At 40.2% G+C, this 72089-nt stretch overlaps 1 protein-coding gene and 1 long non-coding RNA gene across 2 annotated transcripts; both read left to right on the top strand.

Moving 5' to 3' along the window:
• Window positions 1–4824: 4824 nt before the first annotated feature.
• Window positions 4825–21423, top strand: LOC119478782. Its single transcript, XR_005204499.1, has 3 exons — window positions 4825–4835; window positions 11980–11994; window positions 21183–21423. It is a non-coding gene; the product is annotated as an uncharacterized LOC119478782 (long non-coding RNA).
• A 6101-nt stretch (window positions 21424–27524) lies between these two features.
• Window positions 27525–43054, top strand: muc15 (mucin 15, cell surface associated). Its single transcript, XM_037789269.1, has 4 exons — window positions 27525–27676; window positions 33329–34227; window positions 39090–39245; window positions 41314–43054. Exons 2-4 carry the CDS (start codon window positions 33348–33350, stop codon window positions 41433–41435), a joined length of 1158 nt encoding a protein of 385 aa, XP_037645197.1. The 5' UTR covers window positions 27525–27676; window positions 33329–33347; the 3' UTR covers window positions 41436–43054.
• The last annotated feature ends 29035 nt before the right edge of the window (window positions 43055–72089 follow it).

Genomic DNA, 72089 nt, shown 5'->3' on the forward strand with positions numbered 1-72089 from the left:
AACTCATTTAGCAGTTATGTAAAAGGTGAAGCATTATATTACACAATCTTAACATTACTCAGAAAATATTCCGAAGCCGAATACTTGTGGGCGATGGCTCCACCAGTTCAACATTTGCCACAGCAGTTTGGTTTTACCACGTCTCTTTCAGCAGTGTAGCCCCCTCTGCAGATGTCTGCCAAACTCTGAACACAGACCTTTGTTGTAGACAATTTCCAGCACAAAAGTCCAATAACAATGCTCCAGATCAGTAAGACTGTTCCCCAGAGCACACTCCAAATCCCCCATCATTACCAAAAGCTCCGTGGAGGAGAACTGTTCACATTGTGTGAGGAGAGGAGCAGCAGAATGAAATTCGGCTCAACCTCCTGAACCATGCATGTTTCTTTTACCTCAGAGAGGTCATTTTCCATGTTCAGTCGATGCTAGAACCTGCTCTACTCTGCCAGGGATTGTAACCAACTGTGTCCTTCTCACTTCAGGTGGTGACCTCACAAAGATTTGAGCTTTTATGGGCCATGTACAGTACAGCCAGGCTGGGAGGTCAGCAGGCCAACGGGTGCCTGGAGTTAGCGGTTGTTATTCTGTGCACAATTTTTGCATTTCATTTACTGTAAAAGACACCAATAATGTTTTTCTTGACCTTGGAAGCAGTCTTACTGAAAGGGCCATTTAGTAGCTGTTCAGAACAGAGCAGCTACTAAAAGAAGATCATGTAGTAAGAGTGTTTTGTCAACTACACTAAGCTAAAAAAAATACTTTAAAATCTAAACTTTTAAACTAAATGAAGATGAGTAGTCTTCAAAAAAAATTGGACATTTTGTCACGGCTTAGGGAATGCAGGATCGGACCCAAACGCGGACAAACGGCATAAGTTCAGTGATTTATTGCCAAAGTGATATGCGCCATATTGCATCATATCATCAGGGTACAACAACACATGCACGGTAAAATCTGGTCTGCACTTGCTGAAAGGCTCACTAGCTGGTGCACGATCACAGAACATGAAGATGATTGATTCGTTTCATTGAGGCGTCCGCAGGGAGGGTGCCAAAAGTAGCCTACTTTATGGGTGAAAATTACAATTCTGCAATTATTGAAAATATCTTTGATAAACAACCACAAACAAATGCTTTGCCATCCATTTGAGCGTACCCAAAAAGTTCTGTCAGGCCGAGCGCACCCAAAGACCACCTGAGCGGACACCATGTCCCTTTATTTCTAGTGCCCGTGACCCAGCCTTCATTCAATAGGCCTTGGTCAAAACCAGGAAGTCAGTCCAAACAGGCAAACGAATCCAAAGGTTTACAGGTACAGGTTCCAGGTAACAGGATTACAGGCTACAGAGGCTCAAGAATAAAGGTACAAAGCACATAGCAACTTTGACGAACTGGGAAAAAGGCTGAGTAAATATCTGCAGGGCTTCATTTCCTGATGAAGATTACGTGATATGATTGAAAGCTCCAGAACAGCTATTAAATGGACCAGCAGATTGTTTTGATAGTGTTGTTACGAATAATTCAGCTTGTCTGCTTTGTGTTTTTGCTCCCAGGGTCTCTGTGGAACATAATCGCCTCCATCGTGATGAGGAAGAAAACTGGGTGACTACATTAAAAGGGCTCAGTTCTAGGTAAAGGTAGATCTGGTCGCCACGTAATATTCATACTAATGTCAGAAAATATAGTTTTTAGGGTTAGAGAGTTCTTGGATAATTGCTCCTGAAACAATTTTAATGTTTGTGCAGCTTAACAAGAGGGATTTTGTCTGTTTACTGCCTTAATAATAACCCAGGGCATGCAGGTATCACTGAGGAAATGTGAATAAAATGTCCCTGCTGACTGATAATGAGTAACATGTGCAAATCTGTCTCTAACTGAATTACATTTTAAGGAACTATGACAATAATGACAGTTGGTCCTCCCCATTATATTGGGCATTCACATATTCGCTGAAATACAGCATTAACATGACCCAGGATACTGTCAAAGGAATCATTGTCTAGCCAGTATTAGTGGAGAGAGGGCATGAGTCAAGTTGGTGCTGAAAGTCCTGAAAGAAACCATGGCTGCCCTTTACTGGAGCTTATGCTTTTACTGCCGCGGCGCAGGGGTCTGCAGCATGTAATTACATGAGAACACTTATTAGCCTCAAGAAAAGGTCACAGATGGTGGGAGTCGGTGTGAAGAGCTTAAACTTAACTGTAACACTTAACTTCTCCCTGAGAGATGATAATTGAGATGACTCCTTGAATTACAACCAGAAACTCATTTAAGATGCGGAAGAACAAAAGATTTTATGAACTGCACAATTTATTTTCTCCTTTGATTGGATGCCTCTTTGCAGCTTGAGGAGTAAAAATTGCTCTGACCCCAGATCAGAATCTTTAAGAGAAATGGTTATACACCAGGTGTGAAAGGAATAATTGTCAAGCTACTAATAAAACACTACAAAAACACTTTGATGAGAGCCGTTTATGCTGTGTGCACACTTTAAAGTGTATACTGCCATTCAAACACAGCACAATGGAGTTGTTGAGTGCCTCTTGAAACTCTGCCACATGGTCACTTTATTTTAACTCCGTGCGCGCGCATGCTTTCCACATGCTGTAAGCAATTTGTGTGGTATAGTTGGCAGGACAGCCGAACCAGTGCGGTAATCTCTGGATCGTGCTGCTACATGAATGGTGGCTGAGGCTCTGTGAGTATCCTGACTGCCTGCCCGGGTGCCAGGCCGCAGGAATGGGCCCATCCTCGCCACAGTCTGCCTGGGAACGACACCGTTAATGCCCACATTGTATTTGACGGAGACAGACTTTTCTGCTGTGTGAAAGACTCCACTTTCCCTAATATTATTCTGGTTTGAGAGGATGTGCTCGAAATGGCCCTAAAGGGACTCCAGGTGGCACTGTATCTGATGTGCCATCACCATTTTAGGTCCCCTTGGGCTTTGCTTTGCAATATATTAGAGCCAGTTACTGGTACACTAAGCCCAGACCCCCTTCTGTTTCCATTCCTGTCAAGCTTTCTGTTCTTGCACGGCACAAATGCAGTTTACTATGATAACAATGGCAGATTTACCATCGAAATACTTAATAATTGTTTAAACGATGAGTCCTTGATCTCAGACAGAAGTATAAGGGTGCTTTCACATCAGGGACCCGGGTCCAAGTACACTTGACCCCAAAGTCCAGTTCGTTTGATTAATGTGAATGCTCCGTTCCATACTCGGGCACAGTTCGTTGATCCGTACTTGAGTCCAATGGAAAAGGTGGTATCGAGTACGGTTTATGTGTACTCGGGTTCGGTTCGCATCAGGTGTGAAAGCCAAGCGATCCGAAACACAGAAGTGGACTGCTATTTCACACGAGTAACATTAGCAGTCAGCAAGTAGTTTTGAAAGGGCAGGCTATTTTCAATGCCGCGGTCTCCTCTGAAATCTGTCGCGCGCAGCATGCACCGATCTCATCCTCTGAACTGCACGGCACAAGGGTTGGGCAATATTTGTTATTTCATTTAGCCAATTTAATTGTCTGCCTCCAAAGAAGGAGAGACTCTTCGCTGCTCAGCGGGCAGAGAGACAGAGACAGCGGGGGGAAACAGTGTAGAGCAGACATGTTTTCACATCAAACTTGGTCAAATAAGAGTTTATTTCAACCAAACCAGAGTTGGTGATTGCTGGAAAGAGAAACGATATGTCAATATATTTTTGGAACTGCTGTTTTAGAATGCAAATATTACGCGGCGAAAAAGCAACGTACGTTATTTCCGGAACAAGGTCGCTTTTCGGAGCTTTTGCACCGCGAATAAAGGCATCAACCCATCGCGTAGTGCGGAACAGGTTGATTTGTGCTTATATTTAGCCTTGGAAACAACAGCACGGAGGCTCCGTAGTCCGAACCAAGCCCCCGGTCGTTGATGCCAATTTTCGTAGTGGCCAAACGGTGGTACTACAACTTCTGTGTCCGTCACATGATGCCATTGGGCCCAAAAATACTTTTTCCCATAGACTTACATTGGGAAAGAGATGTCTGTAAATCTGCGGATAATTTTTTTTTAGGTCAATCAACTTCACAGTATGAACACTTGAATAGCCCTTATTAAAATCATTAGGTCCTAAAAGTTGTAAAACGCACAAACAGCTGAATCCAGAATGTGAATCAGACCTAAAACAGAGGCTGAAGCGGGGCTGGGAGGCGGAGTTGGCAAATCCTGACAGCAGCGTGACCGAGCGGACGCTACTGCGCCTATTCCATGGGCCCAATGGATGCGGAAGACCGCTGGAAGATCCGGGTACTTTCGCAGTTGGAAGTCATACTATTTCGGCATCATGCGCCTCTGAGCAACTTTCACAGGCTATCCAACGCTGTATCCAGTTCTATAAATACATCCATGGTCTGAACCAAGACAGCAAACTTTATTACTCCTTTCAACCTTGACAACGGCAGCCCAGACCAGATCCACTCCTTCCATTCTTATCTTTACAATAAAAGCCCTAGACATATAATATTCGCAGGGGAGTATTTTTTTTAAAGATTATATTTTTTGCTTTTGCTTTTATTCGATAGTGATAGTATAGACATGGAAGGGGGTGAGAGAGAGGGGATGACATGCAGCAAAGGGCCGCAGGTTAGATTCAAACCCGGGCCGCTGCGGTAAGGACAAAGCACATGGCACAAAGTACATGGGCTACCAGGTGAGCTACCGGGGCGCCGCAGGCAAGTACTTTACATTTTCACACGCCCCCAATGTGTGAAGGCCTTAAAGCTCCATGTCCTAGGTAAAAAGTCAGCATCCTCCAAGCTTTATCATATGATCTTATTGAAGTCTAAAGCTACAGTATAGTAGTTAGTCCTAAGTATTATAAGGAAAAATGTCAAATCAAACTGTCATTCTGTTCTAACAAAACCCTGTATTCATAATTGGAAAAGTAGTGTAAGACAGAGGTTAAATTTGTGCTTTATTGTTTGTGTTTTTAAAAAACTATGTTTCACTTTTACATGAGAAAGCACTTTTTTATTGAGGACTACCTGATGTGTTTGGCAAACGTAATATTTCTGTTAACATTGGCTTGAGTTGCTGGAGAAGGCGATAAACTAAACTAAAATACTGGCAGGGAAATACTACACAGGGGATGTGATAGTTGTGAATGGGGTAACCATACAAACTAATGTAATTAATGATGTGTTTGTTGGCCTTGGAAGTAATGATCGGCTAGCCTACTAATGTAGGTGTTGGCTAGTTAGCCGGACATTCTAACGGTCGCAGCTTATGTTAGAGCAGGTAAACACACTGTTTAATCCATTCCTCATACGGTTTCTCTTTATTGTCTTTGGTTTTTGGAAAAACTCCATCCAAACTCTCTAAATCCTTTAAATGTCAAGTCATTTTTACTGCCACTCCGTGCACATCACTTCAACATGTGGAGAGAAATCCAAGCTTTTCAGACTTGGACGTAGTCATGGCTGCTATGATTGGACAATCAGCATAAGGGTTTGGAAGCACTGACTACAATTCCATCCTATATTTACATAAGATATGTCTCCTTGAACAGCTGTAACTAAATGGTATGCTACAGTACTAAATGTCTCAGGATTTAGCTCCATCTGGACATTTGGCCATTAAATGTTACACACTGACTTTAACATCTGTGTTGCAGCTCTCGAGTTTTCTCAGAGCCCACTTCAAAACATGCCTATCGTGCCTATACACCTTAATAAACTCGTTTTTATTGGTCAGTCAGTAATTTTATTTTAAGCTTCCTACCTCATTCTGCATGTTGTTTTATGTACTTTGCCTGGTACCGTTTGTTATGGTTTACTTTATTGATATTGTGGTTTTCTGGTTTTGGTCCTGTAATTTTTATTTTTTATTTCAGTTTTATATTAGGAGGCAACTTTCCCAGTATCGTAAAGAACCTGAGGACAAATACCTTTTAAATCTCAGTTGTAAACACTCCTATTACTCATTTTAGTGACACACTGTACAGCTAAATGACGTGGACTAGGATTTCCAAGGTAAAGAGGAACATATGGGGTACATCTTGTGGTTTTTGTGTCATTAAATAAAGCTTTTCCAATTCTGTTCTTCCACAAGGAAGAGGTGCTGAATACGCAACTCTTTCCATTTGTCATCAAATCACTGAATGACTCCAGATTCTCAAAGGAAATTGAGCCTTTGAGACATTTTCTGGACACATTGTAGGATGTAGCTGGGCATGTCAAAAGGACATTTATGGGGAATGATCTCATCAGCGGGCAAATGTTCCTTGAAGTGAACACTGAGGTATTGTAGAGGAAGATCAAAGATTATGGCGAGGTTAGCCAGTGGCCCTTTTTGTTCCACATCGCTGTAAATCTACAATATTTGGAAATAGTTTTAATATCTATTAAATGCTAATATGGGCTCGAACTTAGACAAATCATGAAAATCTCTGAACAGGGAAAATGTTCTTGGAAGCAAGTGACAGATTTTCACTGATACCCAAAGCAATCATTTTTACTGGGAACATTTACTGAACCACAGACTTCCTTTACAATGTTATCATAGTATTATTGGATTATTTGAACAAACATAGTGAAGCACTAACTTTACGTTTCTTATTTCATCCAATTGTCTTTGAGGTCTGTGGATTATATATGTATTTTTTGGATGAAATTGTGTATTAATTTGTTGGAGAGCAGAGCAGGCAGGGAGGACCCGAATGCAGCAGGCTGACTGGAGCAGTAAAAGATTTAATAAACTAAAGGTTTGTAAGCTGAGAATCTAAAATGCAGTCAGGTAACAGCACAAAGGTAACGGGCCAAAACCAACTCCATGCATGACAAAGGACGAACCAACAAAGGAACTGAGGTGGTATAAATAGTGACTGACTAACTGGGGAAGTGAGAACAGGTGAGCAGGAGGTGAGTGCAGAACTAATGAGGGACAGATGAAACTGTTCAGGGCGGGGCAGACAATCAAAAGGGCAGGAAAACACGCAAAGGCAGGAAGTAAAAACATGGTTCATGAGAATGAACTATCATAATGAAACAGAAAACAGACCATAGAATGTATAGAAATGAATGTAGTCGCTGTGACGTGGACTGTCATTTTGAAGCCTAGAGTTTGCCCATCTTGGTTTTTTTTGCAACCAGAAGTGACACGGAGGGTGGAGCTAAGTACAACCAAACACTGAATAAGACATTTTTAGGGGACCAAAATGTTACAATTAACGCACTATGAAAGGGTTAAAGTTGTAAGACGAAAACACGGACAACTCCCAGACCGGACAACGCTGTGGTAGCGACCTGTCAATCACAAGGTAGCCACGCCCTAAAGCATACCCTTGCTTTATGGTCTATTTGACTCTAAATGGGACCATCATTTACTAAATGAACATCATGCTGTATTGAAGAAGACTTTAAACTAGCGATTGAGACCATAAACTCATGTTTACAATGTTAACTGAGGTAATAAATCAAGAGAGAAGTAGGCTCATTTTCTCATAGACTTCTATACAATCAGACTTCTTTTGGCTATTAGAAAGAATGCAAGTTTGATGCACTTCCGCAATGGCTTCACTTTTCAGACCCTGAAGCTGCCCACTGAGACAGACTAAACAAAAACCCAAGACCATGACATTAATTGAAACATTTTCAGTATATGACTGGTGGCTTCACATGTGTGTTTGGCCTATTCCTGAAATTACTGGATACTATTGTATACTTATAGCATTGTCAAGATGTTAGACTGTATGTGATTTTGTTTCATGTGGAGTATTTGGAGTTTGTGAACACATGTGATTTGGTATCTTAACTGAGCCTGATGAGGCAGATGTGAAAAGCCGCTTATATATGATTTCATTTTAAGTTCGTCCAGAACTGATTTTTGGGGGGGGGGTTTGTAGCAAGATTCTTAGTCATTTCAGTCTGAAACTTGCTTTGGATCACTGAAAGTCGCTCCGACGGTGATTGCATTTGGCACAGAGCCTTCTGTCAACATTTGCATGCGCACCAATCCCACCAATTCTAAATATACTGCAGTAGGACATTGCATCAACATTTTCCTTTTTGCAAACCAAACAAATGTGACAGCGCTTTTCGTGTCAGGTATGTGTAACCAAAACAAACAGTCTCATCTCATAAGGAAAATATGCTGGCGCACTGACAAAGAAAGAAGAAGAGGATCTTCAGATGCATAAATAAACAATATATTACATGTGCAAAAGGTGATGAAAGTAACAAAATAGTGTCAGTGTCAGTCGTGGGACCATCTTTACAGACCGTGTTATTATTGGTGATTGCTTCCTGGAAACCAAACGGCAGTGCAGTCAAGAAATGCAATATGTTTTTTTACACACCAGATTATTTACAGGAAAGAGAAACTGGTTTCATTCTACCCGGGTTTAAATGTTTTTGTTGCGCAGTGAAAACCAGACAGTGCCGTCTGCGAAGACTGTGAAAAATCTCACGGATTACATCAAGCACCTCATTCAAGTGAAACGTTTCCAGCACAGATTGGACACACTGAGCGTCCCAAGAAATGTCAAAGCAACAATGGAATTAAATCCAATGATTTTCCTTTGTGCATCTGTCAAGCTATTTCCTCATAGGTCTGATGATTCCTGTGTGTGATGTGTTATTTCTGTGCCTGGGAGTCTGGATTTTAGGGCGGCCGACGCTTCAGCTCATGACTGGATGGTGATGTCATCTCTGTGGAAGGCCGGGGGCTCAAACACCAATTAACTTCCTTTTAGTTTTTGTATATTCAGTTTCAGTCAACAAACTTATAATTAATATTCACAGCACTGCACAGCAAGATTTATACTATTTGTAAATTAAAATATTAAGTAACTGTGAAAAATGTCAAATCTCAAGCACCTTTTTTTTGGCAACTAAATTATTTAAAAAAAAGCAGTTACCAGCAAAAGCTGCCAACAGTATTTATTCATTCAGTATTTTTTATCATTCAAATTAGAGTTAGAGAAGAACCTGAGCATTTCTCAGCTGCCTAACATTAACCTGACGTGGTGAAACAAGTAACATCAGCTTAGCATCAGCTAACACTGCTAAGCTAAAGTTAACTAACAACATTAGGGGGCTAAAGGCACTGGCTGTATTCGAAACCGCATACTATGCTAGTATGTACTGATTCGGCCAAAATGTAGCATGCAGTATACGGGTCGCTACCTCGCCAGCCGGACAGTCACGCTCACTTATTGCTATGAGCTGGCTGGAGCTCTCTCTAGAGACCAGTCTCATCGACAAGAGGCCTCTTTGTTTAAATATCACAACACAAATGTCCATTATAAAATGAACAGGAACCTGTGATTATCTGCCTTTTTGGAGTTGAAAAGCTTCACAAAGGGAAAGAGCGAGATACCTGCTGAGACAACATGACCCTTTTGAACATTACTCTAATATTTGAAGGGATATCTTTCCACTGTTTTGTTGCTCTAACTGAAAAAGCAGTTTGAGTAAATTTTGTCAAGCAATGTTTTACCGTCTCCCCTGGTTTGTCTCACTTCACCATGAGCTGTTAGAGTAAATTGTTTGAGGGGTGGTGGAGCTAAACCTGCAGTATCTTCTGAAGTAAACAAACATTGGTCACAAACAAAAAAAAAATGTGAAGCTGTATTTTTCGATAATATTGCAATAGTTGTATGATTTTTTTTTTTTTGTCCAGTGCTTTAAGAGCTGGTTTAAAGGCTAAAGCCTGGCCCATGGATGTATTAAGAGAACTGGATACAGCGCTGGAGGCGGGGCCCCGTTCAATCCTATGAAAGTTACTCAGTGGCGCATGATGCCAAAATGGCTCGACTTCCCAGTGGAAAAGTATCCGGATCTTTTGGCGATTTCCCGCATCCATTGGGCCCATGGAGCAGGCGAAGTAGCGTCCGCTCGGTCACATGGTCCCAACCGTCACGGTGTCATCACGGCTTGCTAACTCCGCCTCCCGGCCCTCAGTCCAGCCTCGGTCTGGGTCTCATTCACATGAACGGAAGAAGGGAAACAACTCTGGATTCAGCTATTAGTGCATTTAGTAGTATGTGGTTTCGAATACAGCCACTGTCTAGGGTCTGTGGTGGTCCCATAGAATAAATTAACTCAATTAACTGTGGTGTTATTGTGAAATATAACGTTAGTTGCTCTAACTAGGGAAACCTGATGACTGCAAAGTAAATACCATTCGGCCGGCATCACAATCAGAACACGTACAAAGCGTCTGCTAACCGTGTCAACTGGTGAGTCTCTGGTTTTTCGTAGTGACGTCAGCTGTGTCCTTGAAGCCTTCAATTTTACTTTAATCCATTTTAAATACATACTCATCTGTGTTTATTGTCTACGTCAACCTTTCGGCCTACAGTCACCAGTTAGTACTGTTAGCAGACAGTAGAGTGAATATACAAACTGCCACCGCAGTAATGGCGCCGGCGCTAGATGGCAGAACACACAAAGCAGTCACTGGACTCGTCTGTAGTATCATAAATACTTTTTCTCTGATGAAGTATTTCAAATATTCCCCCAGAGAGCAGCCAGAATATTTCAAGATTTGAAGGATTTAAGCAGTTTTACCTCAGAGCACAGTCGTGCTGCAAACATCCTGTTCCACCTTATGTCTAATGTGTTTTATTGGGTGTGGATGTGGGACTTGTGCAGGTCACTTGAGTAAACTAGACACACTGTAATGTTCCTGGAGTCATTTAGAGTCAAGCCGTCATGAAGCAGAGAAGCTGCCGCACAAAGAGACCTTGTTACATGCAGACACATGAGGTGTTGGCAGAATCTGCTCTTCATCTTTCTCCACACAAGGATCACCGGCCGACCTCCGTCATGCAGTATTTATAGCGCTGTAACTCTGTCTCGTCCTCGGAGTTCTCCTAAACACGAACAGACAGAATCTATGAAGAGGTCTCTCAACAAACGGAGTGGTTTGTATTTCTTTACAATAACTGTTAGATCACCAGAGGGCTTCTTACAGCATATTGTTGTGACCACAGAACTTATTTCATCTTTCATCTGATGATTTCCTTTTTTCAATTCTGGTTTCTCTATGCAACATTTTCAGCTGTGTTGCGGTAGAACAGGCAGCGAGTGTTTAAAGGTTACATGAAGCCACTAACAAACAACCAATTATCTTAAATGACCTTACTGTTATGAAAACAAGAGGAGTTATTATGTACCAATTAGACATAATGCATGGTATCCTATTCAAGTTAATATTAGGTACAATAAACCAGGTCAGTAACCTGACCTATTTCTCTGCAGTTACAGTTTAACTCATTGTTACATCAAATATTGACAAGCATCTTTAACCCACGCTTGTTGCACCATTATTTGTAGGTACTTCATTTACTGTTTGTGCCATTTTGTGACTCTTGTTTTTAATCTGTGATGTTGAATTATTCTTTTTTTCTGCTGTCAGTTTTGTGCTAACCAAGCTAGCTGTTATATTAGCTGTATGATGCTAATGCGTTGTTGCTAATGTGACAATGTAAATCTAATTTACTGTCAAAGTTATGTTGTACTCTTGTGCTACTTTTGTTCTACTACTTGTATCTGGGACCACATTACCTCCCCTCAGTGACTTATACGCTGGCCAGCTCTGTAAGAAAGCCAGCTGTATCTCCAAAGACCCCACCCACCCTGGACATGTACTGTTTACTCCCCTTCCATCCGGAAGGAGATACAGGACAATTAAAACACACACAAACAGACTACGAAACAGCTTTTACCCACAGGCTGTCAAGTGTGTGCAAAGAGCTGCTAAACTGTTTTTCGTTGTTTTCAATGACAATGACAATAAAGTCTATCTAAATCTAAATCTAGATTAATTGCTGTGTCATACTTTCTATGGGGACTTTATGTTGTTATTTATTAGACGCTCAGAGCAACTGACGTAGTATAAAAAGTGGGTGATAGTCCGCTTAGGGCAGGTGGGAGTAATGGGTCCAACAAACACAGGACTGTCACCCAGGAGACCACTGTTCGTGTCTCGTGAGAAACTAAAAGTCAACGTTGACTTATTTGGTCATGTCAGCCGGTAGTCACGCAACTCGTTAGTCAGTCAAATTAAGGTCAACAACAATCTTTTCCTTGTTTTGTCACCATAAACTAACATTGCCCATGTTGCACATGGTTGGGCACAAACAGCGGTCTCCTGGATGAAAGCCTTGTGTTTGTTGGACCCATCCACCTCACCTCCCACCCGCCTGGTGTGTCTTTTCGCCCTTTAAACTACGTCACTTGTTCTGACCGAATGCAAAAACGTTAACATTCAATGTACCCCTGGTTTGCAGAAACGCACAATGCCAGCATTTTGTTCCTGGCAACTGGGCTGCTTTTTTAGCCAGTCTTTTTATAAATGTCAATTTTTGCTTGTTTTCTTTCTGGTAAGTGTCCTTGGGTGCTTATAATCACATTTATTATTAATGCCTTTGGCCAACTCTATATTAGCTTCTTCTGATTTGTAGCCACTATCATTGAATTTGTTGTGTTTTATCCAACACTGTTCTCACACAGTGTCACAATTGCTTCCAGTAAAAGTGTGTTTTTATAGCTCACTGCATAGCTGTGCAGCTACACACACAGTGAGGGCAGGAGACCTACATTTGTCAAGGGAATATTTGTAAATGCAAAATGTATTTGCTGTATTGCCTGCTTCAGTACTACAGTCACTTTGCAAAAATCTGTTATATTTTATTAATATACACAGTCCTCGTGGTACTGTATATTTCAGCCCTGCTACCGCTGCAGTTCTTGGCTGCATATCACAATCCTGTCATCCTGTGTTTCTAGCACCATGTAGTGTTGCGGTTCCTTGTATACTCTAATTCTGCTTCTCTACATTTTAGGTAGACTCCTGCTACACCTGTCTGTTCTGGAAGAATCACCCCATCTCTGTTGTTCTTCCCAAAGCTTTGTCCTACTCTGTTCTTTTTTCCCCAGTAATGTTTTCGGTCAGGTTTCTGGTCCGTAGCCATGTCATTGTGCTATTTAAAGGTCAGTCTATCATTATCAAGCATCTACAGACTGTGATCACAGGTGAAGGTGTTGGTTGATGCTGACATCTAGTGGCAGAAAATGCATCAGCACCATCACTGATGGAGGGGAAAACAATGATAGAAATCAATAAATAATCACACAAAATAAACACACAGGGTGAAAAAAATGAACATTTCACTGTTATACTCTGTGTTTTCCTACTCCCCCTGAACTGCTCATTCAGTCTCCTCTAATTTTCATCAAAAAATCTGCCACCTTTATTTGTTTATCCCTTGAGGGGAAAAGACACAACTTTGCATTATTCATAGGTCACGTAGTCACTGTGACAGTTCATCAAGAAAATACATCATAATTTAGTTGACGTTTGTGTGCCTTTGAATTTTAATGTGAAACCAGGCATGGCTTAATTAACTAATCATTTTAAAATAGGATTACACATCAAAATAAAACAGAATTAAACGTGTCATCCTAAAACATTATTTAAATTTTGTGTTTTACAAGTTAAGTTCCTGTTAGCAACCTTTGCTGACCTTCAGCACACATAACATCTAATTAAATAAACACAATATGTATCAGAGACATACTGAGGTCTTTGATCTTGTGCAATAATGGAAATATGTTTTGCATTTCCAAAAGCAAAACCTTTCTTCTTGACATTCAAATTTAAAAGCAAAATGGCGTTCAGCTGTTCTCTACTGATGAGAGAAAATAAAATACATTTACACAGATTTAAATATGAAATTCAATTATAAATTTATATAATAAAAAATTATATTTTTGTAAATTTAATTATAAATTGTAGAATAGAAATATATATCTTTTAGAGCTGTCAATCGTTTCAAATATTTAATCGCGACTAACTGCATGATTGCCCGTGGTTAATCGCGATAATGGCAAAATCTTCGCACATTTTTATCTGTTCAAAATGTACCTTAAAGGGAGATTTGTCAAGTATGTAATACTCAAGGGAGTGAAGAAATAATGCTTGGTTTATGCAAATGTGTGTATTTCTTAATGGAAATCAATTCACAAGACAAATCAATGACAAACATTAACCCTCACAGGTACTGCATTTAGCAACATGACAAACTCAAGCCCAACAGGCAAAATCAGCATGCAAGTGTGCTGACTTGATGATGACTTGCCCCAAACTGCATGTGATTATCATAAAGTGGGCATGTCTGTAAAGGGGAGACTCGTGGGTACCCATAGAACCCATTTTCATTTACATATTACAACATTTGTTTTCAGTCAACATCCAGAAAACATCACTTGATCCTGTTGATGAACTGGAATGTTTAAATCAATTATTAGTGAGCAGATAAAGTAAGGTATATATATATATAAATGAGGTTCTATTTGAACTAAGAACCTGCAGACTTCCTCAAAGGAAACATACTTTCCATTTGACACATGTTAATAATCTGAGAGCTGCTTGTTCCTTTGATGCGTTGTTGGATCCCGATATTTCAGCCTTTCTTATGTCACATAAAAACCATAAAAGTGACAGAAACCACTTTCAGTTCTTCGCTTTTGAAAGTCTTTGGCTTTTGGAGGGTGTGACAACTCAATAACTTCTTCTAACTGTCCTGGATGTCTCCTTGATAATTTCTCTTTGTGAATTACGGTTCAAAAAGTGTTTGTTGCCGTCAGTCAGGAAAAAATTGCAGTTTGGGAAGAATCTCCAGATATATGGACTGGAGCCTTTAAAAGTGCTGGTTGGCACAATAATTCAAAGCCATTATGTCTGCTGTTGCCTGTTTGTCCTGAAGGAAAATAAAGGATAAACAACACATAATAATAGAGGAGGTTTTTTTTAGCCACTGTCATTCAGAGCCGGAGTTGACTTATGACGCAAATATCAGCTAAAGGCGTGTCTTGTTTGTCAGACAGTGTTGGCAGACAAAAATATTGGGCTAGTCACCGTTCTGGTATTTGTTTATAATGTAGATACTCTACTACAATGCCTTGAACACATCAGTGTTGTAGTCATTCAAAGCAGTCGTTGCTAGAAGGAACCCGAGACATGATGTGACTTGTTTGTCCAAAAACAAGCTCTGCAGCCAACTCAGCTTCCTTATGACACATAAATACTCAGCCACTAATGTGGAGGAAATCACGGTTTAAGTGTCCAAAATAAGTGTAAACAGAAACTTCTGCGGTAACTCAGCTGTCACCACACGGATGTCAACAACTTTTTATATTTACAATGGATAAGTGAGATAAAACCACAGAGAATTATCACCTAATTCTGCGGCTCTATGAAGCTGTATAAACTCATGTAGCTCCTTGTTTTAGTTTAACAGCACATTTTATGGTTTAGTCTGAACCCCCAATTACCTCCACCAGGGAGGTTAGGTATTCGGTTTGGTTTGTCTGTTTTTCAGCACGATTACAGAAAACATACTGGCCCGATTTTCATGAAACTTGGTGGAAGGGTGTAGCGTGGGCCAAGGAAGAATCCATTCAATTTAAAACAAAAAATATAGCGAGATAGTTCATTTGGCCTCGGCGGAGGTCTGAGCTCTCCAAGTGCCCTTTTAGTTAACTATGTTCTCAGCAGCAGCAGCAGCATGCAGCTGTTCTCAGCACATAAACTCTGATAAACCGACTGTACGCTACCTGCCCACCACCAAACAACACACAAAGCTACAGTAGTTACTACCTGTGAAGACAATCGACCTGACTAAAGAGACAGATTTTTTTCTTAGGAGTTGGCGGAGACTAAACCAGAGATAAAAGAAGAGTGAATATCCGTCAAGTCGACAGAAACACAACTCAAAATAAATGCTAATGTTGTTACTACAAATAAATCTAATTAAAGAAAACTAATGACAGCAACTTAACCCTCTGTACTAAAACAAACAGGATAAAAATAAATCAATGAATAGATTAACAAAACCAGCAGCTCGATCCTACAAACTTGCACACATCGAGGCTGGAACAGTGCAGCATGGTTCTGGTTGGAAGAAACTGAGATGAGTTTTGCCCAATGCAGGTTCGGCGCATAGACTGTATATAAGAAGTGGACGTGGTTCCTGTGACGTCACCCATTGGTTTGTAAACTGCCGTTTTGAAGCCTCAAGTTTGGCATTTTGGTCGTCGCCATCTTGGTTTTTAGCAACCAGAAGTGACACGAGAGGGTGGAGCTAAGTACAACCGAATGCTGAATAAGACATTTTAGTCGAACCAAATGTTACAATTAACTTTCATGAGCTGAAAACACACTGTGAAAGGGTTAAAGTTGTAAGATGAAAACACGGACAACTCCCGGACCGGACAACGCCATGGTAGCAACCTGTAAACCACAAGGTAGCCACGCCCTAAAGCATACCCTACTTTATGGTCTATTTGACTCTAAATGGGTCCATAATTTTTTTTTTTTTCACCTTTACAGTATTTATTCAGAGGAGGTTTACTGAGAGCAATGCTGTCTTTTTCAGCAACACCCTGATCACACAGATACATATTCACATCTGGAGGCTGCCCAGTACAACCACAGTCTGATATGTTGGCCACTGAGCAGCTCTGGAGCGGTTGGGCTTAAGGGCCTTGCTCAAGGGCACCTCAGTAACAAGGGAGGGGCAAGCGCTGCTTCTTAATCCTTCACCCAGGCTCTTTATATAGTATGACGTCACCCGGGAGGAGCCACCACCTGAGGGGAGCTCTGTACACACCTGTGTACATAAATGTTTACGCAGGTACACACCTGTCACATGCCATGCCAAAAATACTGACAGTTACACTGTCATTTCATCGACATGAGTTGTATTCGATCATCATTAGGTATAAGGGGAGGACCTAGTTTCCTTGATGTCGTCATGATTGATATCGACATAGGAATTTGTGTATTTGGTTGTCTGACATCACTCTTTGTGGGTTGCGATAGCCTATTTATCTAACATTTTACAGGGAAAGGTTATGATTTGTGCTGGTTTTTATATAATTGAGCGGGCTTTAAGTTGTGATTGGGCTGGAAACTGTCAGTGTGATCACCAATCTCTGCTGCTCTACGCAGATTTTAGTCTGTTTTGGATTTCTGTCATATTTACTGTATGGTTCAGTTTTACTGCTGTCATTTCTAAAATCTTTAATAACTCACATGTGCGCCACCTACCCTGCACCAAACGGCAGACAAAGTTAGCAACTAGCTGGTGAGGAAAGTCGACTATGGAGGTATTTTGTTTTACGAGTTGGTGGAGACCAAACCAGAGCTAAAAGTAGAGTAGTTTAACTTTCATTCATCTGGTGACTAGAAAGATGACTCCAAATATATGCTAATGTTACTCTGTGTCTGTTGGATGTGTGAAAAGGCAACTGTTTGCTAACAATGTTAGCCATAGTGCTTTTATAAAGTCAGGGATGTGTTTTTCTGCTCCCCATGGCGACAAACAAACAAAACAAAAACAATTAACGCAGCTTTTATAATGATGTATGATTTGAATACAACAAAGTGACACAATTAAACTGAGGTGTTTCTGTTGAATCATTAGCTTAAATAATGAGAGTTCATACCAACTTGTCCTCTGGCTCCATGCAGAGAGTGACCTTTCTATTGGCCGCCCTCCAGCGCTGTTTACATGCACCTTCGACACCCTGTAACTGAGTCTTTCAGCATCCATTAATAAACCAGATTATTCTCGTGCCACCCAAGGTGTGCACCTGGCCGCAGACACAACACTTCACCAGAAAAAAGGAGGAAAAACTTGTAGTCATCAGCTTTGTAATTTGAAGAAATGATTATCTTATCCAAAATGGCTTTTGGCTGATATCCAAATGTACTTTTGATGCCATGAAATATATTTTGCACACATTAAGGAAAATTAAATTGAAAGGAGTAAGATGTTTTTTAAGTCACAGTTTGTAGCACAGTGATTAAACCAGATTTCTCATAACTGAATGATAAATATGTACATATTTATATGTTCTTAACTCAAAACTGGTCAGCCTTTTATTACCAACAGCAATATGTTGGCACAGTTCCTTTTTTTTACATAAATTATACTCTTCTCCTTCACCACTTTCCACTGACACTATTACAACAAATATCTTCTTGAAAGATCTTGAAAATCAAAGAAAGCTTGTGAGCTGCTTTTCTGATGTTAAAGATAGTCATGAGGAAAAAGAGACCCAGGGAACCCCAAAAATAGACTCATAAAGCCTTTATTGATTATTCATAATGAAAAGTTAATGCATTTTGAGTATGTGTCTCTCATGAAGGCCATATGAGGCTGATATGAATATAGCAACATGGAATAAAGGCATTTCATTTAAATCTCTCTGACCTGCTGATGGACCAGTGAGCAAACACACCAAACTCCTGCTGCTGTGTAACCATTTCAATAAGATAACTGCTTTTCAGGGATACTTAGAAACAAGCAATTAAAATGCATCAAACAATAGCAGCAGATGCAGAGTCTGTTCGTGAAATGTACTAGTCCAGATTTCAGTTTACATTTGAAAGCCTGTAAACTGCTTTGTTCCCTTGCACACCTGCTAACTGGTTAGATAGTGACTGTATAATACTGCCGGCTGTTCTTGAAAGCAGCATTTTTGGCTGCAACTAAACACTGTTCAAATCCATAAACCTTTATTGTGGAAACCAGATATTTTTTGACCGACACGTTCCCATCCCAACTCGTCACATATGGCCGCTTTGTCACGGCCCTTGGCGTCACTTTGTTTTCGGCATTAAAACCACTATGGTTACCCTTGGCGTCACTTTAGGTTTAGGCAACAAAACCACTTGTTAAGTTTAGGACATAACTACATGGTTGTGTTTAAAACTATTAGGTTTGTAAAGTGAAAATTAAACTGAACATTGTGAACACAGGACACTAACAAACAGCTGATGGTAACGTGACGCACGGGACATGAACAGCGGTCTCCTGGATGAAATCCTTGTGTTTGTTGGACCCATCCAACCCCTCCTCCTGCGCGCTTAGTGTGCGTCTTTTTGTTCTTTAAACTACATTATCACCCACTTTCTTGGAGTATTTACTGTTGCAGCGGATGGATTTACATTGTTATTCATGGAATGCCTGCTGATGGCCGTCACAGAGCCTTGGAAGTTGACGCCCTGGGAATGAGAACGGGCTGGTGAGACGTGCATAAAATGATACAAGACACCTGTAGTATTTCTATCTTTTGACAACCTTAAAACTACTAACCCTAGATTACTGGTGATCCCAGCCGATATTTCTGTCTTTAAGAGGCTGTAGTGGACTCTGAATGGGTTCTATGGGTACCCACAAGTCTCCCCTTTACAGACATGCCCACTTTGTGATAATCATATGCACTTTGGGGCAAAAACCATGCAGTTTTTTGAATGCAGTATAAATGTGTTATTTTCGTCTATTCTAAAAATGGTGTATTTGAATATTTCTTGTGTCACTTTATGTCTTGTAATTACATAAATTGTGTATCACTATAAAGCTGAGACTCCCGTGGATCCAATGAGCCCAACTGTATTCATGTGTGATGATGTTAGTCCCCATAGTAGCCATTTCATTGTAGCGAGACCATTTCTTTAAATTTGACTTCACTGTATAAAATGACCTGTGGTGACCTCTAGGATAATCACAGCCTCATGAAACTTTACAACCACAAACTAGAGACCTAGAGCATTCAGAGGATGGATGGCTTCCCCAAGGTGTATTGACAATAAGGGGGTTTCTGAGCAGCATCCAGAACAAAAGTGCTCGCCATCCAATCGCCGAAAACAAGCAACTCTTCGATCGGTAAAAAAATTATTAAACTTTGCTCCAAATCTGTGTAACAAATGGTATCAACCCAAAAATTGCTGCATCAACTTATGAGACATAATAGAGCATGGGGATGGCCATCATATACTTCCATCATAATGTTCTAAGCCCTTATATACTTTCACTATTTACTTTCATTAATTCTTCTGATTTATGACTAGCATAACACAGTGCTGAGCTGCATGTCAAATTAATCTTCAGGTTCCCAGCTTTCAGATGATGATACACCACTTCTATGTGGCATCTACTGTTGACGTGCTATCTCCCCCTAAAGACCTCCCTGTGCCCCCCTTAATATATGAAAGTATATGTGGGTCTCTAAGGGTAAAGGGGAAAACGCCCGTATGTTAAGGCTTTTTTCAAGGTATTATAACCTGCCAGGCAGTGGTTTAAAAATAGGACACGTTTAAGATTGTATACAGTGTGCATCTCAGGGTTAAACCTATAAGATATCAGGGCAGAGACATTCAGCTTTCCCTCCTGCCTTCTGGGTCTCGCTGGTTTCTGCCAGACACAAACCTGAAGAAGATAATTCAACTCTGACAGTGAAGTATCCTCTCCAGACCTGCGGAAATGCATCCGCGGACACACCAACACATGCACACACACACACACACACACACACACACTCAAATCACACACTCTCTGTGTTCTTTTAGAGGGTATCATTAAGGCTCTTTGTGAGCTCGCAGTAACGTAACAGTTGGACATAGACTGTAATCAAGCCCTGAGAGAATGCTCACAGCACAGGAATATATAAAGCCACAACCTGGCTCGGTCTGAAAAACAGCTTTACAACATTTATTTCCACGGCTAACCTGAAGCCATGTTCTTCAGATAGAACCGCGAGGCCTGTTTTCAAATCTAAATTGACGCACTGTTCCAGGATTGAACACCTCCTGAGAGCCGACTGAACCAGCAGGGATGTGCCAAGCTGTTGTTCCAATGTCACAAGCATGTTGCGAAATAGAGAACACTCTGAGTGTGATTACATGTTGTTCCCTCAGATCAATGTGTCTTCTAGCAGCAATTTACTGCTAAATTTCATTTTCACTGACTCTGAGTCAAAAACCATTAAAACCTCCAGAGGAAACCACGCAGGATTTGAAATTATACACTTTTTTTATGATCAACTGAGGAAATAAGCGAGAGCAAACGCAGTTTGAGTTTTTCCATTATGTCTCTCCAAAGATTTGCAAAGTGTTTCTGTGCAGACTGAGACACAGAATCTTTAGCATACAGGGAAAACACTCATCAAATCTAATGTTTATCTGGAGCATCTGAGAGCTTCATTATGGAGAACTTAGCCTACTGGAAAAAATAAAATCATTTCAATAGATGTTTTTGTGTCAACGTCATGATTTACGTCACGGTGTTAGCTGGAGGCAAAACAAAGGAAAGATTGGAGGCTATCGCCAGCAGTGGGCTAAAGTTAGTTGCTGTGTTGTTGGGTGCCAGAATCAAGATTTCACATACATTTGAGATGCCAAACTGTGATTCAAGGCGAAGAGCTGCTAATAGTTAGCCTTTGGATAACCGCAGTTGTGAGCCATTGGCTGCGGTTAGTAGAAGACTAAACTATTAGCAACCATTTCTCTCTAATCTTTGAAACGCATCGCTGATATTATACAACTCTCTTTTTGACTGACTTTACTGAAAGAGAGTTAACTATAGGCATCCAAAAATGTATACGCCCTCAATTTATCTTTACAACGCTGCTGTTGGCCACCAGCCAGCTGGTCGTACGGCCACCAGTCAGCTGGTCGTACGGCTGGCTACTTAGCTGGTTTTCTAATTCCGCCATGCTGTCATGCAACACAGACAATGAGCCAAACAAAGTGGCGATAGCCCTGTGCTTTCCTACGCTGTGACAAGAGTGTGTGAATGAAGCATTAAGTTGATAAACTTTACTCATTTAGCGACTGGCTAGTTAGCTAGCTACCTTGCTAATTCAACCATACTATAGTCAGTCTCCCGACAAGCTGGCTAGCTAACTAACATTAGCTTTGTCGGCTAATTTGGTCCCGTTGGTTAATGTTAACTTTCTCAACTAACACTAATGACCCTGGAGAGTGAGTGACAGTACATATGGAGAGAAACTAGTATTTTATTCAGCCATTGTTAAAAAAACAAGCCAACAAAACTTGGTAGTCAGCGTTAACTAACGGGTTCAGAGAATTATCTGCCTCCACTTTAACGCTCCGCCCACTAAATACGTCATCATGTTAACTAACAAAAAAGGTCTATTCACATGAAACTTTAATTCAAAATCAACATTTTGAAATCGAAAAGTAAATTAAAACAGCTGTAAACTGATTGTAAAACTCATCCAAACATTGTATTTTCTGAAAATATCACAAACATCCACAGTGAGACCTGTTTTTCTATTTTTTCACATCATCATCATCATCAGAGTGAATTATCCCTGAATATGATAATAGCTCAAAGGATGCGTCATAACATTCACATTCACGGTGCACACCCATTATTGGCTGTTACATGTTCCCTCTCGCAGCCATTTCCCTAATGGACTCTCTCTGGTGAAGCCACAGCGGCCTCAGATCTGTGAGAAATCTCATCCACATATGAATACTTATTTTCTTCAATGTCCTAAAACTGCTGAGAATATCTAACAAGATAGCAGAGTGAGCATATCTTGATGCTACTAAATTATTAACCATGCAATGGGAAATTATATCTCTGAATCCTCAAACTGGCCATATTACTGTTATTGAGTGAAAAGCTCATTTAATGTTTTTACTTATATTGCAGCTCCATTTCCTTTTTATTACATTTTTCCACATTGTGATTTTTTTGTGAGTGTCAGTTTACTGTACATGATCTGTTGTAGCTTCATTACATGCAGTCTGTTTGATTCTACTGTCAAATGTATGAGCATCAACATCAAACAGAATTTATGTAAAAACATGTATGCACGGATGAATGAGGGAATTCTCTAGCGCATGTGCATGGGTGAGCAATACATATGAATGAATAAGTGAATGAATCAAAGGGCAACTCTTCTCTCCACCCTCATTATTCACTCTACTACAAGTCTACTTTTAATGAACCAGGCTCCTCACTGAATCTATTTATCTATATGTATCTGCAGTATGACGCTGGTTAAATCCCCTAGTGAAGGAAACAAGGAGCTCCAGTGCTTCCTTTCCTTTATCTGAGGAAACACACCATCCTTTAGGAAAAGAGAGGCGATAGGCCTACTGTACGGTCTGATCAATCTATGCTTTTTGTTTCAGTTCATCTGGTTTGAATAAAACCACACTTCACATCATGTGTTTTGTGAAAATTAAAATATAGACCCAATACAAAATGTATCTGCATGCTGATTAAGAATTAATGAATGGGTTAAGATGGATTACAAATAATATTCTTTTAATTTTTACTCCATTTGGGGAAAAAAAATGTCAAGGATAAAGCTTCACTAAAACGACTAAAACCAAATATGCAAATGATTGCTCTATCATAAAGGCTAAACTTATTGTACCTTTTGTTTCTCTTTTACCACTGGGAGCCATCAAAGTCAGACATTTTCAAATCCGACACATGTGGGCTTCAATTTAACTATTTACATTGCAAATATATCTTTTGTAACACCTTCATGTTTAATTATAGCATTTCCTTTGTCCTCCTTATATTCACTAGAGCAGTGCCTGTTCAGAGCGCGTGCCCATCCAGAACGGGCCGATTGCCTGGCTCCCAGAAGTGCTGCTTGCAGCGTCGTCGAGAACCACGGTATGGCTGCTTGTACCCGCCAAGTGTGATGTTGAATGGATGAACAGTTCTCGAGATACGTGAAGGGCAGTCATACATACATAAACAGACAGACAGAGAATACTTCCTTTACAGTTTGATGATGCCACTACAGCGCCACCTATTGACCGAATGGCACCAAATTTGTCATTGTCACTCAGACATCATACTGTATCTACACATGACCACCAAATGTGGTCCCAATAGCACAAAGCGTTCAGGAGATATGACCTTTTTTGTAATCTAAGCCCTGCCCACAGCATTTGAGCTAACCTTGAGGGCCAGCTATAGCAAAACTGTATAGAACATCAACAATAAAAAAAAATAACTTTTTTTCGGCTTAGTCCAGAGATGTTCTGTACCAAATTTGGTGACGATTGCTCAAAATGTTTAGGAGGAGCACCGAAAAATCAGATTTGGACAAAATTTAAAATCGTGGAAAATCTTGACGCAAATGGGCGTGGCTTATTTGGATAAATTCATCTGTACCCACAAAATCCAGGAAAAATTAATTTTGTTTACAGGCGAAAACATAAAGTTCACTGTTATAGCGCCACCATCTGGCAAATTTCACCACATTCAATACTGCACTCCTTTAAGTCCCCAGCAATACATTCACCAAGTGTGAAGTAGATCAGATTAGTGGATCTTGAGATAGACAAACAGAGAAACAGTCCTCGTTTTATAGTCAGATATATATTTCTGAACAGCATCATTCATTAATGTTGCCTTGTCTAGTTTTGTCAGATATTCTCTTGGTCTCTATTTAAGTCTCCTTCACTATTTTTTTCCCCCTCACAATATTTTCCACTGAGGCCAAGTAAAAGTGGTCTTCAAAGGAAAATGGATGTATTATTTTATTCATGCTAATTTATATCCCCACCGTCATTGTAATCCTGATAATGACCTCAAATTATACCTCGTCATGACGTCAGTTCTGTCTGATTCAGCTTCACTGCACAGTGTTACTGCCAAAAATAACACAGAACTGACTTTCACACTTCTACCTAAACTGACATCAAACTTGAATCAGTATTCATAAATTTGCTATGTTGCTGTTACGAAGCTCTTCATAACATCTTCAGCAGTTTTCAAAGTGCCCCATCTTTTTACTTTTTCATGCCTTTTGTACGCTTTTGATTCGCACTGAAGTCGGAGGCCTGTTTATCCTCTGTTCAAGATTTAGACATTTCTATTATTCACGTCCCTGATGAGGCTACATGATCCCATTAGCTCCGAACACTGGCAGGCCACATGAGGTGCCAGCAACAAGCTGTCTGTGAGGAACTCTGTGTGCCTGGGACAGTGAGCCTCTGTTAAACCTCATTATGGCAGTGTATCAACAGCTGACCTGCAAACAATGATACCTTCACTACACTGTTTTGAATAAATGTCATTTGGTTATGATAACGAGGCATATGTCTACTGTATACAGTATGTCTGTCCGGATGATGAATGTGAACGCTTTTGACCAGAGGGGAATAATATGCAAAACAGTTCTGAAGTCACGGCCGTAGCTACAACTGAGGTCATGTTACCTATTTTATTTGTATTTTCAGAGAATAGTTGGTAAATGGACTGCAGTTATATAGTGCTTTTATCCTATGTGCTTTACAATTTGTCTCTCATACACCGATTCTCTCTCTCTCTCTCTCTCACACACACACACACACACACACACTTTTTTTTTAACTCAATATGTTTGAGTTTGACAGTGGTTAGGCCAGGTCGCCATTGGAAACGAGATTGTTCATCTCAATGGGACTCTCCTTATTAAATAAAGATTTTAATAAAAAAGCAATATATAAAATAATAAAAAGATGAATAAAGATTTGGTTTTTGGTCATTTCTTCCCAGAATTCACTCCATACACCATAAAACCTCACAAATGGTTGATAATTATGTTGGTGTACCTCAAGGTTCGGCTCTGGGTCCTCTGTTATTTAGTTTGTACAGGGGGTCTTTAGGGGGAGATAGCAGGTCAACAGTAGATGTCACATATAAGTGGTGTACATCACCTGAAAGCTCAGCACTGTGTGTCAAATTGTTATAGACATAAATCAAAAATTAACTAATTAATTAAATTACAAATTAATTAATTGAAGTAAACTATAAAAGTGTATAAGGGAGAATGATAGAAGTAAATGTTGGCCATTCCTATGCTCACTTGTGTCTCATAAGTTGTTGCATACATTTTGGACTGATACCATTTGTTACACAGTTTTGGTATTAAATTAAGCAATTTCTTACCACTCGAGAATTGATAAAAATGATCAATAATCCCTCCAAAATACCACATTAAGACACCAAAACCTTGAGGAACACAATAGAAAAAGCCATGCTGTGATTTGGTATCAAAAACGTTTGACATTTGGAGATTTCTGCAAGAATAGCATTTTTTAGCGATTAAAAGGCGAGCACTTCTGTTCTGGAAACTGCTCAGAAACCCCCTTATTGTCAATCTACCTAGAAAAGCTATACATCCTCTGAATGCTCTAGGTCTATAGTTTGTGGTTGTTAGTTGGTTGGTAGTTTCATGAGGCTGTGATTATCCTAGAGGTCACAAATCATCACTACAATGAAATGGCTACTATGGGAATCAACATCATCACCCATGAATACAATTGGGCTGGATTGGATGGTGAGCACTTCAGTTCTTCTTGTATGTTTTATTTAATGCCATCAACCTACCAGGAATTGCAGATGAAAATTTGTCTGTATGGCTAAATCTGACACATTTACATGACGGACTCAAGTGCTCATGTTAATTAATGTGCATTGCCCTTTCTTAAATAAAATAAACATAATATAACAACATAATTTAATTCCTGAAAGCATTGAGAAGGCTTTTAAACAGACTTTAGACCTTCATATAGATGAACAAATATAATCTACATTTTTTGTTTTTTATATTTATTTGATTTATAAAAAAAACAGGGTCAAAATTAAGGGGGAGAGTGGCGAGGAGTGCGCTGGGTGGACAAATTACCTTAGTCTGCATTTCAATTTTGTTTTTTACTTTCATGACTTGACACAAGTACTGATATTCTTCCATATTTCATATGTGGCCAAATTTATGATACACTGATAATTAATTGGACATGACTGAGGCAAGTGCATTTGTGTTATGTATTGTGTGTATTTGGGAAAACAACAGGCCTTTTTTTTCTAACTGTGGACATTTTGACATCAGTCACAGTAGGAAAAGCACAATAATAAAATTAATGATGGCTCAATTCCATTTAGCGGCTTCAGTTTCAGGCTCCTGGTGTTGTGCATGCTGGCTCGCTGTCACACCGTTCTGGTTTACTGGGACACTTGACTATAATGGAGCCATTGTTAGCGTTATTAGTAACACCTGTGATTTTCTGTTAAAAAGGCCTGCTGTCACATCTATTTTATGTACGTTGAGGGTTTCTTTTTAAACTAATCTCTCATCCACTTGAAGGAATTTTACCTTTCACATTCATTAACAAAACAAGTACAACCACTCCTTGTTCTTGACCCGGCTTTGAGTGCCACTTCATCCGCCTCACTTGTCCGCTCAGCCGCTGCATGACTCGAGGAATGAGACCAAAAAAAACAAAACAATCCCGGCTCACTTGACGCACAATACCTGTGGTTTCACAAAGTCACACGTCACACGGTAGCCTGATATAGACCAAGAGACAAAGGCGTGGATGAAACCCGAGCTCGCCAGCCTCCTTTCTGTTGCCATGACGACAGCAGCCGTTTCCAGTGCCACGGTGAGAAAAAAAAAACAGAGCTCAGAGGACCTGTGGCCAGAGGCTCCACCCACTGGGGGAATTAACAGATCTAACCTGGCAACCCGGTAACTCAAAATTAATATAATCAACTTATTTAGAACATGAAATGGATACAAATTAATTCCTCCACCTTCTCTTACTCCTTCCCATCCCTGCCCTGTGTGGCCCTTTCACAGCGTGCAACTGGATGCGGTTCAGGGCGTGTTGCTATTGCTGGCAGGTGTAGAAGCAGGTTGAGCTGGTTGCTCCCTGAATGCCATTCTGTTGAGCCCTCCTCCCTCCCTCCTCGTCTCTCCGGGCCGAGTGCTGATTCACTCTCACATGTTGGCAGCTCACTGAAGAGATTTTGTTGCCTGTGCACCTGTTCTCATCTGATATAGCCTAAGAATAAGGTAAGGATTTACTGAGAGAGGATTTTCATTTTGTCTTTGTCTTCTTTAATTTTCTCTGGAAATGTGTGATGGATGGTTTTTTAGTCCAAAATGTTTAATATGATTTGAGTCGCTGTTACATTTTTAAGTTAAACTAAAAAAAAGAACTCATAAATAATCTTTTTTTAAAGAAATATTTTAGTTTCGCCTTCTTTTACAATCATTTGTACTCCAGTTACACAAATGTTATGGTTATTGTTATACCAGGCAGTTTTAGATAGTGCTTTCTCTTTTGAAAGAGTAAAAATAGAGTATCCAAAACATTATTTTTTTACAATGTGAGAGTAAAAAGAGTTTGTCTCTGGGTGCCAAAACATCACATCAAAGTGACATCCATACTGTAAGGCCTTATGTAACCTAAACAGGGGAATACATACAATGCAGTTACATAAGTGTGCAGTAAATCAGTTTTACAGTAGTGACTTGTGAACTTGGGTTAAGTGGAGGAAAAAGTATTTAGATCTTTTATTTGAGAAAAAAAATGAAGTACATCACTAGATTCAAGATTCCTTAATTGTTCCATCTCAAATATACAAGAATAAGAGATAAAAAGTCTTTTGTTTTGGCTCCTCGACACTGTAGCATAATAGCAATAAAAACAGTAAAAAGTACAGTAAAAAGACATTAAAAATGACCTCAATTGGGGCTGTCAAAATTAACGCAGTAATGCCTTGGTAACACCAATTCGTTTTAACGCCACTAATTTCTATAACGCATCAACTTAGGTTGTAGCCGGCCCAGTTTTAAAACCAAAGTGATGAAACTGGTATCATATGAAACTATAAAAACCTAAAGAATTCATTGGTAACAACCATGTCATACCAGCTTGTCGAGAAGGAGGCTAAATAATGCTCTAAACTTATTCTAAATTTTGGTGAGGAAAAACTAGGATGGTCAATTTCAAAGGGGTCCCTTGACCTCTGACCTCTAGATATGTGAATGAAAATGTTTCTATGCAAATCTCCCCTTTACAGTCATGCCCTCTTTATGATAATCAAATGCAGTTTCGGGGCAAGTCATAGTCAAGTCAGCACACTGACACACTGACAGCTGTTGTTGCCTGTTGGGCTGCAGTTTGCCATGTTATGATTTGAGCATGTTTTTTATGCTAAATGCAGTACCTGTGAGGGTTTCTGGACAATATTTGTCATTGTTTTATGTTATTAATTGATTTCCAAAAATAATGTATACATACATACGCATAAAGCAGCATATTTGCTCACTCCCATGTTGATAAATACTTGACAAATGTCCCTTTAAGGTTCATTTTGAACAGAAAAAAAATTGCAATTCATTTGCACATATTTTTATTTAATAAATTAATTTTGATTAAATATTGTTATCCATTGACAGCTCTAATTACAATACAACAAAATACAATATAATAATATAAAATACAAGTAAAGTAAAAGTAAAAGCTCTGAATTAATTTCTTTAAGTAAAATATAAGCAACAAAATAGTAGTAATAATACTCATATTTGATGCTAGTTTAATCTATATCAATGCCTCATATTGTTTAAACTGATCATATATTTCATCTTTAAAATCTTAATCTAAAAAGTAACTAGTAAGTAAAGCTGCTAAATTAATGTAGTGGAGTAAAAGTACAATATGTCTCTCTGAAATTTAATGGAGTATAAAGAAACATAAAATGGAAGGGCCTCAAAATTGTACAGTATTAGAGTAAATATATTTAGTTACTTTCAACCCCAGCTTGGGATTTTGTCTCACACAGATATTGAGGTTGTATGATGCTGTAAACGTACAACATAAATGACAGCGTGTTTACATGTGTCTGTTGGACTGGATCTCACAGTGAAGTCACAGCTGACAGAGCTGTTGAGGTGCTAGCAGGTACAGATTCTGACAGACCAGCAGAGTGGGAACTCTTTTCAACAGGCGGCTTCACTGAGTGTGAAGGGTCACAGGTAAACATCGACCCGCGGCGCCGCAGAGACAGTTCGGTCAGACTCTGACGGCCAAATAGCCTCTCGGCGGGTCGCGCGAATTGCTGCTGTAATTTCTAAAAACAGGTGGAGAGCTGTTCCACACAGCTACTGTATACCCAATGTGATAACGGATGTGAGGACGTTTTGATTACAGACAGGAAGTGACAGGTTGAGTTTACGTGAAACATGAATCACTGGTTTGAAATTCAATAGCCCACATTATACAAACAGGTAATACTAATAACATTTGTCTCCAGCAGATATAAATGAATACAGGTCACCAAGTCATCGATTATCATCTGATCTTACATCTTTTGTTCGCTGAACTTGGACACATTTATACAGCACAAATCAAAACAAAGCAATGGCTCTGCTGAGTCACCTGTTATACTGGTTCTACATGGATTCCCAGCTGTCTGCAGCATTATTCCACTTCACACAGAGTGTGTGTTAGGATTCACACTTCATCATGCTCTGCTAGTTAAAAAACAAGGTTTTGTTTTTTTTTTGCCTTAAATTCACAGACTCTAATATACAAACTTGAATACAGCATCCAACCTTTTTGTTACATCTCTGCCCCCCTTTTTTATTATTTTTTTCATCTATTTTTTCTATTTATTTATAATTGCTAATGCTGATGTTGTTTTCTTTTGTGTACATCTTGTTTTGTCTCTTTGTTCGTTTCTAAGCTCATTACTTCAAAGTTTGTTTATAAACTTTTGTAAGTATTAAGTGTAAATTGCAGAAATGAAAATCAAAAAAAAAAAAAAAACAATATATAAAAATAAATAAATAAAGTCAGGGACTCATTAAAAAGTCATCAACACCTTCCTCTTCACCCAGGATTTTGGTCATCAATAGCCGCAATTATCCGGCTATTTTAGCTTTTTCTGTACTTGTGTTTAGTTACCTCCATGTAAAGTGTCCTTGGGTTTCTTGAAAGGCACTACATAAATGCAAGTTATTATTATTAAATTGACAGTGTATGATCAGACAGAGACAGAAAATGTGGGGATTGAGAGGGAGAAGAACTTGATCCATTGTATGACTGAAAGTATTTGCTGATAAATTAGCACAAAGTTCTTCATTTCATAACTCCCCACAGGAGGGTTACTGTACTAGTCGTAGTGACATTTACACTTAAAAATGTAAATATCATTTATAGAGTTTTTCTTGATGATATCCTCGGTGTTCTGCAACTTAGAAACATGGCAGTCTTCTGGGTAATTGAATAAAATGCTATGACCTGGAGGTTTAATTATAGTATTTTTTTTCTGTCAGTTTGGTTATGGCAGATGGGGCTTTAAATACTACAATACCCACGAGCCTTAGCTGCTGAATTAGAACTGTAGCAAATTCAATAAGCTTTATTATTGCAATTGAGAACAAAACACAGCACTGGTATCACCAGAACAAATTTAAATTGTTCATTCAATCAGTCAAACTTTATTTATATACAACACAGTCAGCACACTGACACACTGACTGCTGTTGTTGCCTGTTGGGTTGCAGTTTGCCATGTTATGATTTGAGCATATTGTTTTATGCTAAATGCAGTACCTGTGAGGGTTTCTGCACAATATCTGTCATTGTTTTGTGTTGTTAATTGATTTCCAATTATAAATATATACGTACATTTGCATAAAGCAGCATATTTGCCCACTCCCATGTTGATAAGAGTATTAAATACTTGACAAATCTCCCTTTAAGTTACATTTTGAACAGATACAAAATGTGCAATTAATTTGGGATTAATCATGATTAGCTATGGACAATCATGCGATTAATCGCGCTTAAATATTTTAATCGATTGACAGCCCTAATAAAGAGATGAACAATCCATTGGTGATCCTTCGTTGAGTTTAAAGAAAATTGGGCGTAGCTGTTTTTAATTTATTTTCAGCTAGTGGTACCCTTGGTGACTAGTTAAAATATGTTGTGACAGGTAAAACCAGAAATCTAAAATCCCTACATTTGCATATTCAAACCTCTGCTGCTGCAGACGGAGCCTGTTGCACTGCTCATAACAAGTCTCCCCTCAGAACAAAGCAACCGATCCACAAAGTGACTCCATGTGAAAGTGCACTGCAGGGAATAAGTGAGGCCGCAGTCATTTGTGTATTGGAGTGAAGCCGAGAGGAAAACACAGAGCTCACAGGGCACCTGTGTAAATTCACCCTGTCATCAAGGTCTCACTGGAGATTGTGTTGGGACCGTGCTGAACTGTGGTAGCTCGCTGTGTAACAATGCAGGGATGACTGCGTTGAAATTCACCTCCAGATGTGGCAGCGAGGGATGTCATGTTCATGATGTTGTGGCCTGCGTTCACCACACCATCAACCCAGCAGCTCCCTGAGAGACGGGAGGTGGGACAGGATTAGTCGTTCAAGGATTTCCATCATGATTTGTGTCAGTGCAGCTGACCTGAGCTGTTAAAGCAGGTGATTGTGTGCTTCTGGAAAATGGGAACAACCAGGGATGTCTTGATGCACACTGAGTCTTGACTTTGTGTGTGGTCAGGGAGAGTTTGTAGGCTGTGATGAACACGAGTTTAACACCTGTGGCTACTTCCAGGTGGTAAACAGACTCCTCAGTCACTGGAAGCAGGAAACAGAAAAAAACACTGCTTTTTCCTTTTAGTTTTTTGAAGTAGGGCTTTCAATTGATTAAAATATTTAATCGTGATTAATCGAATGATTGTCCACAGTTAATCGTGCTTAATCGCAAATTAATCGCATATTTTTGATCTGTTCAAAATGTACCTTAAAGAGAGATTTGCCATGTATTTAATACTCTTATCAACATGGGAGTGAACAAATATGCTGCTTTATGCAAATGCATCTATATATTTATTATTGGAAATCAATTAACAACACAAAACGAATGACAAATATTGTCCAGAATCCCTCACAGGTACTGCACTTAGCATAAAAAATATGCTCAAATCATAACATGGCAAACTGCAGCCCAACAGGCAACAACAGCTGTCAGTGTGTCAGTGTGCTGACTTGACTATGAAAGTGTGCATGTGAGCTTCACAGAAACAGCAGTTGACAAAGCAATTCAGCTCAAGGTCCACTTACTTATTTGTTCTGGAGCTTTTTACCAACTTGAGCTTTCGACCTTTAATCTCCATTGTTAAGTGGACAAGAAGTCTGAAAAGTGCTCCAAATAATGTTTGAACATCTACAGTTCCCTGAAAACAGAATAAACTATATATTTACTGAAAAGACCATGTGATACAGTCGAAAGCTTCCGAACAAGCGAGTAAGTGGACCTTGAGTGGAGATTGTTTTACCAATAGCTGTTTTCAAGGTCAATAATGAACTGTGAAGCTCAGGGCAATAAGGTGTGTTCCTTATTCATTAATTACATCAAACCAAACTCTTCACATGTGTAAAACTAAAATGAAATTATTATTATCATTATTTAATGAAATGACAAAACTGTCACGTAATAAAATCAGCATGATTCCACTGAGGGTTGATAAACAATAACTTATTCCTTTTCCAACATAATCTGTATTAATTAGTGACCACTCACATCTAAAGTATTATCATCACCATGTTCACTCTGAACCTTAGCACTTTGTGAACAACAATGTTATATATATGTTTTTTCATTAAATACAATAAATGTTTTATGTTCTCTCTTGTGTTTCAGGGTGAAACCAAAGGGGGAAATGGGATTGTATTTAAAAATCGCAGCAGGCCTCCTTCTGCTTATCCAAACCTTTCACCCGGCATCGTTTCAAAATGCAACCGATGCAACCGACGCCCCGCGGCGGACAATTGATAAGGCTTGGCTCCGTGAGCTAGCCAGAAATACAGCTGGAAGTCAAAACGCTGTAAATACTGAGGAGGCTGACTCTGATCCGGGATCTGATGCGGATGGGGAGTCGACTAATGATTACTCCAGTGGGATCGCATCCGGCTCCATGGCAATATACAGCGAAGGCGAGGAGAATGCATCCGGCCAAGATAACCGCGTAAGAGAAACTACGAATAATCTGACTACTGTCGCTACCACCGTGCCGCCTACATTTCCCACAAATGTTACAACCAGGAAAGCTAAATTGCCAGACGCCACCGTTTCTCCGACTAACGTGACCTCAGACCCCACAACCTCACGCCAGATCAACAAGACAAAAACTGAGAATGAATTTCACAACTCCACGATGACTCCTCAAAAACCCACGACTCATCCGAGCGCACAAAACTCCACCCACTCTTCAGGTAGCAATCACACTGATTTACCGACAACAACCTCGGCACCGGAGAGCAACGCTACGCAAAAATCCACGGCAAAACCCAACAAAGACACAGGGTTGACTAACGCTACAAAATCTACCACAAAAACAACCGCAACAACCACAACAATTCCAACAACCACAATGAAGCAAAAGAAAAACGAGACCTCCACCAAGTCTTCCTCTACAACGGCGATCCCATCTGAGACCACAGGAACGAGCCCTACGACTACAACCATCGCTGCTCCGATCACACCCGAGAAGGCCAACAAGACAGACAAAGATGCAGCCCCGGGGAGCAACTCAGAAAGAGGTACTGCTGCCGTTTCAGGTGTCACAGTATCTGGGTGCACATTTCTTTGACCAGAAAACGGCTTTGTTTGTCTTCCTAGCAGCATGACATCACTTTCTAGACAGATACCTGAAGAAAAATAGCATTTCTGTGAAATTCCAAGCCCTCCTGGCTGGCTTGTGTTGAGCAATAAGGCAACACAGCACAACATCCTTTACAGATCACCTTTAGAGACTTAAACTAACACCATGCTTCTTGCTCAAGAGCATATATCACTGTTGCTTGTTTTAGACATTGCTTTTTTTCCGCCCTTTCCTTGACCCACATTTGCTTCCATCTGTTTTCCCACTGGCAGAGGACAAACGCCCCTTCTTTCAAAGGAAAAGGTTGGATTGGGTTTCAGGTGCTATCGATGTGGCCACTATGAGTGAAGGGCTTCTATTACAGTCACCTTTTTAGCAGGACAATGAACCCCTGTTTTAGTGGCAAGAAAATCTAAAAGAGGCAGTCATGGAGGGAGGTCAAAGATACTCGTGCTGCCTCTGTGCGCGGGCGTGGGACTAGTCTTTGGTGTCAACCACAAGATTAAGGAGATAGGATTGGAAAAGGCTGCTTGTCCTCTACACCAGTGCAAATCTATCTGTGTACTGTATGTATCTATCTAGTTGAAAAGCAACTTTGTACTGCTAAATATATGTGGGCGAGTTCACTGCTGTCACCATGGCAAGACGGGGAAAAAAAAGGGCTTTACAGAGTGCAAGGTTGGGATTACTGTGAAATAAAACTCACATCCCACGGACAGATGTGACAGCAGGACATAACACTAACAGATGATGCCAATAAACAGTGGGAAAACAGTTGTGAAACTGCCGGCAACACAGAAAGAAAAAAAAAAAAACCTGCTCCATAGTTATCATGACAGGCACAGCGTGTGAACACAGACCTGTACAAAAGCACAGACGGTTGAGTAGAGATAAACATAGAGGCTATAAATATGAGCAGAGGAAACGTTGCTGACGCTGTTATCAATAAAGACAAATATCTACTCTCTCCAGCTGCTTGACCAAGGAAACATATAGATGTTACAGTGACATCGGGTTCTTTACGAATCGTAATCATGTTTCATCAAAATACAACGAGACTTTACACACCGGGGACGTGAAGAATAAATGACACGAAAATGCGAAATACTGACAAATACTGATACTGCAAATATTTCGCATCAAAACTATTAATACTGGCAGCGATGGGAATTTGCAACAGTTGCAACACTTTTTCAATAAAAGATATAAAGAAATAGAAAAGGTAGAAAGAAATAGATTTGCGCAGGCAGTGGGCCAACTACCGGGATGCTATTGACCCAGAGCAGCGTCTGGCAGTCTGTCTGAGGTTAATTGTTGTATAGCCCAAACTACTGTAAGCTATTTTAGTTTCCTTTTAGCAAAATGTTCAGAATGAATTTGTCTCTGGGAAACATGTAAGCAGTGTATATGTCTAGGGCTTTTATTGTGAAAAGTAAGAACAGAAGGAGTGGATCTGGTCTGCGTCGTCTTTGTCAAGGTTGAAGGGCGTAATAAAGTCCGCTGTCTTGGTTCGGACAACAGCGCCTCTGTGTTGTTGTCATGGATGTATCGGGGTTTACTTCCGGGTTATGCGGCCCAGTGATTATAGGCAGTAGTGGTTCTCCCGCTGGCCCCGCCCGCGAGCTCCTGCTCGGCCCACAGTCTTTACATTGTGATGACGTCACAGATAAATCCTTTTTCTCGCCTCGAGGAAAGTTTTAGAAATATAAAACCTCCATGGATCAGAAATTCATAATAGAAAGAGTCATAATAGACCTTGTTTACAGTTCGAGGTGTTCTGTCAACAGTTTTACAGACGTCTCTTTTACAATGGGGGTCTATGGGGAAAATTGGAAGCAAGGCTGAGCGGTGGAAACGTATAATGTACGTATTGACTATGTCCGTTCGGCACAACGTGATCGATTGATGCCTTTATTTGTGGTTCGAAAGTTCAGAAAATACGCTTTTTTGCCACGTATTCACATTCTATGTGAAAGTACTCATGACAAAAACAACAATACGAAAACTATATTGACGTGTGAATTAACAGCACAAAAAAACGCTGCTGGTGTGTGAGTCTATAGCCATGCAGCTCTGTGAGGCGTAACGCTGCTTTGAGCTGCATGCTAATATGCTCCCAATGCAACCCTGTTTCCTATAAAATTATGTTCACATACAACTAAACTGCTTTCTCAATTACATTTCGACATATTTTTTTACACATGACAAAAACAGTGTTCTCCTGGGTGACAGTCCTGTGTTTGTTTGACTCATCCACCACCCTGACCTCCTCCCTGCGCGGACTGTGATTATAAACATATTTTCTAATATGTCAAAAACAAACATAATCTGGCAGAAAATACGTTTCCCTCAAAATGTTATTAACAGTGCAGTTTCGTTGTACGGGAACGTAATTTTTAGGGACACCAGGCTGCACAATGTCAATGTTAATATGCTGATGTTTAGCAGGTAGAATATTTAGGCTACCGTGTTCATCATCTTAGTTTAGTGTGTTAGCATGCTAGCATTTGCTAATTAGCACTAAACACGCATGACAGCTGAGCTTGATGGGAACACGATTTGCTTATCATTAGTCAAATTGAAGTTTTGACCTGATGATGGTGCTACGTGAAAAGTCAGGGAGTCACCAAAACGATTACTGAGAGGAACATAAATGTCTGCACCGACATTCATCGCAATCTTTCATCCAAAACCACAGATAACAACGTCATGGTGGCACTAGAGAGAAAGTCAGGGAATCACCAAAGTCAGTAGGATTTATTCTCAGGGGAACACGGATATCTGGACCAAATTTCACAGCAATCCATTCAACAGTTGTTGAGTTGTATCAGACCAAAGTGGTGGACTGAACAACAGGCCAACATAGAGCACCTTTAAAGCCTCTGTACACCCACACAGGTGTTTTCAGTTCTTCTGATCAGACGTCTGCTCAGGACTGTGTGGGCGTGTTTAGATTAATTGAGTGACATCTTCCTGAGTCTCCTGTTGGCTTTGTTGAACCTGTTAGGGCGGGACAAATAACACCTTTATCGTTGTTGTTATTGGTAGATGAAGATCTGTGACCTAATGATTTCCAATGAAAGCTCCGGCCCACCTCGAACCTGAGCAGAAGTCTGCCTCAGCCAGAATAACTGAAAACACCTGTGTTGGTGTTCAGAGGCTTTAACACCTTCATGGACTTTGGTCTGGGGGAACATAGTTTTATTTGCATGCATTCACATTTTTTACTGAATCTATATATCAAATGTCCATGAGAGAAAATAATACAAAAATATATTTAAAAACCCAATATTCAAAGGACAGGGGCATAAGATTACAATACTACACTACCCAGTATATATAACACATATTTCCACTCGTATTTTACTCTTTCTACTTTCAAATGAAAGGGAAAAATGCAACTAAAGAAAACAAGAACTGAAATACACTGCATGAGAAAAATGGTCTTTTGGTTCAACTTGCCCCAGGTTAGGGGTAAATTGATCCCAGCAAGTGGGTAAATTGAGCTATTTGTGGATAAACGGAGGCACTGAATTATTTATGTGTGAGTCCCGATAAAATACAAATGTAGCATTTCTGTGTCAAATGATATTGAAAATCGTCACTTTCAGAAACTGTCTTTTTTCCCCACTGCTGTTGACTTGAATACAAACAGTGAAACAGAAGAGTAGAAAGAGTTCTTTAAATAACAAAGTTGAAACGGTTACACATTACGTTAAAGCACAAAATTGTTAGGATTGAAAATGTTAGAAAATTCCCACCTGTACAGTTGTCATAATGTGACAGCAGATGTTAACAGGTGCAGGTTATTAGCTTTGTGCTATATTTATAATTTTCAAAGGGGTCCCTTGACCTCTGACCTCAAGATATGTGAATGTGTTCCATAGAATGGGTTCTATGGGTACCCACAAGTCTCCCCTTTACAGACATGCCCACTTTATGATAATCACATGCAGTTTGGGGCAAGTCATAGTCAAGTCAGCACTCTGACACACTGACAGCTGTTGTTGTCTGTTGGGCTGCAGTTTGCCATGTTATGATTTTAGCATATTGTTTATGCTAAATGCAGTACCTGTGAGGGTTTCTGGACCATATTTGTCATTGTTTTGTGTTGTTAATAGATTTCCAACAATAGATATATACAAACATTTGCATAAAGCAGTATATGTGCCCACTCCCATGTTGATAAGAGTATTAAATACTTGACAAATCTCCCTTTAAGGTACATTTTTGGACAGGCCACGAGACTATCACAGGGCTGACACATAGAGACACACAACCATTCACGCTCACATTCACACCTACGGGCAAATTAGAGTCAACATTTAACCTGCATGTCTTTGAACTGTGGGAGGAACCCAGAGAAAACCCACGCTAACATGGGGAGAACATTCAAACTCCACACTATGTATATATGTTCAGTATATACATAGTGTAATTCAAAGTTATATAGTGATAAAGTCATATAATAGAACGGGAACTAAAGTTATGTTCAGTCCCATTTCACCTGATTTAGATGCACAGCCTGCCGTCTTTAAATATTCAAATGTATTCCAGAAATTATCATGATTTTGGCTCGTTAATTGCATTAATTAGAACGGCGTAAATTAGACAAATCTGTACAGCTGACTAATTGGGATGTGTATCTACTGGAAACACGTTTTCAAAAACACATCTCAGCTATAATTATCTGACAATTAACCCTCAAAGACAGCAGTTGATAGAAATAATTTGGTTGTTGACATATTATTTATCACCCTCTCCCCCCACCCTCTCGACCCCCTCTTTGCTCCAATAAAGGTTTGGCGACGGATAACCATGGAGCGTGGGGAGCTGTTCTGGGAACGGGGGTGGCTGTGTCCCTTGTGGGACTGGTGGCCTTCATCATCCTGAAGAAGAAACACGTGAAGGGTTTCTCTCATAGTAAACTGGTTGAGGACTATCCTTCAGAAACAGGTATGTCCCGACAACCCCTTATACAGTACATGCTCAACCTTGTCAGCGCTTTAAAGGAAAATTCCACCCTAGGACATCTATAATTACACTGTTATCTGTGATTGCTTGATCAGGATTTAATTAGGGTTGCCAACTTCATCTGACATTTTCTAATATTAAAAAAAACCTCTGGTAGGTGGGCGGGCGGCAGCTTGCAAACTCTACTGCTAAAACACATGTACATTTTACACTAGTTCTGATACATATTCAACGTTTTACTGATACATAACCCCCTGAAAAACAGCTCATTTTAGTTTTTACACTTAGTTTTTAAGTGGATTAAACAAACAAGATATGATTTGTTAATTAGTGAGCTGTAGATGTGCCTCCAGTCTTTATGCTAAGTTAAGTTAACCAGCTGCTGGCTGTAGTTACATATTTAATGTATCAGACACAAGAGTGCTATCGATCTATTCATCTAACTCTCAGCAAGAAAGTGAGTATTTCCCAAAATGTCAAATTCCTTTTAGCCCTTGGTACTCTGCCTCTCTCTCTCTCTCTCTCTCTCTCTCACACACACACACACACTCACACACACACACACACGGTAAGGTAAGCTCACCATGCAAAATAGGATCATGTTCTGCAGTATGACAGCTTGCAATTTGTCTCATTCTTGCCATGAACTTAGAGGAAGACAGCATTTCCTTGTCACAGTTCCTCCTACATGCCCTCATACTTAACCTTTCTGTTAAGGTCCAACTGAAATTAACCTGCACATTTATTTTTCTGCTGCAGCAAACCTATACCAACACATTCTCATTCCCATAGAGTCAAATACTGACGCTTTGTCACGGCAATATGGTCGCACAAAGCACTCTTTAGCGCGCGGTGGGAGGGGCGGTGGATGGGTCCAAATGACACAAGGCTTTTATCCAGGAGAACGTTCAGAACATTCAGTCATTTTTACTGTACAAACGTAGTAGTTTTGATGTTGAAAATAAAGTGACGACAAGGGGTCGTGACAAAGCGTTGGTAATTGACGAGTTGAGATGAGAACGTGTTGCGTATACCTACCAGTTCTCATCCCAACTTAGACACACTGACGCTTCATCAGGACCCGTTGGCGTCACTTTCTAAGGCACTGGGTAGCACAGCTTGTCAAACGCTCCACTACTGTCGCAGTAATTAACGTTGTGAATTCAAATAAAAACACTTGCTTATAGGTTTAGGCAACAAAACCACTTAGTTAGTAAAAAACATCGAATAAGATTTAAATACCACTGATCGCAAAAACATTTAAACTTCCCCTGTAAATCCAGCATTACCAAGGAATACACCCGATTTGACAATATCAGGCCATTAAATAGGCGTTATCAGTCACTATGAGCACCATAGATGTGGGTCATTAGGGGCCTACTACACAAACTTTGTAAACTTTGCCATAAAAGTGAAAGTGAAACTTAAAAGCAACACGTTCTAACATGTAGTAAAACAGAACAAAACGTCATGTTTTGAAATCAAACAAAAAGGCTTCTTTAGGTTTAGGGGGAAAAAACAGTCAGGTTTAGGTAACAAAACTACAACTTCTTGAGGTTTATGCAACAAAAAGTAAAACTTCTTAGGTTTAGGCTAAAAAACAGGTTTATGTCCAAACTACAGTTTACAGTAGTGTAAAGCGCTTTGAGTGGTCGGAAGACTAGAAAAGCGCTGTATAAATGCAGGTCCATTTACCATTTAGCATTCACCCATTATGGTGTTTCATACAATCAATACTACAGCGCCTGACTTCATCATCTGTCCTGATTACTACGGTCGCTAGAGGTCACTGTCGTGTTGTTTAATACCTTTTTTCGGTGATCTACCATGTGAATAGATGATAATACCTACTAGTGGGTGTAGTAGGCCCCTATCAGTCCACATCTATGGGGCTTATAGCGACTGATAAGGCCTATTTAATAGCCTGACAACAGTCTAATCGGCTGAGGAATAATACAATCTATTTGTCTGCGTAATACAGCGTAATGAGGCTTTAGAGACAAAGAGTTCAATGATACTAATGTTTAATGTCAATTTGTCTGATTTCTAGTTCACAGATTAGACAACAGTGCACCTTTGGACTTGAACTTTGGAGTTGGTAGTTCGGCCTATTACAACCCAGGACTCCAAGGGGACAACATCCAAATGACCAACTTTCCAGGACGCCGCTGAGACCGAAACGTCTCCCAAGACCAAAGTCACGAACTCCCTTGAAAGATAGTTGGCTAATTATGCTTATTGGCATTTGATAGACAACCTATAATGTGGAGGGTTTTTTAAATAAGACGATGTGAAAGTGACATTGTGAAGGTCTGTCAGCCTCCACAAATGATGCTTCAGATTATGCATTGTGTTGGGTAGATTTACTGTATTGACATAGAAGGATCACTGAAGGCTGACCTACACTGCAGCAGCCAAAATTAACTGTCAAGACATTGATGTATGTTGCCAAAGGGTATCAAATGAAGTCTTTGCTAATAAAGAATATGCTTTACAGCTAATGAAGGATTATATTTGTAATAACTTTAATTTGTAATTATATTTTGCGTAAATAGGAACCACAAAATTCTGTTGAAGACCAGGAAAAATAAAAACAGTTCAGAAACCAGAGTGCGACCCCTGCTAATGCAAAACATTTGTAGCAACAAAAGTTCTGCTGCTCTGCAGCCTGTAACAGCAGATGACACAGCTGGCCCGTCGAGGCGCTTGCAACAAAATTCAGAAGCCATGGCGAACAATAACATTGTCCATATCAACAGTCGCCTGCTGTTATGGCATGAGGAATGCAATAAGAAGTTAAATTTGAACTGCACTTTCAGATATCCCACAACTGGCAGTCACAGCCGGAGTCGGAGAATTGAACCGTCAAACCAAAGACTGTTTTTCTACACCAGCGAGGGAGGTGGAGGGAGCTGTTTTGTTATTCATAGACTGAGGTTTTTGGTATTCAGGAAGGGGAGTCGTGTATTTGGTCTTAGCATTACTCAGTAGCAACAACTATATCATCATAATATACTGCTTAAATCTTCTGACCTCCAGGTGTCCAAACAGAGATTTGAGTTTCTTGTAGTGACAGTATGCACCTGCTGCATGCTTAGAGCAAAATTAGAACTTTAATGCAGAATATTTTTAAAAAAACTTTATTTTTTCACTGTTATTCGTCTCCTCAGTTTGCTTTAACTTTGATTGACAACCTTTAAGAAGAGTGTCTCTTTTTTGACTGATATCTGTTTGGGAAAGGAGGGAATAGCAGGGATTAATACACTCTCTCGTCCTTTAATGCTTTTGTATGATAAAATTAACAATATTACATAATTATTCTTTTCTAAACTTTCTTACTTTTCAATGTTATGTAAAAAAACAAAACATTTTTATGTGAAGAAAACACCTAGAAAATACATCTTTTCAGCTCCCTGGATCCTTTCACTCATCATTACCTGAGTGAAGCCGCACTCGATCAATATGCGTCCCGATTATGATTGATATGTGCCACGTCTTGGCCTAAACAGCCAATAATAACTCGGAGATGTGGGATTGTTTTTTTTTGGTTGAGATGGTTCGGTGGCAGGTGCGGCAAGTCTGCTTCCTTCCTCGCTCTAATTTCAGACATCAATCAGGGCGAGAAGGATTTTTGTCTGACTGAGAGAGGAGTTTTGTGTCGCAGTGTTAAAGAATCACAGTGATTACTGCAGAAACAATGCAGGGCAGATGCATCATGGTAGACTCACCGCTGTTTGTAAAATGTATTGAAATCTGATGATGATGCCTTAATAAAACAAGCAAACCCCAAATAGTATTCTTCATTTTGTGATTTCATATTAAGGAAGTTTGCATTTCCTCCCAAGATATTCTCACAAAAATGGTTCTTTTATTCATTAAACACACGCAAAAACATGCAGATACACAACACTTCAGTATCAAGATCATATTTGGACAAGCCAGGGTTTCTTTCATCCTTCACAAAAAACTGGCTCTGTGGGGAGATTGTGCCTGTTTTAATTAACCACAACAATTTGGGATGTGATTGTTTGGCAGGGTGCTGAAATCAATTAACTGACGCCGAGCCCTTGTGCTGAAGAATGTACATATCTCTTTGGGGGGGTATAGGCAGGTTAATTTACACTTCCAGCTGAGCCAAATTAATTCGAATGAAATTAAACGATTGCTATCTAAATTGAGGCTATGTCAAATTTATTATTGGCTAAATTCAAATTCATTTTCTTCGAGCTAACTCGCTAGAAATGAGTTTAACCTATAAGCCTAGCCTGTTGTAATAACCCAAATCACTATCTCTTTATCAGATGAGCCTCTACAACAATTACACGGTCAACAGTGCATTATGCTGAAATCCTGGGATTTTTAATGAACATGGGCACTTTACGTCAGTGGAGGCTCAGCAGGGGAACCCTGGAGGGAATTTTTTAAAGTAAAATCCACAGAGTTGGACTGAAATATGGCCAATTAATGAGAGAGTTTTAAGGTGGATTTTTCCTTCGATATACCACGTCTAGTTTACTATGTCAAAAACATAGGATAGGATTTAAACACTCCTGACAGCAAAAGCGATTTAAACTTCCCATGTAATGTGTCAGCACGTGAAGCAAGAAATTCAATTATTTACTTATTTTTCTGCCATTTTAGCGCCCCCCCCCCCCTCCGACTATGAATTTTTGGTACCGACTTATATTTTATTGGTGCCATATCTTTGTAGGCGGGCACTAAAAATAGTTCATCATATAACTTCAGTTCCAACAGCCACACAGGCATTTAACAAGCTGGCTTCCTGACATTGTTAGCCATTGCTTATTCCCATCACTGTGTGAGTGCTGTGTCTGCAGGACTACCTGCTGCTCGTGTGAGTTTTTTTATCTGATCATTTGCCATCATCACAACAACTTCCTCTTTCCAGGTGGACTACAAACTTAACAGCACAGAGAGAGTAATTTGTCCTGTACAATACCTGCAGGACTCCCTCACAACTGAAACATATTCCTGAGGGACTTTTTTATTTTTGCACTCTCACAACTGTCTACAGTAAATATGTAGCTTGAGCCAGCAGCCAGTGATCTTAGCACAGAGACAGGAACAGGAATGGAAAACAGCTAGACGGGCTCCCTCCCAAGGTAACACACTCTGCTTATGAGCACCTCTAAAACTCACTTATCCACACATTATATCTTGTTTATTTAATCCGTATAAAAAAACAAAGAGAAAAACGTCAGCTTGCCGTTTTATGCCTTTTAACAGTCGCCTTTCCGAATTCAGACATATTCTTCCCCATCATGAATTTCTCCCTAAACCTCACCCCAAACAAAAAAGCAACCTCACACTGATCAATAACACCATGGCCACCCACTTTCCATTTCTCACTGAAATCCCACACGGTGTCTTCGCAACAGAACCAGACAATATCTATTGGAAACCTACGGTATCACAGCCAAACTGATCTTTGACCACTGGTGCAATCAACTACATCTCTAAACCCTAACCCTAACCCTTGCCGTATTCTCCCCACCCCTTATTCCCATAACCACTGACCCCCAACCCCTTAACCCTAACCATTCCCCTCCCCTTCCCCAATTCTTCTCTCCTTCCCCCCCCTTTGTTCCCCCTTGCGTTTATGAATAAATTGTTTACTAGAGCACAAACTTCTTCATAGATCCAGCCTCTCATTTTGCTCTCACAGTTCACCAGATTGATGCATTTAACTTTAAAATGTACACAATTTTCTTCCAGGGGAGCATGCCCCCGGACCCCCCTAGGGTCCAACGTCCACCCACCACAGTCTCACAAAATCCTGTGGAAAACACTGTATTACATCATCCAAAGCTGGATGCCCCCCACACTTCAACTCAATCCAGCGCCACTGGGCCAGACTATTTACCATGGAAGTCTGGAACATCATGAAGGTCCTCATCTTATCTTAACCTCCAGACACCCAGAGCCTCCTCACATAAAGCATGCCAAGTGTGAAGAACTGTAAGGTCTCTCAAAATACCAAACCATGACAATACACAAATCACACATTCCTTCATGTCTAGCAAAAATTCTACCACAGGAAGTCACTGGAGAGTATTTCCCGACGCTAACGGTATATAACCAACGCCGTGTGGGCTTATTGAAAAAGGAAATAATGTGTTGTTATAAATAATGTTAGTAGGCTATGACATGCTCCAGTCAGAAGCACATCACGGAAGTTGACAGCACGTCTCCTAGCAACAGCGGTCCTCAATTGTCAGTCAGCTGCTGCCATGGGAACGCCCCCAGAGACTTGAAGCTTAGACGTTTGTTTCCACAAATATGTCCAAAAAGTGTGTTATCCTATTTTGAAAAGTGGGAAAATATGCACAGTATCACCAGAGTTTATATGTCCTTACATAATAAGTGAGGAGAATTCAAATTTCAGTTTGACTTTAATGTCTTTCATGCGGTCGTGTTGTGCGAGGATGTTATTTTCAGAATGAAAATAGTCTCTGACAGGCCTAAAGATCAAAAGGATTTGTTTCAGTTTGTTCTTTTCTTCTCATTGATAAGCCACATTGAACTTAATGAACAAGTTGATGGGGAAAAAAAAATATTTGGAATAAATCATCATGTTCTTATAGACCTCAAATTCATAAGATTTACTTAATAACTGGGAGGAATGGTAGGAAGCGGTGGCATATGGCGACTGATGTGCAGATGCTGTTTCAGCCTCTGTTGCCAAATCTGCCCAACCTGCCACAGACTAATCCTGGTAAAAGAAGGAACAGCTTGGACTCCAGATTTAAAACACCTGAACAGCTACAGCGCCTAACACTCATTTGGTGAATTTATGACACAGAGGGAGAACACCATGAATTTTAAACCTAAAACGAAACACTAAAATAATTGAATTTCTTAGCTCTCGGCTTCAGTCTTGTTTGTTGGATGTACAGTCATGTTGTACTACTCCCAATTTCACATTGTTCTCATATTTTCCTATAACTTTTATCGTCAGTTAGCTGCATGAAATGGGTATAAATAAGCCTACTGCTGTTTGTTACATAACAGACTTGGCTTTCTAGCTACTATTGTTATTGAAAAAGCATTTTGTGAAAAAATACTGACAATGTAAAACCACAACAATGCTTAACCGTGTCTTGAAATTCAGTGTTGGGAAATTATATAATGTGTAGGATGTGCTTTGTTAAATATTGATATCCCAGTTGCCAATGTGATGAAAATGATATAAGCACAAATTGAATTAATTAAAAGGTAAATAAATAAATAAATAAATAACTGAGAGCCATGAATTACTTCAAATCTGCCAGATTTGGGGACATTTAAGTAAAATCAAGACTCAACACGCAACTGTAAAAACCAGAAGTTAAAAGAAATAATTTGACATTTTGGGAAATACTTTTATTTAATCTCTTGTGGAAAGTTAGATGACAAGATTGATCATTCTCATGTCTGTAAGTTTGAGCTGGAGCCAGGAGGTAATTAGCTTAGCTTAGCATAAAGACTGAGAGCAGGTGGAAACAGCTAGCCTGGCCAGTCAATTAGACTGTTGTCAGTCTATTAAATAGGCGTCATCAGTCGCTATAAGACCCATAGATGTGGGTCAATAGGGGCCTACTACACCAACTAGTAGGTTTTATCATCTGTTCACATGGTAGATCACTGAAAGAAGGTATGAAAGAACATGACAGCGACTTCTAGCAACTGCTGTAGTACAGCCAGTGTGAAACTCCATAACGGGTGGTGGTTGGGCACAATGGGGATGATGGATGGATGGGACACAAAACACAGGACTATCACCTGGAGTCGCATCCCATGTAAGACCAACAATGTGTATTTGTGTTCGTAGTTATTTTAACCCAAAACAAAACAAATTTGCGTTATTATTGCATTAACTTTGACAGCCCTAGATAAGATCATGGAACAATGATAATTGAACCACAGTTTATTGAGGAAAGTATTTTCTTATGAGGCACAAAACTTTGTGTCAGGTTATTCAGAATGATCGAGACTGGATTCTGTTTTAATTGGGCAAACTACGTTTAGGGCAAACCCACAGGGAATTAACTAAGTGAGTAATAATATTCCCAAAAGTATACACACATACAGTATGTGTGTGTGCGTGTGTGTGTGGGGAGTTGAAGGTATTGTTTTGCATTTTAGAAATACACCCACAGCTCACACTGTTGTGACATTAAAGGGATTCCTGGGGTGTATTTAAAAGCTAACTCAATAGGATATGACAGAGAGAGTGAGAAATGAGGCCGAACAGCAGGTTAACATTCTCCCTCTGTCACTGTCTGGTTGCACAGGTCGGGTCTTATACATTGCCCATGTGTCTGACGGGCTATTGTCTGTCAGTGATCTCTCCACAGTGGTTGCTGCTGCTGTTGGGTCACTGGGGTGGATCTGAAAGGTCAGCGTCCTCCTCTGACAGAACCCGTTCTGGGAAAGATAAACAAATACGAAAGGTTTCCAAATATACAGATGAGACGGGAGAAATATTTGCATAGGCAGGCAATGAATACTGAAGAGCCCTGTGTGAAAGAAGCAGGCGTTTTTGCCCCCAGTTATGCAAACCGAGACACCTGTAAACTCGTGGAACGTGGCAGCGGTATTCAAAGCACGATACCTTTCTGGACAGCATACAGCATCCCCTCCAGGCACAGTTGCCAGTAAAGAAGAGTTTGACTTTCACTTAGCCTTTACTTCACTAAGCCCCACTGACATTAAACTTTTATTTGACAAGATTATGTAAATATACACAAACAACCACAGAGTATATGTACAGTAAATCTTCCCATAAAAAAAGGGATTAATAGTCGGAAAATAATAGCCAGCATGCCCAGCTGATTAGACTGTTGTCAGACTATTAAATAGGAGTTATCAGTCACTAACACCCATAGATGTGAGTCAATAGGGGCCTACTACACCCACTAGTAGGTTTTATCATCTATTCACATGGTAGATTACTGAAAGAAGGTATGAAAGAACACGACAGCGACCTCTAATGAATGTAGTAATTATCACAGGAGCAGAAGCGGAAGTCAGGTGCTGTAGTCTAGACAGTGTGAAACTCCATAAGGGGTGGAGGTCGGGGACGATGGATGGGACACAAAACACAGGAGACCAAAGTTCGGATCCTTTGTGAAATCAACAATGTGTAGTGGTCTTTGTGTTCATAGTTATTTTGACCCAGAACACAAAGTTTTCCCCTAAACCTAACTGTTTTTTTTACCTAAACCTAAAGAAGTTGTAGTTTTGTTGCCTAAACCTAAAGAAGCCTTTTCATTTGTGTTCAAAATGTGACGCTTCATTCAAGTTTTACATGTTAGAACGTGTCGCTTTTAAGTTTCACTTTCACTTTTACAACGTATTAGGTTTAGAAGGGCCCTGTTGACCCACATCTATGGTCTTTATATAGTGACTGATAACGCCTATTTAATGGCCTGATAATGGTCTGATCGGGAGCTGTGTCCAACATGAACAAATGGGCGTTAGTAAAGGTAAAAATGCAGTCATGTCATATTCACTACTATGCTGCTCAAAGAATCTCTTTTAAGTGAAATACAGTTTAATTCACTAATAAATTCTAGTATTTCCACTCCCTCTACTCTTAAAACAAGGGTTGGTAGTGTTTTTTGTTATATTTGTTGAAATTCTCATTACATCCCGTCAGCAATCAATAAATTAAATGCTCTGACAAAAAATATATATACCTACCTACCTGACTGTCTACCTGCGTGCAATCTGCCCGTGCACTCATTGCGCATCACTGGAGTTTTCCACAATCTGCTGGCTTGACAGCTGTGAGTACTAACAATAGCCATGTTCATGTGTTTATGTTCATGAGGGAGTGGCTTTGGAGACAGATCAGAGGCCTGTTCTACAAAGCAGGATTTAGGATTAGCGAGGTAACTTCAGGGTTAACCCTGGGTTTTCCATTCTACGACGGTGGTCCACTTCTTACCGGGGTAGATCGCCATAGTAACGTATGGTCATGTTAACATGTGGCTCAGAGGGTAGAGCAGGTTGTCCACCAATCGGAAGGTCGGTGGTTCAAGCCCCAGCTGCTCCGGGTCACATGTCGATGTGTCCTTGAGCAAGACACTTAACCCCAAATTGCTCCTGAAGGCATAGCCATCGGTGTGTGAATGAGTATTTAGATTAGATCCTGAGGGGCAAAGTTTGCACCTTAGCACCCTCTGCCATCAGTGTATGAATGTGTGTGTTAATAGGTGAATGCTGACATGTAGTGTAAAGCGCTTTGAGTGGTTGGTAGACTAGAAAAGTGCTATATAAATGCAAGTCCATTTACCATATTTGTCTAATATACTGTAGTTTGCTCCTCCTTCGTAAAATGTGTCTCACTCCTAAGGTGTTAAATACCTAGGCTTTGTTACAGCCGTCAGCGAGTGTTACCACCTCACAAGGCACCCTTTAGTGCCGGTATGAAAAGCACCAGGTGTTCCATTAATTGTAATGTAAACCCATCTGCGGCAACTGTAAACCAGAGTGTGGTGACATCATTTAACGAGCAAAAAGACACACCGGGCGAGCAGGAAGGGAGGTGGACGGGTCCAACAAACAAGGCTTTCATCCAAGAGACCGCTGTTTGTGTCTCGTGCGTCATGTTCCAGTCAGCTGTTTGTTTATGTCCTCTGTACAGTGAAAATGACACCGAACATTGTGAACAAACGTAATGGTTTTAAGCCCAACCATGTAGTTCCTTCCTAACTATAGTGGTCTTGTTGAATATGGGATGAGAACGTGTCGGGTTGAAGGTGTGTGGAACTATTATGGGAATTGTGTGAGGTCACCATGTACTCCATGTACTAATACGAATAATAACCTACAAGCTAACAAAGTTAACAGGAAAGAAAAGAGGCCCAATCAACCAAAATAATTCCAGTCACATATGTGGGTTTACTACGGATGTGTTGGGCCTTTAAGGTTAGAGAATGATCGTGGTCTAGAAGAAACTATTGTTGAATGTTGGTAGGAAATGGAAACTGACCAGTAGTGTCAAAGTCCAACATTTTGTTGACCCATCCATCCACCCTGACCTCCTTCCTCTGTTTGGCTCGGTAATAACATCTACAATACTTCCTTCTTTGCTCCGGTGGACAAGAGTTATACTGTGATCCTGACTGCTATAAGGGCTTGTTTTGCTCAAATAACTGATCATTTTGTGGGAGGATAGTGACGACGAGACTGTTGTTGCACTGATGGAATTAGTGCTGTGGAAATTAACTTGATGCTGATTTTGATTAAGATAACAGGTAAACATGAAAGAGGTTTTGACTTTGCATTAACTGGGACTGTTTGAAATAAAGCCTTGGGGCTCTCTGCTAAAGCTGAAAACAAAAATGTATGGTATGACAAAAATCAATACATTATAGACGCGCGGTGAAACTAAACAACATGACAAGAAAAGCACAAAACACTTTGAAAAAGAATCTTCCTCGAGGCTCTTTGCGAGGTTTCTAAATTCTCAAAGTGACACGTCGATCCAGCAGCAGCTTGAAGTAACTTTATAGTGTCCGACTATAAAAGGTATTTTTAAAGCCTGTCTATCCAACTATGCAAAGACTGCGAAGGCAAACAGATAACGGGAACACATCATGTGAATGTAGCATTAACCAGACTTTGGACAAGTGTAATTCCAAAGATATGACAGTAAGTGGGCCAAGAATAGACTTATAAATAAAACGACACCAATGGTTGTTCTACAAGGAGAGAGTGCCAGCCAACTCTTGCATAAAAAGGTACAGCGATAAGTGCGCTTTCAATCCTGTAAAAAGCTGTAAGGCCCTATAATGAAGCCTATAGCAGCCAAAGATAATGCCTTAATGCTTTCATCAAACCCATATAATCAATCGGGCATAAAAAGAGACGATAATAGGGAAAAATGGGTCCTCTCTTTGGTTGGTGTGGACATCATTACATTAGTTTTACCTGCCTTCAGGACAGGTTGGACCAGGTTTCACACGATGGAATGTTAAAAAGGTCAAAGGCTAGACTGAAGCAGGTTTCAGACTAGGTGATTAAAGCTGAGGCCAGCTTGTTGCAGACTAGATCACTTGGCTCAGTTCCAGTCGCTGTGCAGCATGAGTCCCCACGAGGGACATCAGCTGATGTGGATGTGAGTCGCCCTGCAGGGACCAGATCTAACTAAAGAGAACATGATGTGCTTTGTTTAAGTGCTTTAAGTAACGTCTCATGTCTTTATATGCAAATTGGGAGTCACACTTCAAGTCTTTTAGGTTTCTGAATGCAGTCTGCATGTTCATTGATGACATAACATTAGACTGTAGCCTTTACTATGACTGAGATGATAACCGGGGCTCTGAATAAAATGTTTAGATGTCCAGGCTGTTCTCATACGCCGGTTGCAGCTATACCTACAAAAAAAGCAATGCACTGTAATGGGTTTACATAATAGTTAAACAAACACCCGGTGTGTTTCATACCGGCATTAAAAGGTGCCGTGTGCAGCGGTACCTAATGCCAACGGCCTACTATTAAATTAATCGCAAACTACCTTGAAAAGCAATTAATCGGTTTGAGTATTTATTTTAAAGAAAACAAAGTAAAAATTCTCTGATTGCAGCTTCTTAAATGTGTATTTTCTGGTTTCTTTACTCCTCTGTGACAGTAAACTGAATATCTTTGTGTTGTGGACAAAACAAGACATTTGAGGAAGTAACACCGATCCACATTTTCCACCATTTTCTGATATTTTATAGACCAAACAACTAATCGATTAATCAAGAAAATTATTAACAAGTTAATCGACAATGGAAATAATCGTTAGTTGCAGCCCTATTTTGGTCCACTCTCAGTGAAGCTCTTAAAACCCACTGTATGCTACCTGTCTGGCACCAAACAAAGTTAGCAATTAGCTGGTGAATGTAGTTAAGCATTTAGCAGCTAATGAACTAGATGTTTTCCTCAGGGGTTGGGGGAGACCAAAACAGAGCTAAAAGTAGACTGAATATTGGACTGACATTCGCAAAGACACCAGAAACATGATCCATAATGAATGCTTATGTTGGATCTGCAGGATTTGTAAATACACAACTGTTTGCTAACACATTTTTCATAAAAGGTGATGCTAATATGTCAGTGTTGTGTTTACAGTTTCCACTGCCCCCAATGTTACAATCAGTAATAGGTGGACCCATACGCAGAAGCAGACTCAGAGCGTCGAGTAAATGAAGGATTTATTGAAGGGACCAAGGGCAATGAGGATGGTGAGAAATTGAGCTGAGCTGAGCTGAGCTGAGCTGGGCAGGCTGATGAGAGTGAGAGTGTGGTTGGTGAGACAGGTAGTGATCCCGAAGACACAAGGAAAAATGTAAAAGGTAGGTTCAAGGAAAATCAGCAGCATGAAAAAGTAACTCTGATTGCATTAAACAGAGCGGCCAAGAACGACCACTAACTACCACAGTGGTCCCAACAATGTTCTGATGAAGAGTGAGTGAAGAACCGGGGCTGATGTACTGCAGAGTGATGAGCTTGATGGAAGGCAGGTGTGGGTAATCAGCGGTAACTGGAAGCCAAGAGGGAGCCAGGAGAGGAGAGGAGCGCCACGCCCACGGAACACAGACACAGACCGACAACGGAACAGAGGGGGAGAAACACAGGGAAACGCAAGCAAAACCAGGAAAACACAGCCGTGACCATGACACCATGGTAAAACAAATAATTGCAGAGAGAGGGTGGGGGGGGGGGGGGGTTAATATCTCTGAAATTCCAAGATTAAAGTCGTAAATTCACGAGAAAAATACTTGGATATACTCTGAGATGATAGTGGCAAATTTATGAGAAAAATCTCACAAATTTCCAAGATTATAAAGACAGAATTCCTAAAGCTGTCAATCGATTAAAACATTTAATCACGATAAATCGCATGATTGTTTATAGTTAATTGCAATTAATTGAAAATTAATCACACATTTTTTATCTGTTTAAAATGTACCTTAAAGGGAGATTTGTCAAGTATTTAATACTACGTGGGAGTGGGCAAATATGCTGCTTTATGCAAATGTATGTCTAGATTTATTATTGGAAATCAATTATCAACCCAAAACAATGACAAATATTGTTGAGAATGCTCACAGGTACTGTAATTACCATTAAAAAAAATATGCTCCAATCATAACATGGCAAACTGCAGCCCAACAGGCAACAACAGCTGTCAGTGTGTCAGTGTGCTGACTTGACTATGACTTGCCCCAAACTGCATGTGATTATCATAAAGTGGGCATGTCTGTAAAGGGGAGACTCGTGGGTACTCATAGAACCCATTTTCATTCACATATCTTGAGGTCAGAGGTCAAGGGACCCCTTTGAAAATGGCCATGTCAGTTTGTCCTCACCAACATTTTTCGTAAGTTTGGAGTGTTATTCGGCCTCCTTCATGTACGAGTTTATAATCTTAAAAGTTCAGAGTTTTTTTTTGTTCGTAAATTTGTCACTTTAATCTCATAGAATATACATTTTTTTCTCTCTAACATTTACGACTTTAGTCTCTGAGTTTTTTCTCTGAATATTACCCCCCTCCCCCAGCTCTGTAATTATCGTTGTACAAATAAAGTGGGATTCTAAAATGAAAGCCACCCAAGTCATCTCCTGCCGTTCCACTGCAGCCTCCTCCTGTGCTCTTCAACAGAGCTGCATATTTACAGCTCAGAAGGAAAGGCAGAATATTGCCCATCAAGTTCCTCTGAGCAGTTTGTGCACCATAATCCAAGTGTTTTGCCGACAGATGTTTGCAGTGTGGGTCTAAATGTCCAATATTTACATCATTATAGTTGGAAATCTTAGATTCAAAGCGAGCCAACTGCCAACAGCACTCTGGAGGAAGTCATGAGACTGTGTACGGAGGATTACTGTTTGTGAGGGAGGTTCGAGGAAACAGGTGGTAGTCTGACATGAAAACAGCACCGTGTGGTCGGACTGGTGCTGGCTGGGTGGATGCTTCTGTCTTCAACTGTGATTACCTGGAGTCAACTGCAAAGTATGTACACGTTATAGCCACTTTTGATAAAAGTTAATGACAGGAGTGCTTACTGATGATCTGAACAGGAAAAAACAGTTTAACTTGGTGGCAACATTAATCATTTACTTTGCAGCAGAGACTAAGTATAATGTTAAAGAAAAGGGTGATATGCAGAGTCAGCAATTGAAATGCTAATGAACAAAGGCAACTGAATTAATTCAATTTAAATTTAAAGTGGATGGATTTTAAGGGGAAGTATTAACAGGCAGGATGGTCACCGGTCGACATCAGCAGCAGCAGCTCTGTGTATTTAAATGCGGATAAACCTGCTGTTTTGGAGGCTTTCCAGCTCAAATGCTGCATAACGGCCGGATTAGAGGGAGAAAGGAAGTCATTCTACAGCGAGGAGAGTCAATCAAGACCTATTGTTGTCCCGTGTTTTGAGTTGAATTAATCAGAAACTGATAAAAGGACGTCCAGCTACAGTCTTAATTCTATTATCTCATTCTGTAGAAAAAAAGATGAATAATTATTATTCATTACAAATTTCCTTCTTGACCTTTGGAAAAAGACCTGTCCAGGGTGTACCCCGCCTTCGCCCAATGTCAGCTGGGATTGGCTCCAGCCCCCACGCGACCCCTAACGGGATAAGCGGTTGCAGATGGATTGATGGATGGATGGATGGACCTTTGGAAAAAGCAGTTGACAAAATAATTTCACCTTAATGTTTTGACGCTGTTTCGGAGCATTAACGGGTCACATGATTTTAATCAGATGGAGTTTGCCCAGTTGTCATTCAAATTTAATTGAATTAACTTTAAATCTCAACTTTGAAGCTAGCTATATTTTGGGCAGCGTCATTGACATCTTGTCGACTTTTTCTTCACAAAGTAAAGACAGTGAAGAAAAGATTGCTAATATGGCAAACATGGGTGTAGACGAAGCACAATGTAACATATTTAAAGCTACTACGAGTATTTTTACTGTTGATTTTAGTGCTCCTTGTGGACAAAAGCGGTATTGTTTCTGAGCACCAGAGTCCCCTTCAGAAAACCTCTCATTTTACTGCAGCAGGGTCTGACCTGTTCTGGTTCACACATCTCGAGATCAGAGGTCAAGGGACCGAAATGTTGCGCAAATTTGGAGAGTTATTTAATCTCCTTTGCGACAAGCAATGGATTCCTTAGCTTTTTTAGTTTCATATGATGTCAGTATCTTCACTCTAGCTTTAAAACTGAACTGGCTCCAACCTCCGAAATATAGATTGCGTTAATGCCTTCATTAAATTAGTGGCGTTTATATGATTATGCGTTAAGGCGTTATCGCATTTACTTTGACAGATATATATATATATATTCAAGATCAGCTATTAAATAGACCTTGAGGTGAGATTGTTTTCTCAAGAAATCCTTTTTTTCTACATGTTTTCTGTAAAATCTGTCAGTGTTAATAGATGCATGAACAAGGTTAATATCTGTATAATATCACTGAACACATTACTCACCCAGCACTGATTACATCCATCACCGAGTGTGAATACTGTACATATTAAATAGGAGATAAAAGCAACCTCCTTCATTTCAAGCGTGGCTCTAGAGAGACTGTAAGCCTCCCCCACTACTGAAAATGTGTCCAAACCAACTAATTTACACCTTGAAATGAATCAATGTGAGTTCACTCGTGAGATTGCGGTTGTCAATTGTGTTGACTTGCTGCTGGCTCAGTGCTTTTGCACTTTTCTTTTTCTTTTATGTGTCGTCCTCCTGACAATGTTTGTGGTTCTGGCAGCTAAACAAGCAACAGAATACAGAATAAAACAGTCAAAGTGCCCAAAATGTTATTCCTCTGCCTCCACCCTCTAGCACACACACACACATGCACACACACACACACACACACACACACACACACACACACACCCTGAAGATCTGAGACATGAGAACTGCAAGGCAGGCATAAAATCCGCCTCTGGTCCTCTTCATCTTCGCTTCTCTCCTCAGCAGCAGCTGAGTCCTATCTGAGCAGCTGTAAAAACAAAAATGTTTTTTTTTTTTATCTTTTAACTAACTTTAAGCACAATTTGTTTCCCTGCAAAATAAACAAAAAAACCCCGATTGAGATTAATGAGCAATTTTGTGAGGAAAAATAAAAGCAGGGCCTCATTTCATTTTAGGTTGAATGGGGTCAATATTTGCTCAGTGTTCTGCTTCTTGATACTCTGAACTTATGGATTTTCATGGGTTCTTGAACATTATCTTCCGTGCGTAATTGCGGTCCGAGGAAAGCTTTCAGACCATTTTATATATATTCAGTCTGCAGGAGTTTGGGTATGTGTGACCAAACGTGTTGATCCTGATGCTTCATGGAAACTAGTAACGGGACATGTGGCGTCTTTACCATATAAAGCAGCAGTGGGTAGAAATGGAGCAAATATGATTATAAAAAGTGATTTTTTATAAAACGGTCGCTATATCCTTACAGTAGTGCATGAGACAGGTAATCTGAAAAAAAAAATCATGTGCCTCTGTGTCCTCTGGTGCTCCTAATGGCATCTGCAAGATTTCACAGACCGGAGGAAAACAACCAATCAGAGCCGAGCTGGAGCCTTGCCGTCTCTGAGCAGCTGTCAATCATTCGCTAAGTCCGATCAAACGGTCAAACTAGGCAGCGCTGATCAAATATGAATCAGTATTCTGTTACTGTAATGCCTATTTCTCGCCTCAAATGTTTTCAGAAACATCTTGTAGCGTACTGTTTAACTGTAAAATGAGAAAGTTTGTGACCCGGCAGCCATGTTGAGATCGGTTGAGGAGCAGAATACCAAGCACCGCCCACCAGCTGGAGCAAACTTTCTCATTTTACAGCTAAGCAGTACACTACAAGATGTTTCTGAAAACATTTGAGGAGAGAAATAGGCATTACAGTAACAGAATATTGATTCATATTTGATCAGCGCTGCCTAGTTTGACCGTTTGATCGGAGTTTGCGAGTGATTGACAGCTGCCTCTGTTGAATGAACAGCCAATAGGAACGCTCTCTCTCTGTGAAATGACCTGTGATTGGCCAAAGTCTCCCGTCATGGGCTAGATTTTTTTTCAAGTCTGAAAACAGAACCATAAGGAGGTGCAGAAGTCTAGTTATCTTTCAGAACACTTGAATTACAATATGCTGAAAGGTTATTATGGAATTTCTTGCCAAAGATGCCAAAAATATTCTGCCTACTGCAGGTTTAAGAACATAATGTCATAAAAACAAACTCATCCAGGAAGGAAACAAACATGTCTGTATGAGAGGTTTGAGTTAGACAGGACCTGAAGGTTGGCTCAGCAAGATTTGCACCGGAGTAAATGTCTTAGCAAAGGAGAATTATATCCTCGTATCGGCACTAACAAAATGTGATGCATGGAAGGCGCATACCTCAGCATCTCGTGAACAGCTCAATGAAAAATATCGTACAGAGAGAACTCACAGGGGAAAACGTAGAGCAAAAGTAATCAATTATCACACCTCCCAACCCATTCCCATTGCAGAGGCCCCTTGATTATTTAAGGGAATTAGCTATCGATCAGCTAAGTGAGTCAGCGGGACAGCCACCAGCCTGCTAGCCGGTCAGCAACACCGCCGTCGACTGCACCCCCCCACCCCCCCTCCTCCACCACTCATCAGCCTGCTCAACACACAGGCCGGTTTAAACACTTGCCTCTTCCCAATTGGCACCTGACTGGAGATGACTGGGGAGGAATGCAGAAATTAACTTGTACTAATTATGCATGGGAGGCAGGCCGGGCTCAAATCAAGGTCAACAAATGGTGAGGAGGCATGGAAATCTCATGCCATATGCCCGACTGTGTGTGCTGAGCCGAGTCTCCGCATGCTCCCGGCTCATTATCGCCATTATCATCCAGGACGTCTGTGTTTACACCAGAGCATTCAGCCATGGGGTTTAGTCATTAAAGGAACGCATTGTGCTTTACACAAGTGACTCTCGTCCCACTCTCACTGAACAATTTACAACAATACACAGCTTCACGCGAAGGGGCCGTCGTCCTCGGTAGATCCCATTATGTGTCCGTCCGAGCTGCTGCCAGTGGGAATCTTCTGGGAGGCGACTCGCAGCGTCTCTGTTGTGATGCTTTTTTATTTGTGGGCATCGAAAAAATTCACAGTGTTTTGGAGAATAGACATTATTATTACAAAGACAATGAAATGTTTACAATGAAACTCTGTGATAACGATATGCGGAGGAGACAATACTAGTGATGGACGGTTTCATTAGTGTAACTTTGTTGATGATAAAACACACAACATCAAACTATCCTGTAGTGGGCCATGGACGGTAAGTTATTTTAATGTGAATGTTTGCAGGATAATAACTTTCAACCTTCACACTATTGTGACTACCACAAACAGTTTTCTTAGTTTCAATTAGCGATGTTGTGGAACAATGACTTTCTCAATTTTTCTGACATTGATTAGGTGCTTTAAGCTCTTTGTAGTTGATGCTAATCATCATGAATCATGAACAATAACGTTTCACATTAACACTGGATCAAATGACTATGTGTAGTGTGAAAGGGGTCGCTGTTAATGAACACCCGACTGCAGCTTCGTAGACCTTTTCAGCCTTTTTTTTGCTCTCATCCCCCCAAAATGCCAACTTGTCACATACTGACGCTTTGTCGGACCCCTCAGCGTCACTTTTCCGGTCGCCGTAAACACATGCTTAATGTTGTGAATTAAACAAAAACACTAAGTTTATGCTACAAAACCACTTAGTTAGGTTTAGGCAAAAACACAACATGGTTGGGCTTAAAATTACTACGTTTGTAAAGTGAAAATGTAACTGCGCAATGTGAACACGGAACACACATGATCAGCTGATTGTAAAGTGAAGATGAAACGTAACGCACAGGACACGAACAGCGGTCTCCTGGATGAAAGCTCTATGTTTGTTGGACACATCCTCCACCCCTCCCGCCTGCCCTTCGTGTCTCTTTTGCTCTTTATAGTAGTTTGTATTTAATGGAAAGCCCGGTGTGTCACATACAGATGCTAAAGGGTGCCTTATGCGGCAGTATTGAACGCCGACGGCCGTTGCCGCCCTGGGGATGAGAACGGCTGAAAATGCATATTCACACCAGGAAGTGGGACTGCAAAGTTCATGTGTGCATCCTTGCGGAATACAGTAGGTGGTGATGGAAGCTTCAGGTGACCTAGTGACTTATTATGTGGTCTTTAACATGACAATGAGTTAACTTACTATCATACTATTGGTACCATTCACTCATATTTCACCATGCCGCATCTCTTTTGTGGGGCAGTTTATAGTCTGATTTTGTTCAGCTCAGACTCCAGCGGGGGCTCCGGCAGCGACCAGCACACCACGTACAGACCAAGATCCGGCTTTGCTGCCGCCTTCAACGTGCAGTCGGAGCTCCAGCGGGAGGTGGAGAACTCCGCGTTGTGGAGCAGCGGCTCCTCCTCCAGCTGCTAGGAGCCAGGCCATATTGCTGCAGCAAAGGGAGGCATGGGAGAACCAGAACCAAGGCCTACGGAAAGGAGGCTGGGTCACGGGCGGACATGGGTCTTGGGGTATGGGGTATGACACATGCGCAGTGTAACTGAAGCTGCGGTCGTGCGATGCGATTGGTTCAATTTCGGCTAGTGCAGACCAGATTTTACTGCGCATGTGTTCTACCCGCAAAGATGTGACGCGTTGATGACGCGTGATCCAGCCTCCTTTCCATAGGCCTTGACCAGAACCAGGATGTCAGACCCTGCTGCAGTAAAATGAGAGGTTTTCTTAAGGGAGTCTGGTGCTCAAAAACACTACTGCTTTGTCGACCAGGACTGCCAAAATCAACACAAAATGAAGGTTCCTCACAGTAACTTTAAATAATTACACATTATTTTCTACACCAGCACATATTTCCATGGTGACAGGCAGCAATTGTTTCCTAACATGTTAGTCAAAGCAACTTTCCAAGCCGGAGATTTGAATGTTTTTCAGACCCCTAATGGCCAATACCTAATCAGTGCAGCTTCAACCACGTTCATGGCCCAAGATGCTTTGATACTCCCGAGCAGAAATATCTGACACAGGCAGCAGCCAGCCTCCATTTATCATTTGAATGATGAAAGCTCGTCCTGTGTGGCAAAGGCCCGCTCCCAGACGACACTCTGAGCTGATTGCAAAGCAGCCACCGCAGCAACATGCTGACGCTATGAGACGAGCGTGATGTCTCCTTGCGCGGCCACATATCCCCAGCAGTAGGCATTTCACGTGAGGCAGTTGCGGCTAATTAGAGTTTGATAGTTTTATTTTTGAAAATCACCCTGCTGTATCCGGGCCGCAGAGCTCAAATTTCACAGATGAAGCGCATGACAAACATGATTACAGCTGCTACCATAGGTGGTCATCAGACACTAAAATCACTTCCTTTATGACACTCGCCCAGCATGAGGGGAAATAAATACACACTTGTATCGAGGTGCTTGAGGTGGTTTGAGGTGCCACACAGTTAAGAATCAGTGTTCACACCATGCCTCTATTGATAATTGATGTCCTGCATTATTAGCTCCTTTCAGTGCCTTTAAAGGATCCTAGATGTCAGTGGTGTGTGTCTCTGGGTCCCACTGCTCCTGTGGTGCGTATCACGCTGTGGCTGAGACGAGGAGCTGATTAAAATCTGCCACAGCCCAGTGCACTGAGGACACTCGCAGTTATTTGGGGCCCGCAGTGCAGAGTACGATACTCCCTTTTCCCCTTTTCTCTCGCCGCCATCAAACCGATTGCAACCTCGTTTGCTACTTTCTCTTCCTACTGTATTCGTGTGTCACTGAAAGGAAAGAAGGGGGAAAGAAATGTCTTCGAGGGACTTCAAAGTGGGAAGTGAGGAGGCTGAATCTATTTTGGTGAGAAAAAAAAGGACTAAAGACAGGTATATCTAGACACACAGGCAAACACCGGAGCAATTCTTCTTTAGACAGGATGTGATTACATGCTACATTACAATGCAACTCATTACTGCTTATGGCGAATTAATTACATGCCTCTCAGCTGAACTAAATTAAAACCTGGCTGCTTGTGATACTCAACGGAAAGACTGATGAACAAGGCTGTTTTTGGTAATTCACGATGTGAATACTAAAGGCTGGTAGAAAAACTAAAGGACGTATTAGATACACTCTGTGAAAAAAGTGATATTTACTTACTTTTTTCAGAAAAATGTTGCCAAAAGTAGTGATGTTGTGTGTCAGTCTTCCGCAGTTTCCCCCAATATCTTCTACATTTCCCCAAATCAACACCTCTTTTTTTTTTAACTAATTTTATATTTTTCTTAAAGCAGAAGTATTTTTTCTCTTTTTAGTTCTGGTCTGGTCTCATCTTTTGAGGGAGATATCCTTCTCTATGAAAGCTTAATGCTCCACTATGTCCACTAGCTCAGTGTTTCCCAAACTTTTTTTCTGGGCACCCAAATTTTAAAAACTTGAGCAAATTTGTGCGTAAATGAACGTGACCATTTTTACTGCCATTTCCACTTCTTCTTATTATCTTGAAAAGGTAAACCAGCCATTTCAAAGAGATAAACGTTTGATAAGTCACAACTTTGTTTCTTGCATGTGTTATTGAAAACATGTACACATGTTGAATACTTTAGAAATGAGACCAAATAAATACATTTAGGCGGAGTTAACAGGCCCTCACATCATTAAAACAAGCAGAATGTACGCTAGCCTTTCATATTAGATTCAATGTTATAAGTAGACTACAATTATCAGAACAGTACGAACATTCAGGCTCCTTTATGTTGCTCAAAGTTGTACTGCAGATATAAATGTTAAATAAAAGACTTTGGAAGAAATTCTGCAAATTTATTTGGCGCCCCTAATAAAAACCTCCTGAGCCAGTCTTTAGCTAGCTGCTAACTTTGTCTGTCTGATGTTTGGTGCTGGGTAGGAAGCATACTGTGGGTTTATTGTATTTCTCACTGAAAGCTGCTGCAGTTGGAAATTACACAGACGAGATGTGTGAGAGTGAAGTAAATCAGTAAAGTTTTGGGCTGAAAGACACCAGAATTGGGGTAATTTTAACTATTGTTATTATATTGATCGGTGCAGCTTTAAGGCATACTCATTAAGTGTTCCAATTGCAGTGCAATTGCAAAATTCAAGCAAAAACTCCTTGTTGTCATATTTGCTATTCAAAATATGATGTTTCCAAGAATGTGTGAACAATAGTAAATTCCCACATAACATGTAGAAATGTTTCTTTTTCTTTCTGACATTTCAAACATAAATTATGAGCATATAACTGCAAACTAGTGGTAAATATGTCTGTATTAAATATGATCTGTAACTGTGAAGTGCCTGATGTGCAGGTGACACTGAGGGCAAACACACACAGTATACAATATATTCCATACATCTCTTCCACTGTCACTGAACTGCATGTAGCTGGGGTCAATAAATCAGCATCCTGTTAAAGGTTTCGACAGCACTACAAACAATCAGCATACTAAGGGACAAATTCTGGTGGCAATGTACCTTAAATTTGGTGTGTAACACATTTATGGCACTTAGAGGAGCTTCAGAGCGACTGTATTAATCGCTCATGAATACTCATGAATTATTTTGTGGCACACCCTCAGGACAGTGTGCCAGTTTGAACAAAACTATTCAAAATAAGACTAAAATGAGTCCTGCTAATTGCCATTTTAACTTGAAAAACATGTCCTTAATACGGCTTTTATTAACCGTGGAGAACTTTTTCACAGCTTTATGAGAGCTATTTTACCTGAATGCTGACTGAACTCTTCAGTCAGCTTTAATTATGTGTTTATTCACCAGGTCATTCATGTCACAGTTGTGGAACAAGGTGTACAATGAGCGAAGGTCTTGAATTAAATAATACAAATAATGAATTAAATAATAACAAAATGACAAAAACACATGGTACTGTATTCATATGTGTCAACATTTAATATATCAAATATAAAGGTTTTAAATTAAACTCATATATATGCAAAAATGTGCTGTAATCTACATTCCTCTTTATATTAAACACTGGGGAAAAAGCTTACATCAGAACCTAAAATGCATTTAATTCTCAACCACATAATATTTACACTAAACTAAATAAATGTTACTCTCCTGGTATTCTTTTGTCATGTCTTTCTTTGCTCGTGTTTAAAGCTGCATTGAATCCTTTTTTGACCACTTGGGGGCAGCGTAACAAGCTGTAAACACAACATCTGACATATTACTACCATATAAAGTTGTATAAAGAATTGCTTATTACACATCGAGCCAATACAGATTAACATTAGCATTCATTTGGAGTTGTGTCTCCCTAATGCTTCCAATATTTACTCTTCTTTCAGCTGTTTTGGTCTCAGCTAAAGAGTCAACATTTGACTGCTGCTAAATGCTCCATTATATTCACCGTTTGGTCTGTCAGTTGGTGCTTAGCAGGTAGTGCACAGTGGGTTTACCTGAACTTTTTGCTAAAACTCGTAGCGTCTGAAAATAAGCTTTGTAAGAATCAGAATCAGTTTTATTTGCCAAGTACACACATACATACAAGGAATTTGATTCTCTCTATATGTACTTACACAGAAATAGAAATAACAGCTTGGGACAATGACAACAAAGCTGGACAAACAAACGTGAGGAATAGACAGGACTGTTATGTGCACAAGTAGTGAAAAAATAGGTGTATATATAAATATTACGCAAATAAATGTCATGTTATGTCCTGGGCAGTCTAGTAGTTTCCCTTTGTTTCCTCTGTTTCCCTGTCCTATTGTTTCCTGTGTGTTTTACCCTGTTAGTCTGGTCTGTCTGTTGAGAAGGAGGTGTGGCCATCTCCTCCTCCCTCTCCTGGGCGGTGGTTGCTGGAGCAGCTGACAACAATCAACTAATCAAGACACACTCTGCAGTATATCAACCCTGGTCTTCCTGCCACTCATCGCCAGATCGTTTTCGTCGCCACAGTGGTAGTACGCTTTCAGGCTCACTTACCTTGCTCATTAGCTTCCTTTTTTGACTTTGTACTTGCTCGCTTTGATCCTGTTGTGCTCATCCTGTTTTTGTCCTTTTGCCCTAGTGTGGTATACTTACCTGCCAGCTGCCTCCGCTTCCTGCTGCACCTACCTGCTCACTCTCCAACCTCATTGCTTCCTCTTGGATCACAGTGGACTGGGATCACCATCTGGAGGAACTCTGGAACCCCATTCCCCATGCTCCTCGCTCCCCTTTAAGACTTTCAGTCTTCATTCCATCCACAACAGAATTGGAGAACTCTGCCCTGTCCACCATTTTGAATTTATTATTATTAATAAATTCTTTATTGTTACACCTTTAAAACCTGACTTGTGTGTGCTGCTTTTGGGTCCACGTTTTGTTTAACCAGAACATAACAGTAAATATAAAAAGCACCAATCACCAACAGTAAAATAACAAATAAATAGGGCAGTCAATCAATTACAATATTTAAATGCGCTTAATCACATGATTGTCCATAGTTAATTAGTTAATCGCTATTAATCACAAATGAATCACACATTTTTTATCTTTTCAAAATGTACCTTAAAAGGGAGATTTATCAAATATTTAATATGCTTATCAACATGGGAGTGGGCAAATATACTTGCTTTATGCAAATGTAAGTATATATTTATTATTGGAAATCAATTAACACAAAATAATGACAAATATTGTCCAGAAACCCTCACAGGTACTGCATTTATCATAAGGGGAGACTCGTGGGTACCCATAGAACCCATTTTCATACACATATCTTGGGGTCAGAGGTCAAGGAACTACTTTGAAAATGGTCATGATAGTTTCTCCTCGCCAAAATTTAACGCAAGTTTGGAGCCTTATTTAACCTCCTTTGCGACAAGTTAGTATGACATGGTTGGTACCTATGGATTCCTTCATATGATGAAACGTTAAAGAAATTAGAGGCGTTAAAACAAATTTGCATTAACGTGTTATTAAGTCTATATTCAAGTCAATAGCGGAGTTCGCAGGCCTGAAAACAAAAACATTGAACCAAAAGAAATGAAATGTTTAAGATTGCACACATAGTTATTTGGTCCATTGTTAATATAAACAATAACGAGAGCAGTTTTAATGTCAAACTATGAGATGTGTTTGTGTCCTTGTGTTTCGAGGTCATTTTGTTCCACAATATAAAGTATTGTATACACTCATGTCCATACTGTGTCCCATTAGTTGCTGCCCTCCGAGCTGCATTCTCCTCTTTGTTTGCCTCCGTCCAGCAGAGAAGACAACATCTCCTGTGCACATTTTGCACACCGGCATAGTAGAAACACAGGCTTTCCATTCTAAATCTGTATCGAGCTCTTTGTGTGCTTTGCTAACCCAGCCAGTGGTACGCTGCTGTCAAGGCAGAGCCTGTTACTGCTGGATTGTACACGCTTTCTCCAACATCCAAGACTCCTCTATTTCCATAGCAACCAGAGCATCAAATTTGGTTTGCAGAGATCAACACGAAAACAACACAAGAATAAAAATAAAAACAGAACATATGCACTGTGTGTCAGAGAAGATTTAAGCAACATGCCTCCACAAGACTCTTATGCATCATGGTGTTTATTTAAAATCAAGAAGAATCTGTAGTATGTGTGCAGAGCTTTTTGTTTATGTTGTGTTTTCCTACTTTTAGAGTCACATTTAAATGAAGAACATGGTCTCTTTATCACTGTCAGGTTATTTTCCATACTACAGTATATCATACACATACTGCAGAATCAGAATCAGGTTTATTTACCGAGTATATACATACTGTACATGGAATTTAGGTCCAGTTTTATGCTGCTCTCTCAATGTACTTACAATTCAATTCAAAGCCTTTCGCTCCTTTGTGGAGCATAGGCCGTTGACCACAGTCCGCCAGAGTCTTTTGTCCTGGGCTTTCCTCTCCAGTTGTTTCCATGTCAGCCCGCTCTGTGTGATGTCCGTGTCAAGGTCCCTGCGCCAGGTGTTCTTGGGCCGGCCTCTCCTTCTTTTGCCTTGTGGGTTCCATCTAAGGGCCTGCCTGGTGATGCTGGTACCGGGTTTCCGGAGTGTATGGCCAATCCATCCCCATCTCCTTCTCCTGATCTCTTCTTCAACAGGTTTTTGACCTGTTCTTTGCCAAAGATCATTGTTACTGATGGTATCCGGCCAGTGGATGTTTAAGATGCGCCTCAGGCAGTTGTTTATGAATGTTTGTACTTTTGTTGTTGTGGTCTTTGTTGTCCTCCACGTCTCTGAACCATAGAGGAGTATTGGTTTAATGTTGGAGTTGAAGAGTCTGAGCTTTGTCCGCCGGCTGATTTCTTTGGAGCTCCCAATGTACTTACACAGAATAGAAATAACAGCTAGGAACAACGATGACCAACAATGAAATAAGAATACAATAATAAAAGTAAAAATAAAATATCTAAGTGTACTGGAAGTTGTAAACAATACAAATACTGCAAAGAAATAAATACTGGATGGATATACATATATACATGGACTGGATGATTATGTACAGTATGTACATGTGGAGATGTCTATACTATAGGTACAGTGAGTAGGATTTACAGTTTACAGATATGTACGTATTACAATATGTACATAAAGTGACAGATGATATGTACATATTACAAAACAATGTGCATTAAAGACTGTAAATTATAATCTAAAAATGTGCATGAAGACTGTAAGAATTATAATCTATAATGGCAGCAGTGGATATTTGGTGTTAGAGTTTTATTGACAGTGTACGACTGATTAAATGTTCATCAGAGTGCCATCTGTGCCGGGAGCCTTCCTAATCTTTTGTCTGTTAAAGACTTTCATTTAACCCCCCAGTCTGTAAATTAATATAATAACATACACGTATGAAAACATTGATTTCTTAATGAAAACTAATTGTAATCAAAAATATGGGCCTGTTCACAAATTGGGCTTGTTTCCAAATGTTATTGAGCCTTTAGTTGCATCAGAAACATTAATAACTTGTTGTCTAGTGTTCGTCCGTATATTAAAGGGGACATATCATGCTCCTTTTCAGGTTCTTACTTGTATGTGGGGTTTCTACTAGAACATGTTTACATCATTTAATGTTCAAAAAACACATTATTTTTCTCATACTCTCTGTCTGAATATGCCTGTATTCATCCACTGCCTGAAACGCTCTGTTTTAGGGCCTGTCTCTTTTTCATGGTATGTCCCCTTTAAATGACTATATTTCTATATAAATCAGGCACTAACTACGTGCGGAAATCTAATCATTTACAGATATACAGTATGCAACCTAGACATCTTAAGACCTACGCTTTTCAGTCAAGCTTTAACCTCAACGTCTAGACATATTTTGTCCAGCAAATAACCAATTCAGTGGCTGCTGAGATGCATAGTCAGATGAGCAGAGAGGAGTTATACAGTATATATTGTTGCATTTTGGATTTTGTAGAGTTTTGTTCATAAGACAAAGACAACTTTTTGAATATTTTAAAAACTGCATTGTGTAAATTTTTTTTTTCTTCAGTTTTCTTTTCCTTACCTTTGCTTATGCATTTTGAGCACAAAAGCTGTGGCATGGAAATGAATCACGTCGTGTGCATGCATTAGATGCAAACAAAATGGGCATGTAATTGTAAAACCATCACATAGTGCTACTAAAAAGTTAACATGTTACCTCTAAAAGACTTGCCTATCAATTTAGGAGTGACAGCAGGTCCCAAACTTGTATTTGGTTTATAATTAGATAATTGATTGCGCCTCATTTTTTAAAACCTTTACTTTTATTTTCTGGGAATCTGTTGCGTTTACCTCAAGAAGTATTTGTGAGTATAAACAGGAATTTTATTGAACAATCCTGCTTTTCTCCCATAGACTGTTTATAAGAAGTGGACGTAGTCACCGTGACGTCACCCATTGGTTTGTGGACTGCCGTTTGGAGCCTTGAGTTCGGCATTTTGGCCATCGCCATCTTGTTTTTTTGCCATCAGAAGTGACATGAGAAGGTAGAGCTAAATACAACTAGTACAACACTGAACTAGAAGTGCACTCGGAGAGTGCAGACCTCCGCCAAGGCAGGTTTCATGTACGTCGTTATTAAAAAAATATTCCCGAAGCCGGATCATGACCTGGATCGCCACCAAAATCTAATGGATTGTTCATTGTGCCACACCCCACCCCTCCAAAAAAATGTAATTCAAATCCAACCCGGACTTTTGGAGTAAGCCTCCAAACGGACAAACCAATGCTGGTGAAAAAATAACCTCCTTCCTAGGCCTTGGGCTTTGGCGGAGGTAATAAGACACTTTAGGCCACCAAAAAGGTTAAAATTAACTTTCATGAACTAAAAACACACTGTGAAAGGGTTAAAGTTATAAGATGAAAACATTGTGCATGGCAACTACAGTATGAACAAATTTAGGAAAAGATTGCAGTTTCAGCAAATAATCTATAGTTAGGGTATGATTAGGGTTAGCAAAAAGGGCCTTTTACAGGATGCAAACTTCTGCTTTGCTTCAATCTGTAAGGGACGCGCTTGCTCTATCTCTGTACTTAAATAGATAATGGGCTGCCCTAAGTGATATCCCATTAAGTTACACTATTCACCAATCCTTCACTAAATACTATTACCTTTTTACCAAATATCCTCTTTTTACAGCAAATACGTCAAACCGCGAGGCAGCCCAACTGTCTAAAAAAAGACATTTTATTGTGACTTTAGCATATCAGCCCCTCTGGCTTGCTGTGGCATTCTTGACAAGGAATCATTTTCTAATTATTGTAAGATGGATTTTGGCCATGTCAGTACTAGCAAACATGCTCTGCTTACATCGATTTAAATTGGTCTGTCTTGGATGTATTGTATGAAGCTCCAGAAGGGACATGAGGTCGTGTTTTCACCGAAAATCCTGTTGACAAGTCGGGGAAAACACGTGTGGTATCTGCAGCCCCCCGGCATGTAGCTACAGTCTTTTTTTTTTATCCCTACACAGGAAAGACACAGTGTATCAGTACAAATTACACATTTCCTATGAGAATCAATTTCTGCTCCAGTTTTTCTGTCTGCACAGGAAACAACTTGATTAGGTTTAGGCAACAAAACTACTTATTTAGGAAAAGACTGTGGTTAAGTAAGACCACACCAGAAGTGGCATAACTTAAGTACGGAAGTTCTGTGACAAAAACTACTTAGTTAGGAAAAGGTCGCGGTTTGGGTCGAAATAACACCGGAAGTGACGTAACTTAAGTATGGAAGTTATGTGAGAAATAAATCAACGCTGATTTCTGGTTTCACACGGGGTAACGGACACCGGTCTTCTGGGCAAAGTCTGGTGTTTTTTTGACCCACCCATCCACCCCAGCCTCCTCCCTACGTGTTGTTTGTCGCTCTTTATACTTCCTAGCTCATAATTACGTGGATTAAAAACAGTGTATGAGAACAGCTGGCATTGTGATAGCATACAAAATGAGATAAGAAATTTGCATGTCATTCAAAAATTATTTGGCTTATCTGTCATATAAAACAAATCAAAGCCTGGCTGACGTTTTCAGGGAAATCTTAACTTGAAGTCTATGATAAAAAACCTCCTCTCCACGCCAAACAGATAGAGCCAGAGCAACACGACCTCCTCTCCACGCCAAACAGATAGAGCCAGAGCAACACGACCTCCTCTCCACGCCAAACAGATAGAGCCAGAGCAACACGACCTCCTCTCCATGCCAAACAGATAGAGCCAGAGCAACACGACCTCCTCTCCACGCCAAACAGATAGAGCCAGAGCAACACGACCTCCTCTCCATGCCAAACAGATAGAGCCAGAGCAACATAACCTCCTCTCCACGCCAAACAGATAGAGCCAGAGCAACACAACCTCCTCTCCACCATGGAACCTAAAGAGAGGATCAGATTTTTGTTTTTAGGTCATGGTTGCTTGGTAATGTAAACATATGTTTCCCATGCCAATAAGCCCCGTTGGACTGAATTAAATTGATAGAGAGGTTAAATCTCCTGGAGGACAGAGGTCCAGGTCCATCATGTGAAATGAGGCACCACCAGCCAGGAGAGGCAGAGAGACGTTCCAGAACGGCACAGTAAGAAGAGTAGTTTGACTTGGTAATTTAAATATTTTTGATTTTCTTGCAGAAAAAGAATACATCTGCCTCTCTGTCACCGACACAATGGTCCTCTTCCTTCCATCATTTCAGTTTCAAACCATTGATTTTCCTTGTCCTGTGCTCATATAATGCTTTAGTGATGGGAAAATGTGTTTCTCTCACATTTCATGTATGGAGCATGTATTTGAATTTCACAACACTGTCCTCTTTTCATGAAATTTCAGGAGCTGGGTCTGTTGGACTACAAGGCTGGTAGAAAAGTTATTACACCACTATACTTTCATTCATCAATTTGATACTGATGGGTGCATATCTCATCCAGCACTGCAGGGTGAACTGCATGGTCCTGTTTGAGAATACGGAGTCCTGTGCTGTGTAACAGCTGTCCACAGAGATAACAGATTAAAATAAAGTAATGACTATGTGTTTTAAGTTTTTTTGACCTGCACGTATCGCTGAGACTCAAAGCACTGCTGATGGTGTTAATGCTACATCCTCTGAGTTAACGTCTTATTTCTCTTTTCTTTTTAAGTTTATGGTATTGATTATTCATGATTGTATTCCTGTCTTTGTTCTTTGATCTACTGCCAGACGGCTGTTACTCCCTCCATGTTTCCCTGAGTTTAAATGTTCAGCTTGTTCCACTGTGCTTTACTGTTCTGAGAGTTGCTCTCCGGTACTTATGAGTTGTTGTATTTTGCCTTTTATTGTTATGGTCTTTTAATAATTTATGTATTTCAAAGCACTCTGGCTGCACTGCAAAAACTGCCAGTGAATCATACAAATCACTGACTTAATCATTGCAGGGCGTGGTATGAATTTTATCCTTTTCTTTCTCTTGATATGAGGGATGTGGATATATAAGACGCGCTGGTCCTTTGTCCCCTGTGAGGTAGGTAAATATTAATGTTACAGACACAATAATAAACTTTACTATTCATTTGATGTTCTTTTTTTTTGCAGATCAGCAAGTGTCCTCTGGCGTATTGAGCATGTGAGGGGAGGTCCAGTCTTTGTAGAGTAAAATTGCCTGTGTTACTGTAAAGGACCTTATCCAGCCCAATCGCACAGCAAAATGTGAAATAGTCACAAAATGTAATGTATTGATTCATGTGCATAGACACAAATTTCAATTTTTTTTCGTGATGGTCAGTATGAAATCAGTTTGTATGTAATCCACATAATTGTGAATCGGGAAGTATAGAGAGCGCCGAACGCCATGTAGGGAGGAGGTCGGGATGGACGGTTGGGTCAAAAAACACAGAACTTTAGCCAAGGAGATCAGCATTTGTGTCCCGTGTGAAACCACAAGTCAAGTTGATTTGTCACATAACTTATTTTAATTTATAACTTATTCTTATTTTAACCCAAACCACGATCTTTTCCTAAACCTAACTAAGCAGTTTTTGTCACGTAACTTCTGTATTTAAGTTACGCCACTTCTGGTGTTATTTTAACCCAAACCGCGATCTTTTCCTAAATTAATCTAAGTAGTTTTGTTGCCTAAGCCTAAATAAGTCGATCTTTTCCTAAACCTAAGTAAACCTAAGTACAGTAAGTAGTTTTTGTCATGCAACTTCCGTATTTAAGTTACGCTACATTCAGTGTTATTTTAACCCACACGTGATCTTTTCCTAAGTCGATCTTTTCCTAAACCTAACTAAGCAGGTTTATTTTAAAATGACTGGAGAAGAAATTGA

Source organism: Sebastes umbrosus, chromosome 2 (genome assembly GCF_015220745.1).
Source record: "Sebastes umbrosus isolate fSebUmb1 chromosome 2, fSebUmb1.pri, whole genome shotgun sequence".
NCBI classification, from domain to species: Eukaryota; Metazoa; Chordata; class Actinopteri; order Perciformes; family Sebastidae; genus Sebastes; species Sebastes umbrosus.

Coding starts and splice junctions, on each gene's coding strand:
- muc15 (XM_037789269.1), top strand. CDS start 33,348: ATGGGATTGTATTTAAAAATCGCAGCAGGCCTCCTTCTGCTTATCCAA. Junction 34,228..39,089: donor GGGGAGCAACTCAGAAAGAG/GTACTGCTGCCG, acceptor GCTCCAATAAAG/GTTTGGCGACGGATAACCAT. Junction 39,246..41,313: donor GGACTATCCTTCAGAAACAG/GTATGTCCCGAC, acceptor TCTGATTTCTAG/TTCACAGATTAGACAACAGT.